Source organism: Anopheles moucheti, chromosome 3 (genome assembly GCF_943734755.1).
Source record: "Anopheles moucheti chromosome 3, idAnoMoucSN_F20_07, whole genome shotgun sequence".
NCBI lineage: Eukaryota > Metazoa > Arthropoda > Insecta > Diptera > Culicidae > Anopheles > Anopheles moucheti.
The window spans coordinates 49416931-49477878 of record NC_069141.1 but is presented as its reverse complement, the minus strand read 5'-3'; the positions used below and the strand labels follow the sequence as shown (position 1 = coordinate 49477878).

Below are 60948 nucleotides of genomic sequence, written 5' to 3'. Positions count from 1 at the left end.
TGCTGGAGAAGCACATACCGACTTACCTTTTGACGTCATTCCCTTCAATTCACAGATTTCCGAATCGTCATTGTGAAGTCGTGAAGCGTTGACGTTGGGAAGAATCGTTTCCGGGCGCTCGGTTAACAACCACTGGGGGCACATTTGCATTGCTTGATTTTGAGCTGACCTCCGTAAAAGTGGGGTGGGGGTCTGCACGGGTGTTGTGGTCGTCCAATGATCTACCTCGCGGTAGCCGGGGTCATCCTGTTTGCGTACCTTTTCCTGTACGACTGGTGGACCAGTTACGGTTTTCGGAAAGCGTCCAACAAACCGATCGGCATTGTAGCGCACGGTACGGTGCATAAACCGATCGACGTATCCGTAGCCACTGCGCCAGAAACAGAAAGGGCCTGTACGTAGGTTTTCAGGTATTTTTTTGTACTGCTAGTGTAAGACTTTGGTTCTTTTTTCGCCTTATATGATTGGTTGGTTTAATTTACATAGTTTCGTTTGTAAAATTGTATAAATTTTCTTTGCGGTTTTGTTTGTTTGAGAGAATTACTAACGTGGTGCTTTCTGGTTGCTTCAGGTGATACTACTGCTGCGGACGGCTGTGACACGGAACCACCCATCGGGGCCCCAGTATTGACGAACGGGAACGCTACAGCGGAAGATCAACCGTTGGTCGCAAACGTTGGTGCGACAGTGGATCAACTCACCCAACATCTCAAGCAGGTGTCCTTGACCAATGCCAACTTTCTGTACGATCGTCCCCAACCACGTCGGCAGCAAAAGCAGAAGCGTTTGAATCGTCCACAGGACAGACCGTGCCTAATAAACGGTCAACAGGAGCAGAGTTCGGGAACTTCACCGGTCGACACCAACGATAACCATATCAAAATGGATGGCCCAAGCGAATCGGCAGCGGTACCGAACAGCGCAGAAAATAGCTCCGCCGGTAAGGAGCGAGCCAGTTTTATCGTTGGCGAAGAGGACAGTCAGCTGGACGACGAGCTCGAGGCAAACGATGCATTCCCACAGACGATGGAGAATGGGGGCCTGCGTAGCTGCTCGTCGTACGAGATGAACCTGACCGAAAAACGGCGCCGTTTGAGGTAAGATCCCAGTCATACATGTAAAAACTGTCCACCAAAGTAATGTTTGTCGGTTGCGCAATTGATAGACCATCCGTACCGAACATCCGTTGTGTTGATGGATTCCATTCACTCCCTTTGCTTCCGTCGTGCCCTGTTCGTTGCTGTCTACCCGGCAACATTTGGGTAAATTGTTAACCGACCATAAACCAACAATGAAAAAAAAAACGTCAAACGGCGGTTCGCTTCTCTGTGGTGTGTACTTGAAGTATGCAAACAGGTGCGATTTTTTGCTTCCTGCCTTACCGCCTGACCAAGTCTATTTACGCGCGCTGACGCTACTCTATTGACAGGCTGTGTATGATGATGATGATGATGATGATGGGGCTAAAGAAGCTTGAAGAGCACAGCTCATGGCAGTGAGCCTCCTAAAATGATGTGTTGGGACAAAAGCTCGTTCTTAAATGACGCAAGTAGTATTTCGTGGAGGAGTTTTTTTTGTGTGCTCTCAATAAGTATTGTTTTTGCGTGCGGTACACACCTTTAACGGCCATTAAAATTATTTTGTTAGTCAGGTTTTCTATCCTTGGGATGCAGTATTCAGTTTTTTTACATAAACGTAAACTAACAATTGAAGAGGGCGCTTTAGCTTAGGATATTTAAATTTTTTTTTTATTTTATTCTTATAAACATTGTTCATAAATAGCATAAATATAAAAATGGGTTCAGATGAATATATTTTATATTTTCATTTAAAGCAAATAGGAAAAAAAATCTTCTTTGAAAGTATTTTTAGTTTGAAACAAAAATCCGGGATTTTTTCGCATTTCTACCTTCTATGGACACGGAGTCACGGTAATACCTGGAAGAATTCATGATGAATTGTTAAATTAAGCAATTTATTATAATTTGATGTGCATTTATTTATAATTCCTTAAGCACATAATAACCTTCAATGAGCGTTGATGTACGATTTCATTGAACGAATGGCATTGCATGCACTTGCACTTCCACCAAATTGCATACAGCGCATGTAGTACAGTTTACCTCGCTAAAGGTTTCTCTCTCTCTTTTATTACGCACTATAAGGGTAGGGTTTTGAAGTAAAGGCCCCGCTCATGGTATGATGTGCGTTTCTCGCTTATATCTCATCGAATCGAATTGAAGTCATCCCGAGCCTTCGAGTCGTGTGCATGCGTGCAGTTCACTCTCCAAAATCGTTGCCGATATGCACCTGCTGCTTCAGGCAGTTACTCTCTTTCGAACCTTTATTCACAAGGAATGATGGATTGGATACGATATTCCCAAACGCAGCTTTGAATTGTTTCAACGTAGCGTCTCAATGGCAACATTTTTTTTGTTGCTTGAGGAGATGACGTTTTTGTTGTCGATTTTCGTCGCTCTAGAGATGGCTCTCAACGCTTTACTAATTCACCCCTTCCAGAAGAAGCTCGTTTTGAGATTGTAAGCGCCGCTCAACAAATCGTGCGGATGAATTTGCGCTTTTTATATTGTTTCTGTTGAATTGTGTTGGATTTTACACAAACACACTCTCTCTCTCCCTCTCTGGCTCTCGGCCAACCTGAAGCTTGTGGCTCGACCGTTGGCGGGTCGTGCCTCGAATGGTCAGTTGCGAGTGAAACGTGGCCAATCACGGAAGTGCCGGATTCCCCTCCGTGGCTCGCTGGTACGAAAAGAGGCGCGCGCGCGCGAAAGCCCTGTACACATACCACGAAAGTGACTCTGATTGTAGTTTGCGATCGCATCATCGTGTTCATTACGCCCTTTTCCCATCCGTGTGCTATCCGGGGTATTTTCAACCGATCCATCCGTACACCCTGGCTTTCGAAGTTGTTGTTCGTGCGTGTCGTTACCCTGTGTCGTATGTGTCGTAGGCAAACTGCACACTAAATCGATTGCCGCTTAGCCGAGGAGGCTACCTGTTGCGAGGCGTTAGTGCGATCAGTCGGCATAGGAAATTGCCTAACCCAAATGTCTCCTAACCCATTAAGAAACACCAAATTTGTCCTAATTTGTTTTGGAATTTGGAATTCTTGCCCCATATCTGCATCGGCCCTACATTGCACTAACGGAACTGAAGGTTCCAACGGTATTACACCGGTCGGTGGCCACGACACACAGACCGCAATGATGGGAGAAAGTTTGGTGTTTTGTTTTTTCACTTTTTCGTTTATGTTGCGTCTTTTGGAAGTCCAACAGTTTCCCGAAATCGACGCTTTCGGGTGTGAAACGCTGAAGTCTAAAGTATCTGGATGAATTTTTAAGATAATGGCTATACTCTCCAAACCAAATCAAGGCAAACCGGTTCATGTCATGCCATCATCCACTGGGTCCAGTCAGTATCCGGGCGAGAGAAGACCTTGGGACACATTTAGTATGCGTTTTTGGAACGCTTCCGAAAAGAGCACCATTTGTGAATGAAAATCAGTTAGCTGAAATGCATAAAGCGACCAAGTGAAACTAAAGCATAAATTAGAAATTTGTCTTAAGCTTCGAATAGTTAGTATCAGCACTACATTTGCGATGCATTAAAACACCGAAAGTCGTGGGGCTAAGCTTATCCACGGTGTCAGCCGGCGGAGAGGCTGTACGCGACTGGCTCAGTTCTCGCTTCCACATTATGTAAGCCGCCGCGCAGAGAAAACAACCTATGCGCGCGGAATGTGACGCTCAGATGGTGGCCGGACAGCGACCGGTTTACCGTGTTTGCATCACGCGATCATCATCCCTCCTCATGGATGGATGAGTGTTTGTGTCTTGCGCCTTGAGTTTGGCTGTGAGAGAACCTTGTCCACAGCCAAACAACAACAAAAAAGTGGGGTAAAGTTTAAATGTACGCAAAACTGCCCAACTTCGTCCAAAAGCTGCCAGAAAGAAGCTTTCACATTGTACGATATCATTCAGCGCATGTTGAACAGCGGTACAACTTTCCCTTCGGGGTGGTTTCGCGTTCACCTTCCGGTTGAACGTATTACGTGTCCACGAGGGGTGCTGAACAGCTGGAAAGGAAAGATTGGATGTTTGAACAGTGTTTCTGTGGTTTATCACACACTTTTTCCACCAAAGTGGTTGGTGGCTGGTGGTGATCGCAACACCCTTAAGAGCGCGATCGATCGGTATGTTGAGTAGGTCAGATTCCTTGTGTAACCGGTGGTGAATCGGCTGAATACACCTGTTTGTCTACACAACTTCTAACTGGGTCCACCGTGGCCTTGCCTGGGTGCATGTAAGAATTCGCGTCAGCTGGCTTTGACAGGCTGCAATCGATTTGTGTGCTGGCGTGAGTGTTTGCAGCGTGTCGCAAAAACAAACCCGGGAAGATAGTGTGCACCTCGACATGCCGGAGACATAGTTCTGTTATTTCATTCGTTTTCTCCAAAAGGTTCGTGTTTGCTGTGTGGTGTTTTCACCTGTCACCGCCGGTTGTGAAATCCTCCATGCGATAGCGATAGCAAAATTGTAGTGAAAGTGCAAAAAAAGATATTGATTTTGTCGTGATTGAATTATATCTTACCCGGTGCTAAAAACGGGCTCATTCGTTTCCCAGCGGTGGAAGAAGTGTACCAGCAAAATCAATACTAGTTCCACGGTGTTGCTTTTATTTAATATACACGTGGGCAGCACCAGTGCGGGAATTGAGGGCAAAGGAAGCGGAACAAAATTGAGACCCTTGCCGGGCTGGTGACGGTGTCGGTGTCCAACTGGAGCAGTAGTACCACGGTGCTATTATTGGGTTCGACCATCCTGTTGCTCGCCGTTGCGCGGGAAATAATGTTGAAGAGAAGAGCGAGCAAACGATTTGTGCTGGCAGAAACCGGTGAGGAAAGCTCCTGGAACACGACCGCAGATAATGACCAGATGGGTACGCCACAGCAAGCACCACCGGTGATCAACCTGGAGACGGCTGTCCCGAGCGGCAGCACTAGCGCCAGCAGCAGCTTCAGTGAGGACAATGGCGTGAACATGCACGGTGCTGGTAACGATGGGCTAAAGGTGCCACTCACCAATAATCTGCATCTGTCCGTGTCCGGTGGTTTAAAGTTAGTATTTCGCGTTTCATTGCTTTTGTAATAATTCTTGAAGGAATATGTTGTTTGTTGGTTAATTCTCGTTTTACAAGATTCATATATCTTCTATTGCTCTCTCTCTCTCTCTCTCTCCCTCTCTCTCTCTTTCTCTCTATCTCCCTCTCTCTTTCTCTTTCTCCCCCTCCGCTCTACTCCCGCTCAGCCATTGCCAAAAATGGGCCCAACTGCCATTGCGATCGAGGTCTCCAAGAGACATGATGTACCACTCTGAGGAATCATGAATCTTTTGAGAGTCGATTCCTAATTTGAGTGACTCCTTAATAGAGGAATATGTTGTTTGTTGGTCTAACGTAGCGTTGGGTGAATCTGGGTCAGATATTCATGAAACTGAATGAATGAATCTGAATCTCGTTTTACAAGATTCATAAATCTTCTATTGCTCTCTCTCTTTCTCTTTCCCTTCTCTCCTCCCCCCCCCCCCTTCCTCCCTACTCCCGCTCAGCAATTGCCAAAAATGGGCAAAACTGCCATTGCGATCGAGGTCTCCAAGAGACATGATGTACCACTCTGAGGATTCATGAATCTTTTGAGAGTCGATTCCTAAATTGAGTGACTCCTTAATAGAGATTCATATGAATGACTCTTCTTAAAAACATTCATCAAGCACAGCACTAATCTAACTGAATATCGATATTCATTCTGAAGACGATCAAGTCGTGGAATGATTCTCCAGATGATTCTATAGGGCTCGTAATAATCAATTTCGAATGGATTGCTGCTCCGCATATGATCCTTGGCCTTTCCATCTGTATCATGTCCTTAGCTTGTGAACCCTATCATATTACCGCAGTTTTTCTCAAAGTTCGTTGTCTTATTGACTGAAATCTCTATTACTTCCACTTTCAATATGGCGCCGTTACAGGAACACGGCGTGTCCATGTTCAACATTTCATCTAAATTTGGGAGACTAATTAACAACAGCTTATAAAATCTTGCAACATGTCTCGAAGCTATTTTTTCAACCCGACCGGTGTGAGGTGTAAGAAAGCTCTCGATATCTTCTCTTACTGATGATACGCTTTGTTTTCTTCGCTGTGTCCCGTCGCTGACACGTGTGCGCTGTTTAACTTGAGCAAGTATTGCGTGGACTCATCTTCAACAAAAGAAAATTGGAAACACTCTCTGACCACTGTCGATGATTTTGAATCACTCGAAACGACCTTACGCTGTATCGATACGATAGACGTCTTCGTACGGTCCAACGAACTTCTTCTGTCTAGCGGAGTGTCTGAGTGCCACAAGACCTTCAAACGACAGCGAAAGCTCCTCACCCGAACCCCTCCTTGATCTCACTGTCCGCCTTGCACCCCTCTCATACGTGGTCGTGCGGTTCATCTATTTGGAAGATTTTGTGCAACAGTGGGTTAGCGTAACAGCGCTGTTTTCGGCCTCAGTTACGTTCACAGTGCAACAACAGACCCCTTCCAAAGATGCGCACCCGCCGATGGGAACCACCACATTGCCGCTTGCTCCATCCTCCATGCCTGCCGCACTTGTAATGATACCGCCTTGAAATGCTCTGTTGTCGAAAGTCGAAACCAACAGGTACCATCGGCCTGGGGTGGTCTGCTAAGTGGCCGATTTTGCAACGATCACCAGTGCTTGGAAGGTCCTCGTGCGAGTCGTTTCGGTGTTATTGTTTCCTATATTTTTGTTTTCTTATCGTTCGATACATGAGCTGTTGGAGTGTGTAGTGCGTATGGTGCTCCGTCTGTACTCAATACTTTCAAAAGACTTTCACTAAAAAAAAAAACAGTGCAATGTCATAACGTATCATTGCTAGTTGTGGGAAACTTTAAATCGGATAATTTGTGATAAAAAAGAAAAAGAAACAATTTAAAATTTGTCTAATTTTGTGATCGCGCTTGTTACAAAGTTTAAATGAAAGAGAAACACGCAAAAGCGGGCAGCAAAGTTCTTACCGTGCTGGATACATTGCTGTGTCGCGGTCGGCATAATGAGGCACAAGCTCCGTTCCCATTTTCCGGTCTTTCTAATCCAGATCCGGACGTAGCTCCTCGCCACAGTTCGGAAACGCAAACCGAATCAACATGGATGTGGTTAGTGTGGTTTTCCCGCTACATTCTCATCACAAGACCGATGACACTTTTTGATGATGATCTCACCCCACTGAAAGGATCCCATGTTTACATGTGCTTTCGTAAGATATTTGCTAACATGTTTTTTTTTCAACTTTTCTTTCTTTTTAGGCCTAGTATGTCCCATGGCACCGGATTGGGACTGCAGCGTGGCCAGGAACGTGACTTTGTTCTGTCAACTACGGAGGAGTTTGTGAAGAAATTCAACGGTACGCGGGTCATTAACAAGGTATGATCATTTACAAGGCAGGGAGGCGTAGTACGTCTCCGCTTCGATCCGCCGTTCCAAACGAATGTCGGATGATTTTATGACGTTTGCGTGACGAAAGGGCCGTTTTTTTTTTTGCTGTGTTTGAAGCCGTCAGTAACAGCTCAGAGAATAGTGTTCAATGTCGAATGTAATTGCACCCGCTAGTTTGTGGAAGCTTACAGTTCCCTTACAGGTGGGTCAGACAATTACGGAAATTAATGCGTACTGGATGTAGGATTGTTGGCTTCCTTTTGTATTCCTTTACAATAATTCCGTCGGAGGTTGATAGCTGTTGCATGCCAGTTGGAACATATCCACGCAATACCGTCTGTGCGGATGTTAGAAATGAGATCTCTGTTCGTCGCAAAAACGGTTAGCAAATTTTTTCTTCGACTCACTGAACACAAAATCCTCAATTACTATTTTAAAGGTCAGCTCCGATGGTGGATTGCTCCATTCTATTGACCGTGTCGATCACCTTGACCATCATGAAGGTTTTTTTGTTTTTGATTAGTATTTCTCTCGTTTTACTTACAAATAAACAGTAAAATGCGTATGACGGATTGGAAATTTCCGGAGAATATTAAAAGCAACCTGTAAACGGGTGTCATTGGCATTCCACGCAAAATTCCCCATCACCTGTTGGCAATTAATTGTTAAAATAATTGTTAAAAATAATTTAAAATTGTTAAAAACAGAACGAGGAACGTAACGATAGATCTTTGATAAACGTTTTCTCCCGTTTATTTACCGTAGGTACTCATCGCAAACAATGGTATCGCGGCGGTCAAGTGCATGCGATCAATCCGTCGCTGGTCGTACGAGATGTTTAAGAATGAGCGTGCGGTCCGTTTTGTCGTGATGGTAACGCCGGAAGATCTGAAGGCAAACGCGGAGTACATAAAGATGGCAGACCATTACGTGCCCGTGCCGGGCGGCTCGAACAACAACAACTACGCAAACGTGGAACTGATCGTGGACATTGCACTGCGGACACAGGTGCAGGCGGTGTGGGCTGGTTGGGGTCACGCTTCCGAGAATCCCAAACTGCCGGAGCTGCTGCACAAGAAGAGTCTGGTGTTTCTTGGCCCGCCGGAACGTGCCATGTGGGCACTCGGGGACAAGGTCGCATCCTCGATCGTAGCGCAAACGGCCGAAATCCCTACGCTGCCGTGGTCGGGCTCAGAATTGAAAGCCCAGTACAGTGGAAAGAAGATAAAAATTTCCAGCGAACTGTTTGCACGTGGTTGCGTGACCACATCCGACCAGGGACTGATCGCGGCAGGCAAAATCGGTTTCCCGGTAATGATCAAAGCTTCCGAAGGTGGTGGTGGCAAGGGCATTCGGCGTGTGGACAGTCCGGATGAGTTTCCGGCCTTGTTCCGGCAGGTACAGGCGGAAGTGCCCGGTTCTCCGATTTTTGTGATGAAGCTGGCACGCGGTGCCCGCCATCTTGAGGTGCAACTGCTGGCCGATCAGTACGGCAATGCGATCAGTTTGTTCGGACGTGATTGTTCCATTCAGCGGCGGCATCAGAAGATCATCGAAGAGGCACCGGCCGTCATTGCCGATCCGGCCGTATTTGAGGAGATGGAGAAAGCGGCCGTACGGTTGGCGAAAATGGTCGGTTACGTGAGCGCCGGTACGGTGGAGTATCTGTACGACTCGGAGGGCAAATATTTCTTCCTCGAGCTGAATCCTCGTTTGCAGGTGGAGCATCCGTGTACGGAGATGGTGGCTGATGTGAATTTGCCCGCCTGCCAGCTGCAGATCGGCATGGGTATTCCGCTGTACCGCATCAAAGACATCCGACTGCTGTACGGTGAAAATCCGTGGGGCAGTACGGTGATAGACTTCGACACCCCGGCTCAAAAGCCACGCCCTTGGGGCCATGTCATCGCGGCACGTATCACATCGGAGAATCCGGACGAAGGCTTCAAGCCAAGCTCTGGCACGGTGCAGGAGTTAAACTTCCGCTCGAGTAAAAACGTGTGGGGATACTTCAGTGTTGCAGCGTCGGGCGGTTTGCACGAGTTTGCCGACTCGCAGTTTGGACATTGTTTTTCCTGGGGTGAAAATCGTCAGCAGGCTCGCGAAAATCTCGTCATTGCGCTGAAGGAACTCTCAATTCGAGGTGACTTCCGGACAACGGTAGAGTACCTGATCACGCTGCTAGAAACGAACAGTTTCTTGGACAACACTATCGACACCGCCTGGCTGGACGCACTCATCGCCGAACGTGTCCAATCGGACAAGCCGGACATTATACTCGGCGTGGTGTGCGGTGCACTGCACATTGCCGACCGGAAGGTGACCGATGCGTTTGCGAGTTTCAAAGGCTCGATGGAGAAAGGTCAGATTCAAGCGGCGAACACGCTTACGAATGTGATCGACGTGGAGCTGATTGCGGAGGGCGTCCGCTACAAGGTTCAGGCCGCTAAGAGTGGTCCGAACACATACTTCCTCGTTATGAACGGGTCCTTTAAGGAGGTGGAGGTACATCGACTGTCGGACGGTGGTATGTTACTGTCGCTCGAAGGTTCCAGCTATACGACCTACATGAAGGAAGAAGTCGATCGCTATCGTATCGTTATCGGTAATCAGACCTGCGTGTTCGAGAAGGAAAACGATCCATCATTGCTACGATCGCCTTCGGCGGGCAAAGTCATCAGTCTGTTGTTAGAGGACGGTGCACACGTTTCGAAGGGTCAAGCCTATGCGGAAATTGAGGTCATGAAGATGGTCATGACATTGAAGGCGAACGAGGCGGGCACGGTGACGTTTTTGCGCCGTCCGGGTGCCGTGCTCGATGCAGGCACCTTAATTGGACACCTCGAGCTGGACGATCCGTCGCTGGTCACGAAAGCGCAACCGTACAAAAATTCCTGGCCCATCATCGAAAATGTGCAGATACCGGAAAAGCTCAACCGTATTCATTCCAGCTACAAGACAGTGCTGGAAAACACCCTGGCCGGTTACTGCCTACCGGATCCGTACAATGCGCCCCGACTGCGGGAAATTATCGAAAAGTTCATGCTAAGTTTGCGCGATCCTTCACTGCCATTGCTGGAGCTGCAGGAGGTGATTGCCTCCATCTCGGGTCGCATTCCTCTGTCGGTGGAAAAGAAGATCCGCAAGCTGATGCAGCTGTACGAGCGTAATATTACCAGCGTGCTGGCACAGTTTCCCTCACAAAGTATCGCGAGTGTCATCGATAGTCATGCGGCGACGCTGCAGAAACGTGCCGATCGTGATGTGTTCTTCCTGACCACCCAGGGCATCGTGCAGTTGGTGCAGCGCTACCGTAACGGCATCCGTGGTCGCATGAAGGCAGCGGTACATGAGCTACTCAAGCAATACTATGCCGTCGAATCGCAGTTCCAGCATGGCCACTATGACAAGTGCGTTGCGGCTATTCGTGAAAAGCATAAGGACGATATGGATGTGGTGGTGGGCACGATCTTTTCCCACAGTCAAGTGGCGAAGAAGAACCTGCTGGTGACGTTACTGATTGACCATTTGTGGGCGAACGAACCGGGTCTCACAGATGAGCTGGCGGCAACGCTTGGTGAGCTGACATCGTTAAACCGGGCGGAACATTCGCGAGTGGCGCTTCGTGCCCGACAGGTGTTGATTGCTTCGCACCAGCCGGCGTACGAGTTGCGTCACAATCAGATGGAGTCCATTTTCCTGTCGGCAGTCGACATGTACGGACACGATTTCCACCCGGAAAATTTGCAACGATTGATCCAGTCGGAGACGTCCATCTTTGATATTCTGCATGACTTCTTCTATCATTCGAATCGTGCTGTGTGCAATGCAGCACTGGAGGTATATGTGCGTCGTGCTTACACCTCTTATGAGCTGACCTGCCTGCAGCATCTGGAGCTATCCGGAGAGGTACCGCTGGTGCACTTCCAATTCTTGCTGCCCACAGCACATCCGAATCGATACAAGTACGTGTTGTTAGACTTTTTACCCACGAGAGAAGAAATGCATGACATTAAGAATCTTTTTAAATTTTTAGTTCGGAAGGAAACGATACCGATGCTATTCCGGATTCATTCATGCGTACCGGTTGTATGGCAGCGTTTGATTCGTTCGAGCACTTCAATCAATATTCGGATGAAATTTTGGATCTGCTCGAGGACTACGCGTCGCCCGTGTTCGTCAACGCGAAAGTGCTAGAAGCCGTCGAGGGAACAGATTCAGACCGCAGAATGAGCACATCGATCAACGTATCGATCTCCGATCAGGTGAATCGTGTAATGGAGACCGAAAATGCAGCACGTAAGTTGTTTACAGCGTGGTTGAAATGTAATGGTTTATGAAGTAATAATCAAATCCATCTTCTTCCTCAGCCCGACCATCGGAAGCAATCCATATCTTGAGCATCGCTGTGCGAGACATGGGAGACATGGATGATCATCAGATGGAGCAAGTATTCGGCTCGTTTTGCAATCAACATCGCGAAGAGCTACTGAGCCGTCGCGTGAGACGAATTACCTTCGCTGCGTTGAAAAAGTATGTCTTGCAACGCTTGAATTGCACACCGTTGTCGTATTATTAATGTTTAACTAATTTTTGTTTCAGACGACAGTTCCCCAAATTTTTCACCTACCGTGCGCGGGACCAATTCGAGGAGGATCGCATTTATCGACACCTCGAGCCAGCCTGTGCCTTCCAACTAGAGCTGAATCGAATGAAAACGTACGATCTGGAAGCATTGCCAACGGCAAACCAAAAGATGCATCTCTATCTCGGACGGGCCAAGGTGCCGAAGGGTCAGGAAGTGACGGATTTCCGCTTTTTCATCCGTTCCATCATACGCCACTCGGATCTGATTACGAAGGAAGCCTCATTCGAATATCTGCAGAATGAAGGCGAACGCGTACTGTTAGAAGCGATGGACGAGTTAGAAGTGGCGTTTTCACACCCGCAGGCCAAGCGCACCGATTGTAACCACATCTTCCTCAACTTTGTACCGACCGTCATCATGGATCCGGCTAAAATTGAAGAATCCGTCTCGAAGATGGTGTTCCGATACGGACCGCGGCTGTGGAAGCTGCGTGTGTTGCAGGCGGAGCTAAAGATGGTAATTCGCCAAACGCCCCAGTCGCCAACCACCTCGGTGCGGCTCTGTATTGCGAATGATTCGGGCTATTTCCTCGACATCGCCATGTACACGGAGTTGACTGATCCGGAAACGCACGTCATCAAATTCCAAGCCTATGGAAACCGGCAGGGCGCACTCCACGGACTGCCGATATCGTCTCCGTATATGACCAAAGATTTCCTGCAACAGAAGCGCTTCCAGGCGCAATCGAATGGAACAACGTACGTGTACGACATACCGGACATGTTCCGGCAGATGACGGAGCGACTGTGGAAGGAGTTTTCCAAAGCGAGACCCACAGAGGACATTCGTATCCCGGAGAAGATTCTACTGGAATGCAACGAGCTAGTGCTGAACGGTGATAATCTGGAGGAGATCCAACGCCTGCCAGGCGAGAACAATGTCGGTATGGTGGCATGGCGCATCGTGCTTGCCACGCCCGAGTTTGCCAAAGGTCGTGAGATTATTGTGATTGCCAACGATCTGACCTACCTGATCGGTTCGTTCGGACCGCAGGAGGATCTGTTGTTCTTCAAGGCCTCGGAACTGTCGCGACAGCGCAAATGTCCGCGCATCTACATCTCGGTCAACAGCGGCGCACGTATCGGGCTGGCGGAGGAAGTGAAATCACTGTTCAAGGTCGCTTGGGAAGATCCCGAGGAGCCGGAGAAGGGCTTCAAGTACCTGTACCTCACGACGGAAGATTACAGCAAAATAGCGAACAGCAATTCTGTGCGTGCGATACTGATCGAGGACGAGGGAGAACCACGGTACAAGATTACCGACATTATTGGCAAAACGGATGGGCTCGGTGTAGAGAACCTGCGGTACGCGGGCATGATCGCCGGTGAAACGTCGCGTGCGTACGAAGATGTCGTCACTATTTCGATGGTCACATGTCGCACGATCGGCATTGGATCGTATCTGGTTCGGTTGGGTCAACGTGTCATACAGATCGACAATTCGCACATTATTCTCACTGGCTTTGCTGCGCTGAATAAGCTGCTGGGGCGTAAAGTGTACGCCTCCAACAATCAGCTCGGTGGAATTCAGATTATGCACAACAACGGTGTGACACACAAGACGGAAGCGCTCGATCAGGATGGTGTGTACACGATTCTGCACTGGTTGTCCTACATTCCGAATGCACGCGGCGGCATTTTGCCGATCGTGTCGCCTAGCGATCCGATCGATCGCATGATCGACTTTACACCCACCAAAGCTCCGTACGATCCGCGCTGGATGCTGGCTGGTCGTTACAATCCATCCAATCCATCCGACTGGGAGACGGGTTTCTTCGATCGGGGCACGTTTTCGGAAATCATGGAACCATGGGCACAGACGGTCGTGACCGGGCGTGCCAAGCTGGGTGGTATTCCGGTGGGCGTAATTGCGGTTGAGACGCGAACCGTCGAGGTGACCATACCGGCCGATCCGGCCAATCTGGATTCGGAAGCCAAAACGTTCCAGCAGGCCGGTCAGGTTTGGTTCCCAGATTCGTCCTTCAAGACGGCACAAGCGATAAAGGACTTTGGGCGTGAGGAACTGCCACTCATTATCCTTGCCAACTGGCGTGGTTTCTCTGGTGGACAGAAGGGTATGCTTTGTTTGTTGCGGTTTTCTCGAGATGTTGTGGGTAATTTATTAATCTTTTACTTCTGTTTTAGACATGTACGAACAAATTGTAAAGTTCGGTGCCTACATTGTCGATGGATTGCGAGAGTACAAGCAGCCAGTTATCGTTTACCTCCCACCGAATGCCGAACTACGTGGTGGTGCATGGGCGGTGCTGGATCCTACCATCAATCCACGCTACATGGAAACGTATGCCGATCCGGAGTCGCGCGCCGGTGTACTAGAACCGGAGGGTATCGTGGAGGTGAAATACAAAGAGAAGGACATCGTGAAAACAATTCACCGTCTTGATGCGGCTGCGGTGGATGTAAGTGTGCCGAAGACGCTATTTAGTGGAAGATTTTGAAGTAACATGTTTGTTCGCACGCTACTTTTGCAGCTTAAAAACCAATTGGCAGCGGCGGGCGAGAACAAGGAGCTGATTGCAGAGCTGGAAAACAAAATTAAAACACGAACGAATGCGCTGCTGCAAAACTATCACCCGGTGGCGGTACATTTTGCGGACCTGCACGACACACCCGAACGAATGCTGGAAAAGGGTTGCATTAGTGAAATTGTTCCGTGGCGTAATTCGCGCAGTTGGATCTACTGGCGGCTGCGGCGTTTGCTGCTAGAAGAACATTTCATCAAACAGATTTTCGAGGCACAGGATGACCTGTCGGTCGGTCAGGCAAAATCCATGCTGCGCAGATGGTTCGTGGAGGATAAGGGAGCTACGGAGGTATGTGTTGGTTGGCGACGAACGCAAATCGGCAATAGCTAACCATGTTTAAACGTATACGTGTTTGTTTCAGGCATACCTATGGGAGACTAACGAGTCGGCCGTTGAATGGTTAGAAAATCAGAAACGCTCCGATTCTACCGTTTCCCGCAACATCTACTCAGTGAAACAAAGCGCAATAATCTCACGGATTCGTCAGTCGTTAAATGTAAGCAATTTGTTTCCAAAAACCCACAAGGACAAAAATTATCGTTCGGCACGAGGGATTAATCATTACATTACATCATTTTCCCTTTGCAGGACTTCCCGGAGGCCACACTGGATGCGGTTGTTGGGCTCTGTGAGAAACTGTCGCCCGCACAGCGCGGTGAGGTGGTGAAAACGCTTGCCCAGCTTACCGACAATGATCACACAAGCCTCGGATGACAACGTTTCAACTGTACATAACGGAAACGCTCGAAGCGGAAACGTTAAGCCAGACGGGCTAGGGCATAGCGAGCTGAAGTTAGTTAATAATGTAGCCACGCAATTGGGGGATAAACATTAGCACAGAGCTAGATGATAAGATTAGAGAAAGAAAATCCTTATATAAACACAATTTCAAGCGTGGAAGACAGGAGGAGGATACAGATCGAAAGTTGCGAACAACCAACTGCACTCCTTTATGTTTCATGTTTCGAACGGTTCGGTTCCGCGATCGCGATCCAACTTTCGCACATTACAATATTCGAGTTGTTCTGCCGCCTGGAAGGTGCGCTTAGGATTGTCCATTTGCGATAGCATACAGCTGCAATAAGGCAGATACGCTTTTGCCAAAAGAAGCAAAATGAAGATGAAACGTTTAAATTCAACCTTGTTCGCTCTTATATAAATATTACACATACGCGCACATAAAACGGCAGAGACGCATAAGGCATGCGAAGAATTCATCCAATTGCACGAAGAAAGCGTGCATAAACATTGCAAACCTATTTAATGAAACCAAGTTAACGCTCACACTAAACAACCACACATATACAGACATACACAACACCACACTACACGCAAACAAATGTTCACGTTGGAACTGGTAACGTCGAAAACGCGAATTAAAAAAAAACAACAATGAAATAGTGGAAAACTGTATAAGCGAACTGAATATGAATGGTTCGCCTCAACACAAACATATGGGAATACTTTAGGTTATGTAGACTGTACTAAGCTAAGCTATGCGTACGTTCGTTGTTACAAAGAACGATTAGCTGAGATTAGTTGTTAGGAATGTTTAGATGGATAATGGATAGGTTTTGCTTGTTTTAATTTCCCGTTCGTTCGCTAATGCTAAGTTTTTCGATAATGTTTTCTTTTTGGTTTTGTATCATTATTCGTACTGTGTACTAGTTATCGGAATTCCGTCGAGCTTTGGTTAACATGAAGATTACATCTGTAAGAGGGGTTTCTTAGCTACCGATTTACATCAATTAAAGCATTCGGTTTCTTCAGGGCAGAGATGCAAATGGCTTCAGAATAAAATTCTTCAAACGTTAAGATGTAATTGGGTGGAGCAACATTTTGCGGAAAGAAAATTATTATAGTGATCGAACAATAGTAAATTATTTTTACAATAAAAATTATGCCGGGTTTCGCCAGCTGGCCGTTATGCACACAAAAATTCAAAACGTACCATTCGTGTACATTCCTCTTTAGTATGTACATCTCTACGCAATGCTCAATGTGCGTAGTGTTGGACACATTAGTTTTGCGGATTAGCAGTTCCTGTGTACAAACTATGTTTATAAATTGTTTTAATATTTTCTTGATTCTACGGACTACAAAACTACATTCATTAAAACTGGTTTTATTTTTCTTGGTTGAAGTTTTGATGTAAGCTTTAGTGCAAAAGCAAAACATGCCGATTTTCGGGCCGTTTGACGTTGACTGGATCTGTTCGAGCCTGGAGCGGAAGCATTCACTCTTCAGAACGGATCGTTCCGTTCTCGAACTATCAATCGCGTCATTCATCAGCTGTTGAACGGGCGGGAAATTGATGCCGCTATCGTGCGCGAATTATTTGGCCAAATAACGGTGAGAAAGCGACGCAGCAATGCATCGTCGAACGCGTCTCAGTTTGCGGTCCTCCTCGATCAACGATAAGGAAAACGACAATGAGCAGGCAAAGCTACAAACGACGCCTCGAAAGCGTCGATCACCGGCACCGGCAGTCACAGCAAAAGTGGAAGAACTGGAAGAAGAGTGCGTTGTGATTTCGCCGAAAAAAGCTGCCCGCGGTCTCAAACGGTTGTCGGATGTGCACGATGCAGAAGAGTTGGAACAGGATTCACAACAGGATTCGGGTAAATTACCCGAACGAGAGAAAGAATACGACGAGCTGGTGGCCTACGTCGAAAGGGTATTAAGCTCCGATGGATCCGGCAGTTTGTACATAAGGTAAGCGTTAGATGGTGTGCTTTTAATGGACAATGTTAACTGTTTATTCTCCTTTGCCAGCGGTCCACCGGGAACGGGCAAAACGGCCACACTCCAGCGGATACTGAGTCACCAGTCGTTTGCAAAGAAATTAAAGCCTGTGTACATCAACTGCACGTCGATCAAGAGCGTCGGTAGCATATACAAGAAGATCTCAGAGGAACTAGCTTTGAAGGTGAGCGGAAGCACGGAGAAGGCATACCAGGCCGCAATTGAGGCATACCTGCACCGGAAGCATAAAACTATAATGCTGGTGCTGGACGAAATCGATCAACTGTCCAGCAGCAAGCAAACGATCCTTTACAGCATCTTCGAGTGGCCAGCACGGCCAACGTCTCGGCTCATTCTGATCGGTATTGCCAATGCGCTTGATCTCACCGATCGTTTACTCGCCCGGTTGCAGGCTCGCTGTGAACTGAAGCCTCACCTTATCCAGTTCCTACCGTACACGAAGCAACAGATCGTGACCATCCTGAAGTCCTGCCTGGAAGAAACCAATTCATTGGAACGCTTTCCAGAAGCGGCTCTCGGTTTGCTCGCAGCCAAAGTAGCGTCCACGTCGGGTGACATTCGCCGAGCATTGTTCATCGCACGGCGCTTGGTTGAGAGCGCGAAGAAAGAGGACCGTAAGACGAATTCCAGCACCGCAACCGTGGTCACCGTGGGACAGGTGATGACGGTGCTAAAGCAAGTGTACGGTGCATCCCAGTCGCTTGGCAACGATCTCGAGGAAGGATTCCCACTGCAGCAGAAGCTGCTCATCTGTTCGCTGATGTTGTTGCTGAAGCACGGTAAAAACAGAGACATCACCGTGGGGAAACTGCACGACGTGTACAAAACGATCTGCACCAAGCGAAACATACAGGCGGTGGATCAAACGGAGTTTACTGGTCTGTGCTCGCTGGTGGAGACGCGCGGTATTGTGCGATTGCAGGGCAAGAAGGAACCACGTATGCATCGGGTATGTTTGCAGTGGGACGAGGAGGAGGTCAGCTCAGCCCTGAACGATAAACAGCTCATTACGAGCATCATTAGTGATGTTTCCTGTTTAGGAAAGTAGCATTAAACGTTTGCAGTAAACGGGGTTGTAATTTGATCCCTATTTATATCGCTCTTCATTTTCCACCATGGCGGTGTTTGTGTTTTTTTAAAGACAAGTTTGCAATAAAAGAATTGGACTGTAAAAAAAGCTTTGAAACGCGTAGAGTTGTCACATGTACGGAAAGATACAGCAAGAGGTAACTTGAAGCATAAACCCGTTACCATGGCAACGCACACCTACCAAACAACTGGATTTGTTGTTGGGCGTTCCAACGAGCTGGGCAGAAAAAAAAGCGGAAGCATTTGTTCGACACAGTATTTACGCACGGTCAACAGGCGAAAAAAACCCCTCCCGAATGGATTTGTATGACGAAATGTACGAAATTAAAAATGGCCGCGAGATTGACGACAGTCCGCCGCCGGATCTGGACGTTTCCGGTTCGCTGCAGTTCATCAACCAGGAGGACGACGAAGACGACGAGGACGAGGAAGATCATCCGGATGGACGTGAGCAGAGGAAGGTAAGGGATCGGGATAGGGTTCTAATGACAAAGGACAAATGACTAATGTAATTATAATGTTTGCACTTGTACAGGAAAGCTTCAATGAAAGCCATCCGATGAGTTTACTGGAGGAAGGCACCAAAGTGGGCCGTACTGCTGGAGCTGGTAGGTTTTGCCCCGTAATTACAATGTTGCTGTGGTTGTGTACCATTGTGCCATGAATGTTTGTGTTTCGTTTTTGTGTGCCCTTTGGGGTGGATGTGTGTAACATTCTTCCACTTTAGAGCCGAACTCGAAACGTGAACAGCTGCGTAAGAACGATTCCCTTACAGACAGCAGTGCCAGCATGTCGGACGACGAGAAGGAACCGATCAAGAAGCTGGTCGAGGAGAAGGAATTTAATCCGAAGCTGTACGAAAACATCGACGCACCGGGCGAGGTGAAGGATCTGTTCCAGTACATCTCGCGCTACACGCCGCAGCGGATCGCGATCGAGTTTAAGCTGAAAATATTCATACCGGAGTTCATCCCGGCCGTCGGTGATATTGATGCGTTTCTGAAAGTTTGCCCACCCGAGCCGGTGAGCGAGAAGAAAAGCAAGAAATTAAATGGACATATTCAAAATTTGGGACTAATGGTAAGACCTATGTGACTTGCGTTGAGTAGCACATTTGCCATTGCAACTTACTATATTGACAGATACTGGATGAACCGTGCGGCGATCAGAGTGATAGTGTGCTGTTGCAAATGAAGTTACGATCGATCTTTACTAAACCGATCGAAACACCGTCCGCGATCGTGCGCAGTGCCCGGGACATTGATCGCTGGATAACCGAGATACAGGCACTGCGTGCAAGCCAATCGATCCAGAGCGTCAATGCACATAAGCAACCGATCGTCAACATTGACAGCTTGATGTCCGAATGGCCGGAAGAGATGGAACGGACGCTCGATACGCTGGGCTTTCCATCGGCCAAGCTGGATTGCAGTTTGACGAGCTATATAAAGATCATATGCAACATGTTCGACATACCGCTACCGGCCAGTGGGAATCAGGCCGATTACATCTACGCACTGTACAATCTGTTCAATCTGTTTCTGGCCATAAAGCAGCAGAACAGCTTATAGACCTAGCTGGGACACATGGACACCATCTTCTATGCTGATATAAATTACATAACATTTATTTTCCAATCGTACAAAAATAGAGGAATGCACAACAGAGAAGTTATATTGCTTACCTATATGGATGACAAATTTTTACATCACAAGCTCCTTTGGCAACTGAGCATTGCCTTGGTGGTCGGTAACAGTTAAAATAACAATAGAAAAAACAGCTTCTGATAAAAGTTAAATAACGTCACGTGTTACTTAAACCCGGGACGGATCGGTGGTGTATTGGTAGTGGCGCCGATCTTCACAAAACAGGGACGGTCTAAAATCCCATCCGGACCAATTTCCTTCAGCAGATCTTCTAACCCCGTATAAGCCTCTTACTTTATCAACTCCCAAATCCTCAACCGGCCATCCTTCATCAATGACCTTGGTGTCATCCTCGCCTGCAAAATGACCTTCCACGACCACCATAGCCACATTGTAAATAAAGCTTGTAAAGTTCTGGGTCTCATCCGCAGATTCTCTGCCGATATATCAAGCCCTCTGTGCCTGACGTCGCTCTATTGCGACTTGGTCAATCCTTGAATACGCGAGCACCATCTGGTGCCCTTCGGGTTCAGTTTGGATCTCTAAGCTGCAGCAAATTCAGCGTTACTTCACGAAGTTAGCTGTGTGTAGGCTCCTTGGTCGATCCCACCAGCCTCTCCTCTAATATGCCATACGCTGCCAACTCCTAGGCGTGCTCGTTGCGGATACATCGACCCATTTCTTGTCTGTATGCGCAACTTCAATCGATTCTCTGATTTATTCGATTACAATCTCTCTATTCCCTATTTCCGGGTTTCTCTTCTTTTATCTCTCAACCCCCGCTAACCCCTATCCCTCAATCCGTTAACTTCCTATAATCCCTTTGTTCTCACTCGCACTGTATACTACTCTAGAGCCTAAGGTTTTGTTCCGCCCAAGGGGCAATCAATAAAGAATAATAATAATAATAATAATAATAATGCCCCGTACGTAGGACTGACTATCCGGTTACGAGTAAAAACAAAATCGCAGAAAATAAGAAATGGCGAGCCTAGACTTCCTGAGGTAGTTGTGCCAAACAAGAAGGACTTACTTTAAAATTCGAACGTACGAATCTGCCACACCAAACTGATAGAAGGCAAGGAACGGGAAGTACGTGATCAAGAACCGGGACAAAACTATCTGTGAGTTAAAGTACCATCGGAACAGGGCAATGTTTAGCAGTACCGAATGGATGTAGCACACACAATACAGCAGAAACCGGGCATAGCGAGAAAAATGTTCGTAATGTGACACCTTTCGTTTGCATTCGCTTGCATCCGCTATTGCCTCATCGTCCCAGTAGTGGTAACCGGGTATGTTGTTAAACCGCATAGTCAGAAACAGGAATCTGTCGTACTCGATGAAGGGGTTGAAACACCACAAACCTTCGATGAGCGCTTTGCCCATCTTAACAAACTCGGCCGTGTGGTTTAGTAGTGTCGGTTGCAATATTCTATTCGCTATCAGTGACATCCGCTGCTCGGTCGTTTCGAATCGATCCGTACAGGCATTAAATCTGCAAAACGGGGGAAAATATTACTCTTCCGAAAGGTGAACATCGTTGTCGCTTCCAACAAACCTGTCTTCGATGCCCATCATGTGTCCAATAACGCGCCAAAAGTGTACGAAAGCGTCCATATCCTTCGAATCGAACTGTATGCCAAGCTTGCGATAGCTAACAATAGCATAGCTGAATCGTAACAAAAAGAGAAAGAAATTGTATTATGTAGCTAAATTTGAAACAGCTAAATAAACAGGTTCAGAATTTGCAGCATTTAACGTTGCAACGTTTAACGTCCAACGCCAGACACTTTTCGTAGCTGTGTGAGTGTTCTTGCTTGTGGCAAAAGTTAACGATGCTTAATTATCTGCCAGTACGATCGTCTAATGATCAAGCTCACCCAACAAAAGCAACAAAAACAAGTTCAAATCCCATTAGGACCGTTTTCCAAAAACAAAAACAAAACTCTGACTGTACGTAGAAACATTAGTCTTGTAAACCTGGGTAAATGGCACGCTTGAATGACGAAATAGGTCGCGTTAGGGGCTAATAAAAGGAAAACTTACCCAATGAAACCAAACTGTGTGATCGCCATATCGCGCTGAGAAATGATCATTCCTGGTCGAACGGTTGCGGCTTGTTTGCTTACACCGGCATGCGTTTTTCTTACGAATGCGATCGATTTCCATGCTCTAAAAAGAAGGAAATAAGACTAGATCGTTCATCCCATTACCGTTCGATTCTGCCACGCGTGTCAGCGTATTCGCAAATTCGCACCTCGAGGTGGGTACCATGTCCTCGTAGTACCATTCCAGTGTATGCATCACGGTTGCGATATAACGCCGATAAGCAGTTCGCGGTTCGGATGATTGATTCGTGTGGACCAATATGCGCAAAATCGATGGCACCGTGACGATGGCAAGCAGTCCGCACAGCTTCGCGACAAACATGGCGTACAAGTTGCGCTTGAAAAATTCCTGCGCTCTGCGGAAAGCAACGGGGGAACATTAGAGAATAATGTAAAGATGTAAAATTTAGCCTCTTAAGTACTGTGAAGTACGTACCTTTTAATCTTCGCATCGTCGTACCACTCGGGCAGTTCGATGTCACCGTAGTCCACCGAAATGTTGGCTCCTTCCTCGAGTGCTTCCAAGTAGCGCACTTCCGAGAGTTCCCCTACGGGTTTGGTAGAAGTGAAAGCGACCATAGTGAAGATTCAATTGAACAGAGTTGGGTTGACTGTTTGGTTAGCATATTTGCTTACCCGTTCGTGAATTGTCCGTTGCAACCATACTGCGTTTTTGCTATGCAAGAAGGGTCACCTCAACACCTTTATCAGATATGGCTTTGTCACAATTGGCAATCAAGATTCGATTTATTCAACAGACCGATTATCTGCTACTGCTGGGCGATCGTGCTTCACTGCATTTTATTTACGCACAACACTGAGCGAGATGAGATGATGTTGAATAGCGTATAACTTGAAGGTGAGGCCGAAGAGATATCGGCGAAGGTGAGAAGAGAGAGAGAAAGCTACATGAGATGAGCAGTCGATGACTGGTGAGCAAATGGAATGATCATGGAATGTTAAGCAAACCCTTAAAGTATTCGTTCTTTTTTTTGCGTTTGAATATTCCATTTGTCTACTGTTTTATTCAAAATTCATATTTTTCTGCTCAAGGGCTAGCTTATCCCAATACTTTCCTGTCATTATCCTCATTATTATAACTCATTATCCAATCACAACAGGCTGTGATGATTGACTTGAAGCACTTCCGCCTTTTCTTAAAATCCTTCTTTTGTTTTACAGTTTTCCTTGCGTTTCCTTACGAAACTTTAACATGAAAAGTGTTAACAAAACGAAGGTAAAATTTTCTGTATCTTAAAATATAAATATCACGCTAGTTAGAATTGGTTAATCCGTTTCAGGAAAGCGAAAAGGGAAAGCGATCGAAAAAGATCGGTTTCGTAGATCCTCAAGCAGATTCGGACGGGCAGGATGTGAAAAGTACCGAAAAAACCTATGTAAGTGTTTTGAATATGCTGGTGAATGTAAAGTTAATAACGTTCCTAAATCTTGATATTTCAGAGAAAATCAACCTATCCCCGGGAAAGTATGGCTGCAATGGCGGTAAGTCGGACTCGGAGTTTGTGTTTTATTTCAGTAAATAATATTCCCGTTTTGCTTCCAGCGTAAATCATCCGTTCTGATACTTTCCCGATTGATGGGACCAGCCATGACTTCCTCCCGGGCAGACAGAAACCTTTACGATCGAACCAGTATGGTAAGTTTGTTCTTTTCGTCCTTAAGTTTTCCTAAAGATCCAACACTGTTTCGTGTGAAACTCCACAGTACGCAGTGCCTCGTTTCCAAAACACCTACCGCTTGGAGTCCAAAAATCCGTTCCACCGTGAAGTGATGCAGTCCATGATGGATCATTTTTTAAAGTCTTATCTCGACGAGCACAAGTATGTGCCTAAGCGAGCGAAACGGTTGGCGGAAAATTTAAGCGAAGAGTTAAGAAATCAATTTAAACTGTGCCAGTTTGAACGGTACCGGATAGTGGCACTTGTTACGGTGGGCGATAAGCAAATGCAAGACTTTCGGTGCGTGGCTCGAGCCCTTTGGGACCCGGACAAGGATGACTGTTTAACCAGCACCTACGAAGCACCATCCTTCTACGTGGTCGCTAGCGTTTGGGTTGTTTATTTCGAGTGAAAAATTCTGGCAACGACTAGTGGATGCTTAAATTAAAAGTGTTGCTTCTATTTAGTGCATATTTGGTTTTATTGAAAATTCTATTTGATCCTATTTAGGAATGGCGATGATGAAGTTAAAAGCTAACCTAATCTACAGCCTAATGTCTCATTTCATGAATGTTGCACAGAAGTGAATAATTTACGCATTTTTACCATAGTTTTACTTCTACGCACTAGTCCCTGCTTTTCACTGCAATTCATTTTAAATACGATATATTTACAGTCTGTTGATGCTGGCAAAGATAAGTTTAAAAAAGCGTTAGTTCAAGAAAAAATCTTTAACGTGACTCAAGCCACCAGTAGTCTAACTATTAGCTTCATCGTACGTTCGCTTCGCTGGAGTACATAATTTGGTTGCAAACTTCGTTCTATCGTTCGGCGAAATATCAGCGGACGGTTCAAGCAACGAGTCTGGAAAACAATCAAATTCATCATTATCGTGGTGTTTTTAGCGCTGGAACAAAACAATTCACATACCTTCTCCTTGGATGGCTTCAAACGGTAAAGATGAATGCGCGTGACGTTGAACGTGGCCTTCCCCGGCGTGGGTACTGTTGGATGTTGAAGAATCAGCTGTTAATTCATTCCATGTCACTAAATCCGGAATATCATCGCTGGAGCTAAACGAATCAAAACGCAGCGAAATACCTTCGCCCGAGTCAAACGAGCGCTGGAACTCATGATCTTCGCTACTTTTTTGTACCATTTCCAAAGCCTTTTTCTTTTTCGGTACTTCTATTTGCTCTGTTTCGTCGAATATTGTAGTACACTTTGCTTTTGTTAGGGTTTTCCAATGCAAACTACTTTCGGATTGCAGTGGTGTGCTTGTAATGGAGCACTGGTGCTGTTCCATGCTTGGATCGTCGACATCAAAGTTAATAACCAGGGCTTGCATTTGCTCTTCAAATTCCTTTTCGTATTGCGTGTCTGGAGGACAGGCGGTACTGTTGTAAGATTCATTCTGCAGGTCCCTCACAAAGCTGGCGTACTCCATCTCCTAGCCGCGGTAGCTTCCTCTAGATTGTCGCTTTCTTTGTATACTACGATACACAAGCTCGCACTAACTACACAGGGTTTGTGTAATAACGAACCGTTGCTAAGGTAATTTAGCAACTCACTTTATCGTAAATGTTATGCTTACTTTGGAGTGCATAGCTGGAAATACAAGACCATTTGCTATGCGGTTTTATAATGCAGTGCAACTATCAAGCTTTGCTGAACGCGGGAGATATGTTTGGTGGAGTTTGCTTCTTGTTTGCTTTGTTTTGTCATGTGCTCATCTGACAGTAGTGGAAAACACAACAAAAGAATGAATATTTTTCCAAAGGCGGTTTGCCCGACTGTCGTTTGCCATAATGGAACCAATTATTATGGCACTTGACACATAATGGTTGCGTACGTTAAGCGCAAGCACCGCAGAATTGTTGGCGCAGCCCAAACTTTGAAATTATTTTGAAAACAACAGAAACGGGGACTGTTATTTTCTGTTATGCTGATGATGTTACAATCGTTGCGACAATTAAAATCAGCCCCCGTGATACGCTATTATAGCGAACGACTAAAAACTGGGAAAAATCTGCGTAACTCGAAATTCCGCGTAAGTCGAATCCTGATCGATTTCCTTCTCTGCACTCAATTTATTCAGCAAATCAGTCAACATTTTTGAAAAACACACTTAAAAATAAAATAAAGCATATGTTTTTTTTATGACAAAGAAAGGTACTTTCAATCCATTGTTCAACTATTTGTTTCGATTTACTGCTATAAACTAACACAAATTTTCAAATTTCAAACAAATTAAAATGTTTCACGCCAAATTTCCAAAACAAGCGGATCTCCGAATCCGTGTGTAAGAGAAACCGCGTAACACGGGGACTGCCTGTACATAGTTTCAGAATCTTAAAAGTGTTGCCAAGCAAGAAGATGCACTCATATTGAATTAAATTGTTTACATTTGAAGGTGCGTTATTAACTTTTTTCATTTTTGTCCTAGAACAAAACAAAATAAATCAAATCAAATCTCTAGACATTCTACTGCGTTATTGATCCCTGTTGAGGTGTAGCCGCCTGGTGGTTAGATATTTGCGCTCCATCAAGGTGACTTCACTGGTGACGATGATTGCATTGCAGTGCAGTTGTAATATGTGTGTTGCACACGTGTTCGTATGTGCCAACCTCAACATACCACACGCTGCCCATGGTTGTCGTTCTCCACCTCTCACAGCCCAACAGCCACATTTACAATCCGCTACTTCAGGTATGAGAACGCAATGCTAAAACATGTTTGATTACTGCATTGCCCCGGTGTGTGAGAGTGGTAGAATTGTGTACTTAATAATCCATTACATGCGTTCCCGGGGAAAATACATTCCGCCAAAACGTTCGGGGCAGGGCCTTCGGGTGCGGTCCATTTGCGCTGCCGTACGCAAAGAACGCACATACACACACCGGTACGCAATGCACGCACATGGTCAGGAAATGCGGATGCCCGGGGAGAGTCATGCATGATGAAATTGATTGCATTTTGATCTCTGCCAGTGCGCCCTAAGAGCCCTCGAGTGCTTGCAAACGATGCGTGTGCGAAGGGCCAACCATCGTCATCCTTCGGCCACCATGCACCATTCACCGGGCCACCGGTTCACTTTGCGACGAATAGAATGTTTCGCCAGGGAGCAAGGTTCCCGAACCCCTGGTACGCACGCAGCAAACAGGACAGACGGATAAAATGCACCGAGGGATATTAAAGGAACCTTCGCTTTGTACCGTTTAGGTTTGATTATATGCGGGACGAATGCTGTGCGCTAGCTGGACGGGACGGGGTTTAAAAATCCGATCGGATGTACAATTTATGGGAATCACAGGATCTCATTGCATTCCAGTACCCGGAGTGGGTGATGCATTTGCTCAAGAGTTCGTTATAGGCGTACGAGTGCTTTTAGAGGGTTTTTTTTTGTTCTATTCATTATCCCTGCCGTGTACACTTTATGGTCGGTTCATTTTTACACCGCATCGTCCGAGAACCGAAAGGATTAAAATAGAATATTTATTTTCCGATTCATCATCAAGAGGTAGACGTTCCCCATTGGCGGTGCACCTTCGTATAGGGCTTGCCATTGAATCGATCATCTTGTTTGCTAAATGCTTTTTAAGCATCTTACTTCTTGAGCGGCTTTTAGTTTTTTATTTAAAATATGCACTCTGGCACACTTAACTCAAGACGCGGTGCACATCGTATCGCATAGATGAGATTGTATTAGTAGCGCATCCACGCATGGTTTGAATTTGAATTATCGAAACAGGGTGACGAAATGGACTTACAAGGTGTACTTAAAGTTGAGGGTGAAGGTTTCATCCCAATACCTTGACGTATATTGTGTTTGAAGATAATCTATTAACATGGGAACTCGAAAGTTCCTGTGTAAAATATGATTTTTGTCTACTAAAGAGTTATAAACATTTATCCGATCATCGCGACACAATATAGGACACGATAGCACACTTGCTCAGTGCAATTTTAACCAATCCAAATAAAACGGAATCTTTCGGCAATTGATATACCACGTCACAAAGGCATTCGTCAGACATCTGGCGTCGTTAAATGTATCATGTCAACTATTTATTGTTTGTCTCAAAGGGCTATACAACAAGACTTAAGCTTAAAAATTACAAAGAATCTTACAAACCATATTAATCCTAACAAAGAATACTTCACAGACGAACTCGAAAAAAAGAAGCAATCAAAACAACAGAGGAAGAAACATTAGCAAGGGGAATGAGACGAAGAAAGGTGAAAACGAAAGGAAGACAAAGAAAAGGAGTAGTCAAAAAGGCTACTGGGATCGTTTGAGCTATGGCGCGTGCTATGAGTAGGGATCTGAAGAGGAACGCGGGATCGTGTGCATCGGGGGGGCACATGGAGAGGAAGAGTGGAAAGCATCCTTGCGCATACTGAGAAGCAGACTAGCAATGTAGATAACCTTAGCTTGATGACGCCTGATCTCGAGGGATGGGAGCTCAAAAAGTAAGCAACGAGTGGAGTAGGTTGGTATATCAGCAAAAGGACTACATCGTGTTATAAAAATTTTCTCATACGGTATTGAACCTTGCCCGTTTATTACAACATAAATGTTAGGAACGCCATGACACGTCCAGTTTGCGTTCAAATCCCGCCAGGACTCGTGCAAGATTGACAGTTCAGCAGTTGGTAGTTGGTTGATCTAAGGGTAGAGTAGTTCTGTTCCGTATAAAATCTAAATATGGATGATAACTATTCCGCAATCACTAATGTTAGATATTCGGCGATTTGCGATGGTGATGCAAGCAGTTTGAGCAGTTCTCAGGCGTGATGTAGAATGATAACTGTTCCTGAAGGTGGATTTACATAGTACATTTACAAACATCTATCAATTTGGATTGGTGCACCATTGTGACGGATTTCTCAACATTTTGCGTTACCATACTGCCGATTGCCAGGGCATGGAACCATTTCTTCGATATCTTGTTCTTGGCCCGCTTACAGTTGAGCACGTCGTGCTGACATGGCCAGGTCACAAATCCGTTTCCAGGAAACTCGGTCCAAGGCTGCATTCCTCTTCCCCCGGCTGCACCCAGTCTCCGACAGGTCTTGCTCTACTTGATCAAGCCAACAAACTCACTGCGCTCCTCTGCGCCTCGTGCCGAGCGGGTCACTGGCGAGCACCTTCCTGGTAGGGCATGAGTCTGGCATCCTCATCACGTGCCCCAGCCATCGTATATTTCCGGCCTTCGCCACCATCATGATATCAGCTCTGTCTAACAGCTCAGCTAGCTCGTATTTCATTCTCCTTCTCCGTAGCACCCGTCGCGCGAAAATGGTGAGCGTGTTGGCATCCTCCGCTTGTATCGTCCAAGACTCATGACCATATAGGACTACCGGACGTATCAAGTCTTGTTGGAGTCATGTGGATCGCAGGAGTTTATGGAGCCCGTAGTATGCACGATTTCCCTGAACAATGTACCTTCGGAATTCGCTGGTTACGTTGTTGTCCGAAGTTTCGATCGTACCAAGGTAGCAGAACTCCTCTACCACCTCGAGATCATCGCCGTCAACTGATATTCTGCTTCCGAGCCGTGCTTTATCACGGTCAGATCCACCGGCAAGCAGGTATGATCCCCCGGTCTTCGTGGCTATGATCCTCAATCCAATCCTATCGGCCTCACGTTTCAGTCGGGTGTACGCCTCGCAAACCGCCGCAGATGTCCTTCCGATGTCATCCACGAAGCCAAGGAATTGGAGAGATCGGGTGAAAATCGTGCCCCCGATGTCGAAGCCCGCGCTTCGCATGACACCTTCCAGAGCGATGTTGAACAGCAAACAGGAGATCGCGGTGAGATTCGAACGATTCCGACAGTATGTTCGATATCCACAACTTGCACTGCACCCCTTCCATAGTGGCCCTCAATAGCCGTATCAGCTTTCCAGGATCCGTACTGCTGCATGGCGTTCCATAGCTCGGTCCGATCCATGGTGTCGTAGGCCGCCTTGAAGTCTATGAACAGGTGGTGCGTAGGGATCTGGTGCTCTCGGCACTTCTGGAGGATCTGCCGAAGAGTAAAGATCTGGTCGGTGGTCGATTTGCTTCCAACAAACCCAGCCTGGTAGCTTCCGCCGAGATCTGTAGCAAGGGGCACAAGTCTGCAGAAGAGTTTTCGGGACAGGATCTTATTGGCAGCATTCAGGACTGTGATGGCTCGGAAGTTAGCACAGTCTAACCTGTCGCCCTTTTTGTAGACTGGGTGTATGACACCCAGTTTCCACTCATCCGGTAGTCATTCCTGTTCCCAAATCCTGACAATCAGCCGATGCATGATAGTGGCAAGCCTCTCCAGTCCCATCTTGAACAGTTCGGCCACCAGCTCATCCCTACCAGCTGACTTGTTACATCTCACCTGCTTTAGGGCGCTGATGACTTCGTCCAAGGATGGCGGAGGTACTGCGTCATCGTCATGCTGGCTGTCATAACGGAGCTCTCCTCTGCTGCCTGCGCTTGATTCGGCATCTACTGCATCTGTTCCGTTCAGGTGTCTTTCGAAGTAGCCCCGACCATCGACAAGATATCTTCCTACTCATCTTGAAGAGCTTGCGAGTTTCCCCCGGCTGAGATAGCTGCATCAGCTGCTCTTCCGATAGGAACCGCAGGAGAAATAAAATGGGACTGACGGTGACGGTCATGTAATATCCTTCGCGGACATCATCTAAAATTTGCATATCATATCTGCACACGTACCGGGTTCACATGCGTTGATACTTTTCGAGTTTTCGATAACCACTTACTCCATACACTATTGATGGTCCAGGCGATCATTAGAATCTCGAATATATTTCTCATACTGGTAATCGTTGAACACTTTAATACCTTACCTTGGGTAGGGAGACACTCAAAACTCTTGAAATGAGAAGACATATAGGTTGGGTGAGTAGTTTATAGCTCAGACGGTCCAAACGGTTCTGGTGCATACAAATTTATTACGCGCGTGTCATTGCGTCCGTCTTTATTAATACTCAATTTTACATTGTGACTTTACGCTATTTGTTAAAGTATGTTTGGGAAATTTTTCCGACAAATGCTTTGCCAAGGTTGCCAAAGTGATGCCAACCTTTTCTGCACCAGCGTTTGAGTTGTTTTGCAAGTAAGCTTCAAGCGCAGCGCAACAACTTGTGTTAGGTAAAGTGTAAATTCTATACAAAGCGTTCAATTAGGGGTGCGCTCTTCCGAAAGTAACACTAACACTTGATCTTGATTCTTGGTTAATAATCTAGATCCTTTACTATTGACATATCCATAAAAAAATACGGATTTTGACTGGGCAAACCCAAAAGGATGGTGACACCACTAAAGATCCTGTTAACAAATCTCGACTTGATTGAGATACGCTCTAGGGTACTGGCTGCTAAGCGGTTACTATACAGTGTCTGAGGTACGTTCGCTACTCAAAACACCAGTCGTGACGGGTTTAAGATCCTCAGAAGGATTTTTGGGACCGTTTTTTTTGGAATGGCAACCGCTACAACGCCGAGATCTACGAGAGCTGTACGATTAAAATCACTGTCGTACACCGGATAAGACTTGCCAGGCTCCGGTAGGCCGGTCACGTCATGAGAATGACACCGAACGACCCAGACCGTAAAGTTCTTTGGGGTCGTCCACATGACAGAGACAGAGGAGGTGTGGTAGGGCCAAATTGATATGAAGTGATGGTGTTGATGCGTCCTTCAGAAACCCCACAATAGTGCCGGGATAACGGATTGGATGCGTTCGACCGTGATCAGCTTAGAGCCATGACCTGATAAACGAGAAAGTGTGTTGAAGATCGTAAGAGACGATATCTCTTATACTCGATAGCGAAGCATGGTTCGGTGGAGTCGCCTGGTGTTTCACGTAAGAATCATGAGGAAGGATGAGTGTTGCATGACATTTGTCAAAGCGTATCATTAAGCGAAACAATAATACAGCCTGCTTTGATGTTAATGTGTTCTATTGTATGATGTTCATTGACAAGTCTGGAATTTCTCTATGAAGATGAGTTCATGGTTATGCTAGCCAAGGATACTAATATTGTACTTGGCAATTTTAGAGCAAATCTTTGGCCATATAGTAAGAATACTGATAAACATCTAGGAGACTGATCCAATACATTTTTACGCTATCATAAAGAACTGCTATAAGCCGGAAAAAATCCACGTAACTCGAATTTCCGCATATGTCCAATCTTGGGACAATATTGTTTATACTCCAACGTTACAGAGTCGACTTCCTTTCTGCACTGTACTTCAGCAATTTAGTCAACTATTTGAAAGAAAACATTAACCTAAAATTACAAACAAATGTTTTATATGACAAAGGATAGCTACGGGAGGACGGACCGGATGGAATTTAGTCTAGGTCCTGTCGTGCAAAGCAACAATAATATAACATCGGACCGCGCCTTCATTAATTTGAGATGTTAATAATTATTTACATTTGTATTTGTATTTGTAATGTAAGTATGACATTTTCATATGTCATACTTACATTACAAATCACACAATACTAAAGGTTATAATTTAGTTTCTAGTCTGGTAACAAATTCTCATGGAATTTTCGAACGGATGACAGCTAACGTTGCAACATGCGTTCGTCTCGTACGATGAAATGCAATCTAATTCCCGTACACTTGACGGCACTAGCATCCAAAATCTAGACATAATTCATTACGCGATGAGTCCTGTTCGCTAGCGACAGTGCAATGTCCTATCTGGCAATTCGCGTCGTTACATCCATCCCGGGACGATAATTTCCGAACGAACTCGTACCGTTTTTACCCTCCAAAAAGCTAATTCACTGCGATGCATTCCTTTGCAATCGCAGTTGGTTGGATGCATGCATGTGCGCCTCTCAGACGTGCTGACGGGCTGATTGGGGTGATCGATCAATGAAATTACCAGACTGATACAAACGTTACATTCCGTTTAAAATCCGATTAGTGATGAAATGTCAGCCGTGCTAGTGGGTGCCCGCGATGCACGATGCCGCGATACATCGGTCAGAATGCAATTAGGCCCGGAAAATTGTCATCCTTTGCGTGGTGAAGATGTTCACCCGGATCGACCAACATCAAATGGAAGTTGTGGAATGTCCATCACTTGACCGGTACTGCCGCACTAAGGCTCGCGTACAGTCGATGGAGCTTTTGAGCTCACCAAATGAAGGGAATCAAACTCTTCACCCGCATCGTTCATCCTCATTCAGTCGGGTTTTGACGGTCGTATGAAAATCAAACGAAACTGGCCCAATCCAACCACCGGGGCTCCAAAAACAGCACAGCTTCGGGCGCGGAAAGATTGATGCCGGAGCCTATTACTGTGCCGGTGTTTTTTTGGTGGGGGAGCGGTTTTGTGGTCCGTCCAAAAAATCAGTAGCACCATCGTTTGCGGACAAGGGCTATTGTAATTCGGAATCCTTACACCCCCAAACCCACAGCCCGAACGATTGTAATCCGGGTATGGCAGGGTGAGCCACCGTGCTACAGTAGTAGCCAACGCGAACAATGGTGTTTTTATGGATTATATGGATGCCGAAAAAAGGATCGGCACTGGCTGAATGAAATGATGCGCACCCGCCTCTTTGTTGTCGAAGAAAAGGATATCGCAATAGGCCACCGACTTCCACTTCGCCACCGAGCGACTGGGAACGCAATGATTAAAAGGCGTGCGTACGTAGGCATTTAACAGATAGGCGATAGGCCTTGTTTCGTTCGGGAAAACAACACCCGGGGAAAAAAATCGGACACGAGCAAACTGGGGGAGAAAAAAAAAACACGAAATAATACGACACACAACCTTGTGCGCGAGATTTTACCGATCCGAGTGGGCCCCAAACCATTTCGAAGGGATGGTCCGTTTTACTCCTTTTTTCCATCGCTTTACTTTTGCTCCACCGAAACATCCGCCATTCCCCGGGGTTGAATGCGAAAGCTTGCCAGCGCCTTATCTGCCACCGCCCGTACACCGGGTACAGTCGATGGCCGCCCGAGGTCCCAAACCGGGACGATATCTCTCTCCGGTTTCGATGGGTTTCCGAGGTAATATATTTGATGTCCGTCGTAAAATGGATGGACGGTGAGGTATTCGGCCAGTTTCTTTTTATTCTTCTACTCACTGCACCCTCCCGCCCAGCCTTCTGTTTAGGTGAGTTCTTTTTCAGCTTTGCCGCGTTTTGATGAAAATGATATTGCCAGCCAAGGAGTCGGTTTGTATTGAAGCTTTTTTGTAACATTTTATGAGTGTGGTTCGCTGGCGGAATGAAGCTTCGTGACCAAGGCGTTTAGACATCGTGGGAATGCAACATTGGTAATGCGGCCTGTGTGCGCAAGTAGCGAACAACTAAGGCTTTTGTTGGGTTCGAAAAAGTGGCCAACATAAAAATGGATGTTTCACTCGCGGTGAGAGTGCCGCGGTGATTATGCGACTGCGTAAGGATGTTATAATTTTATAATGTAACTTATACGAAGCATTGTAAACGTATCAGAAGTTAGGCGTACTCTTATAAAAAATTGAGAGGTTATTTATTAATTGGAATGTTCGCTGCTAATTCTTTTTTTAAGAAGTACTATGTCACCACGGTATGTTTGTTATAAAGCAACTTGGTGATTTAGACGATAATCTTCTTATGGCGATTCTCGTACCAAGTTTCATCCGGATTGCTTCCCCATTTAAGGGCAAGAGGTAGATTATTCAATCACGTGAAAACAAAGATAAAGGTTTGGTTCAAAATTCCAGATAGGGCTTCACTTATCACTTGTACTTTTTCATTTTCGTCGCCTGTAGGTGGATTGGAAGAAAGAGTCACTTAGCATTTAAAAAACATTTTTATTTTTTTTATGGTTGTTTGATAAAACGTTGATTCACCTTTATTGTCGTAGTTTATTTGTTTTAAGGCATAATTTAAGTTTTTGTTCTTTTGCTGCTAACGTTTCGACTTAACTAGGCATAACAGGTGGGCTGTTAATTGTTTGGCCTATGACAGTAAAACACTATTTTTTGCAAAATTATTTTCTTTTATTCAGCATACATCCGTTCAAGGGCGATACACCGATTTTAGCGGCCTTTAAATTTTTCGATACCCTTTTTGTAGTAGTATTTGTCCTTTGCCTCAAAAAAGGCCTCAGTTTCGGCGAACACCTCTTTATCCGACGAAAATTTCTTCTCAGAGGACATCTTTTTGGGATCTAAGAATAGGAATTAGTCACTGGGAGCCAGATCTACGAAATACGATGGGTGGTGAAGCAATTCGTGGCCTAATTCATGAATTTTTGCCATTGTTTTCATTGGTTTGTGGCACGGTGCGTTGTCTTGACGAAAAAAAATTTTTTTTTCTTCAAATGTGCCCGTTTTTTGACGATTTCGTCGTTCAAATGCTTCAATAACTTGATTTAGCAGTTGCTGTTAATGGTCTTTACATTCTCGAGATAATCAATGAAGATTATTCCTTGCGAATCCCAAAAACCTGACGCCATAACCTTGCAAACTGATTGTTGCGTTTCCCCCGCTTTGGTGCAGGTTCATCGCATCCTGTCCACTCGTATGACTGTCTATTGGACTTTGGAGTGAAGCGGAGAAGCCAAGACTCATCCATGGTAACATATTGACGCAAAAACTCGGATTTATTTCGCTTAAACAGCTCCAAACACTGCTCCGAATCATCAATTCGTTGTTTGTTTTCAGTCAAATGTGAGCTCGCGCTGCACAAAGCTTTCTCATATCCAAATACTCGTGAACGATATGTCCAACACGTTCCTAAGATATCTTTACGGTGTCAGCTATCTCGATCAACTTCACATTACGATTGCTTTTAATAATTTTGTGATTTTTTAAATGTTTTTGTCTGTAACCACCTCTTTTGGGCGTCCACTGTGTTCACCGTCCACAGGGCTCATTTCACCACTTTTAATTTTAGCATACCAATATTTGATGATTGATTTTGGTGGAGCAGTGTCCATAAACGCTTTATCAAGGCAATTTTTGGCTTCAACTGTATTTTTCCCCTTCAAAAACTAATATTTTATCATCACGCGAAATTCCTTCTTTTCCATGACTACTCAAAACACAAAAGTTGCGTCACACAAAATGCTCTAGCTCATTAGGTTGTGGCCCGAGCGCTGTCAAATTTGGACAGAATTCGTTTGAAGGTTGGTACAAACTAAATATGGTATGGATAAAAATCTTCTAGCGCTATCTATGTGTTAGGCCAAACAATTATCAGCCCACCTGTTATATGACAATTGGCATCAGTTTTTGTCTCGTGATCACCAATTTTTGATAGTGAGCATCAATTTTTGTCTCGTGATCACCAATTTTTGACATTAAACATCAATTTTGGTCTCATAGCCAACAAATTTTGTCTCTAAGTCACGAATTTTTTTCGCTCATTGAAACATTAGTGAATGTACTCAATATCTAGCTAAATGCACTGCTTTTTATTGTATTGATAAATTTATTGTGAACAAAGTATATAATTTTATGAATTTATGTACAAACATTGAGTATCTTACGGTACTGATATAGCCTTGCAACCATTACTTTTCAATTTAGCAGATGAGCATAAATTTAAATTTCGATTGAATTCATTTATGCTAAATTAAACATAACATCGACGTTAATTATGTTAATTGTTTTGTTGATCTAATTCCATCAAATATTCCATACATGTGAGGTAATTATTTAAACTTTCTTGCTACGTGGAGTACTTCACAACTTGAGACAAAAATTGGTGATCACGAGACAAACATTGATGCGTCAGAGACAAAATTTAGCGGCAACGACTGTAACGTACCAAGATAGCTAAAATATAATTAAAAACGAAAAATAAATTGAAATGAAAATGAAATGAAATGAAAAAAGGCAACAAAAAACAGTAAGAATTATATGTAGTTTAAAGCTCCTTTAGTTTTTGAAGAATAGCGCACCACTCTTCGATAAATGAAGCACGCATCACGTCATACACATTACCAAAAAAAAAAACCCGCACAAAGTAAGGCGCAATCCTACGAACATAATGAAACACAATCACAACGCACACCCAATTCGATCATCCGCATCGAGTAACACACAAAAATAAAACACGAAACAAAAGCTGTGTTATTAAAAATGCTTCACTATCTCGCGCTTCGTTCGAGTGCGATTGAATTTTCTGGAAATATCCGATACGTTCCCCGCCGCATCGGACGACCAGTTCCAACCTTGCACGGCAAATGGGAAAAAATGGGCAAAAAGCGATGGAATCGATCCATCCTCCATTGTGTGCGTTGCGTTTTGTAGGCACGCTTGTTCAATACGCCCAACAATTACGCCAATCCGAATGTGTTCCGCAAAGCTTGAGCCTGGGAGTTGGGACCGGTGACATGAAACATCCTTTTCATCGGCCGTGCAACATCCAGCAAAAAGGGACTGACTGACCATGGCGTACTGCCAAAAATGAAAGGTTATAAAATGCGCTCACATAATGGACACACACGAACACAACAAAAAAAACGCGCACCAAGCAGCAAAAGCAAAGCAAAACCCCATCATTGAGATCGTTGTGCGTGTAGGGTGAAGAATGGCGCTTGACGGTGTATGGATGTAAACAAAAAACAAAATCCTCCCCCTACCAAATGCAACCGGGCTGGATTTGATGATTGCAAAAGAAAGGCTGAAGTGCTGAAGAGCTGATGATGAAAAGGACACCTTTATTGTGTGGCACCAATGGACGAGAACACATTCTCGTCTCCCACTGCCATGGCACCCATTGCCTCTGCGGTGATGGCCTCTTCCCGCATGGAACACATCGAAAACCGATCGGTGAAAGTGGACGCACAAATTGATTAAACCGCCATTGTGTGCTTCCGGCAGTTTGCCGTGGGTTTTCTTCTTCTTGTTGGAGCCTTGCTTGTTTTTTCCATGTGCCGTTGGTTCGTTTTGGCACATTCGCATGTTTACCATTACGCCGGAATGGTAAAATCACTTTATTACGCTTTCGGGAGAAGCCCGGCCTGATATTTACAATTAGTTGAATATGGTCTCGGTTCTCGGGTTCGGCTACCGAGGGCTTTTCCGTTTGTGCGTCCGATCAGGGAAAGAATTATGGATCGAGAGAATGTATGCGGCAAATGAATCAGTCGACCGTTCATTAATTAATGTAGTGCGTAATGTATGCCTCGAGGGTGGCTTCCGGTGGTCCGGTTTGGCACCGGTATTGTATGAGGCTGTGTTCTTGTACACCGAGCGCCCACAGGCCGGTAGATGGAATTGATGGGAAAAAGGAATGTTACGTTGTGCTCAGGAAATATGTTCGACGCAAGTCGTTTTATTTTCTTGTACAGTTTGTGTGTAGAAGAGGGTTATTTTTTTTATCTTAATTTTTTACTAGTATACTAGTTGAACTCACAATTTCATTATATTAATTTCACTATCAATTAAACAATTATGTAAAGTGTCAAATGAACATCTTTTCTATACAATTAAATTGATTTTCGAATGGAAAATAATCGTTGCATTTTTATGGTTGATAACTTAGTAAATTATAAATTAAAACAATTATTTAGAAATAAATAGAAAAAAAGAGATATTGGTGAAATGAAATGAAAACTGTCGATACGGCCAGGCCGTTCTAACGAAACAAAAACAAAAAAATGAAATGAAAAATGAAAATTTTTATAGCGAAGCAAACACATAAAACATTTTTACAGATTTCTAAGCCTACTGTTTATAAAATAGAAAAAAGTAGAATAATGTTAAATTAATTAATTGAATAAATCGTAAACTAAACTATCAACAAAATGAATAAATTCGAAATAGGATATTAAACATTAATATTTATTTATTAGGCATGATTTGTAAAATGATTTATTATAATAATAAAAATAAATTTAAGACACAAATAGTGATAAACACATTTATTTTTCTTCTTCTTCTTCTTCTTCTTCTTCTTCTTCTTGTCTATTCTAGTAAGGGCTCATTCAATTATTACGTAACGCTGATAGGGGGGAGGGGGGTTAGTACCAGCGTTACGATTTGTTACATAGGGAGGCGGGGGGGTTTAACTTTTTTGTTACGTAACATACAATAAGATTGTACTTAGATTCCCACTTCACAGTCTATGTATGAAAAACTAACTTATTTAAGGGATTATTATACAAATTCAATGTTATCCATCTACTTGTCAATTCTCTTGGTATCTTCTACTATCCATTCATTGAGAACTTCTGGTGTCTACTCAGACGGTGATTTTGAATTCCTGTGTGTTGTAGTGGATCCAGTTTGCACTCATTGTCTCATAGCAAGCATCGTCGCCTCTTAAAACTTATATCGAGCTTGAGGAGCTCTAAACAAACTCAGAATGATGCATCCAAGTTATCCACTATCGTAAAGAGCTTCATACATCAAACATTATCCATACATCAGTTAATTATTCAATATCATTTAGTGCTCGGAAGCTTATTCACGGTACAATGAATAACTTTTGCCAACTAGAACGTGCCACATCGTGATCGGTGCTTGTATGGCAGTATTTGAACTCAGCATACCAGCTAAAATAGTTGATCTTAATGGTGCTGAATTTTACGATGCTTATAAAAACAACCGTTTTTTTTTCAAACCAAATGCAGTTTTTCAATTGACGTTCTAAATTAATGATGTTCAACTGGTTGTTAAATGATAACAATGGGTTTAAGTTTTGAGTTTTCCGGCGCTTCGTAGTCTTGGCCTGCTGCAAGAGTCCTCTAAACCACCTACGATTGAACGCCGTCGTTAGCCAATCCATAATCCCGGTCTGTCTGGGGACCCATCAACGTCAGCCATCTATCCTGCCTACCAAGCCTCCTCTGTCCATGAGGACGACCTAAAAAGGCTTTTTGGACAGGGTCGTCCGGTGTCATTCTCATTACGTGAGCAGCCCACCGGGGCCCAGGCTGGTCTAATTCTCTGTACGACGGTAGGTTCGCCGTACAACTCATAGAGCTCATCATTATTGCGGCTCCTCCATTGTCCTTCCAAACATACGGGGCCAAAAAACCTTCTGAGCATCTTCCTCTTGAACGCGGCTAAGAGGGTTTCGTCAGTTTTAGACAAAGTCCATGTCTCACAGGCATATGAAAGTACTAGAGCTTTATAAAGTATAGAGCTCTTTCTACTCCCAGCTTCGTTGAACTGAAAATTTTTCACTATATTTACTTTACCAACAAATGCATTTATACTGTCGCCATTTTTTTAGATCCTTTAAATCTGTGTTTAATAAAAAAAAAGTTAGTCAAAAAGGTGAATGAATAGTGAGAATTAACAGAAGATAAATACGAAAAAAAAGGTTTCTAGATAAATATGAAAGGAATAGTACTGATAAATAATTTACGTACGATTTTTTTTCTTAATATACTACTCAAATAGAATCATGGCGTATCGATGTAAACTCTCCAACCAGCTTCTAAAGCTTTTTAAATGGACGATTAGCGAATGAATCCTTCGTTTGGGATCTTCGTTTAAGACTTTTATACGAAGCGTCTTCGGGAAATTGATATCTTTGTCCAGAACCTATCCAACCTTGGTTTAGTTAACTTGGTACATGTCAATGATACCAATTATATTGAAGAAAGATACGGACAGCCTAAAAACAAACATGGTTAATGAAGTATCGGACGCAGAATCTTAGCTGTATAGATAGAAGTAGATTCTAAAACCGCTTAAATTATTAGCAACGATCAAGCAAGTCAGCCTGGCGTGAGTAGTAAATTTATTGGACAGTATGTGTGTTTCTTTTTGCATTAGTCGAAATACGATGGGATTACATAGATTACTTAAGAAATTTTCATTTTTTTTAACAAGGGGGGGAGGTCAACGAAATGTTACGTAATTAATGGAGGGGGGTTGCGTCCAGTGTTACGTTTTGTTACAATAGGGGGGGAGGGGGTCGAAAATTGACAATTTTTGCGTTACGTAATAATTGAATGAGCCCTAATAACTGTTTCCTCCAATGGCTGGCTTCCCTACGTTCATTCGTTCATATCATATATCCATAAGCTTATCTAAACTCTAGACTTCTAAGAATTATTAGGTCCGCAAATAAATAACGGCCGTTTTTAAATCGATGGGGCCACTGTGGACTGTGGCGCGATTTTGACGTTTACAAACGTCATAAATCAAGTTCGGGAATGACATAATCAAACTGAGTAAACAGATTAGTGATTATTTCGTGCGAGTAAAAGTTCTTAGTTCTTAAAAATGTCTGATTTTGAGCCGGATAAGCGCCATATGCGGGAGGTGTTGCTGTTTTTGTTTCAAGCGAAGAAAACGACAGCCGAAGCGCATCGAGAGCTTTCGAGTGTTTACGGCGATGCTGCTCTAAGCAAAACAAGGTGTCGGGATCGGTTCCGACGCTTTCGAAGCGGTGATTTCGTTGTGGAGGATGCTCAACGTGAAGGAAGGCCCAAAACGTTCGCCGACGAAGAATTGACGGCTTTACTGGAGGAAAATCACTGCCAAACGCAAGAAGAGCTTGCAGCCGTGCTTGGTGTAACTCGTTAGGTCATATCATCACGGCTGAACGCATTAGGCATGATACAGAAGGAGGGCAAATGGATACCACACGAGTTGAAGCCGCGGGACGGCCAGAATACTCATCACGCCACGACAAAGTTATTCTGCTGCATGACCATGCTCGGTCACATGTTGCCCAACCTGTGAAAAACTACCTTAATACCCTCAAATGGGATGTTTTACCGCACCCGCCATATTCACCGGATCTGGCACCATCAGATTTCCATCTGTTACGTTCCATGGCACATGGATTGACTAACCAGCAGTTCTCCTCCTATGAACAGATCCAGAATTGGTTGGATACCAAGATTGCGTCGAAAAACGTATCATTTTTCCGAAAAGGAATCCGTGATTTACCCGAAAGGTGGAAGAAAGTAATAAATAATAATGGCCAATACTTTGATTGACCCGATTTCTTCAAATAAAAATGACACGAGTAAAAATAAACTTATGAAAAAACGACCGTTATTTATTTGCGCACCTAATATATTGGCGTCAAACACATTTAAAATAATTAACATATTATTAAAAACCAACTCTACAAAAAAACAATTAACAATAATTTAGAAAATAAGACTTCATAAATTCATAAATGTAAATAATAGTTTCTGAAAACTTTTATAAAAAAAAATTAATACAATCTTAATAATAACACATCATTTAGACTAGGTCGAAACCTAAAACTAGTAAAATCAAATGTGAAAAAGTATAACTGATAACTGATTTATCCACAGCGCAGTCTGTCGGTGCATTTGGAAGCGTCCCCAGTCCCACAAGATAGATCCGAGGCAAACTAAACAAAAAAAATCTTTACTAAACGATACATTGGTATATGATTTTAAAATCAATTAACTTCCGTGTTTAGGCTAATTTTAATTACAGAAAAGCAAACAAAAATATTCAATCGCCATAAACTTCACATTGCAATCGAGGGAAACTGCTGCCGGGAGTATATTTCAAAAACATTCCAAACGAAATGGAATTCCTAGTAATAGTTGCTAATTGAATTACACGACTAAAACGCTGGCACAAAATTGTACCAACATCACTTATCTAATTACATTCCGCTGAATCTCCCAACCACAATATGCGCAACGCACAGCAACTCCTGAAGCATCTGCACTAGAATCTTGCCGCGGTGCAACGAGCCCAAGCCAAGCCATCGTAATTCTATTTATTTGCGACAAACAATTGCAAAACTTATGGTCATGACTAATGAACGCAGAATGTGTAATGCACAAACTTCCCCCTTGTGCACCACTTACCCGGGCCCGGTCAGGCAGTCCTGTTGCACATCCAGTCCAGCGAACCGTAACACCGTCCACGTTTCTTACACCCGTGTTTGCGGTCAAAGGGCGATTCAAAGTGGGTTAAAACAGGGACCAATACCACCGACAAACTAAGTGGACACAGTGGCCTCTCGACAACTTGCTGCTATTCCCGGCAACTGCATCCAACGAAAGGATATCCGGTTATTTTCGGTGCGCAGTATGGACTTGGAATCATTTGCGAGCAGAACTGGCAATGCAAATGAGGAAAGGCGGTGCTTTGGGGATGGGCACGGTGGTCATTGGAAAGCTCTTTTCACTTGCGCACACATAGTTGCACTTATTAAGTAAAGTGCTTAATTGCAAATAATTTATTCAAATTTTCAATTCAATTAGCGGTCGGGTGCGTGAAAATTATACAACGCTGTTGTCGCCTATTTTCTTTCACCTTTCACCCGGCTGGGGTTTGGGGAAGTCTTTTTGCCTGCGTGGTCACCGGCGTGTATGGCCGGGAGTGACATAATTTCACGCTCTCCTGGACACTATGGTTGCATGTAATTTCAAATTTTAATATCCCCACCTTTGCGGGTGCTGGTGTAGGTGCAGCCCGGCGCTGGGGGTTTTTTTGGTGGCAACATGGTTAACAACCTAGCTGGGCGGCAGACGGTAACCGTTGCATTCATTTCAATGACCAGTGCCTAGCATAGCCAGAACCATTCAATACCGTTTTTGGAGGATGTTCATTGTAACGCGAGTACCCTTGTGCTACGGATGGATGCTTTTTGAATTCGTTTAATTTGGCAACTCCAATCGAATAATGAGAATATCAACTATCAATGATTAGTTGTTCAATAATAGTTGTTAGATAGAAATGTAATATTGTTTTTAATCATGTAGGATGATAATTAGATGGTGGTAACCAGTTTTTACAAACGGAAGGATCTATAATAACGTGAATGTAATGGAGTTATGATGGTTTTGTATGATACTACCAGTACCGATACTAATAGGAAATGTATTATTATTTTTAAATTCAAGCAGAACGGCTAGGCCGTGATGCTTACAACTATCTAAAGGTAACTTAATCTAAAAGATATAATTCACATTCGTTTGAAGACAGTTGCTTCTTCAAACGGTAAAAGCTCTCCTTATCCCGGGTGTACTTAGCAGCGTTTCTGCGTAATATTCCGTCAACCAATAGTGTGGTCCTTTTTCTTGCGAGGGTTTGTATCGTGATTTGGGTTGTATCTTCTTCCTTCTTCCATGTTTTCTTCCTCGGCCATAGTTTAACCGGTCGTGTTGGTTGAGCTACAGCGATCGATTTGTTTAATCGTACCCACAACTTACACGCATGCAAACACGTATACATCCGCATACATACAAGTGAGGTACAACTTTCAACACTTACACAAACACAAGGAAGACGGAGTCACACAGACAAATCATTAGTGCGGCAAAATTAAAAAATCACCCTAAGATAGGCTAGCCCCCCCAGCAGATCCCGATCCTTTATAGTCATGTTCAGAAGGCTCTTCCCCTTGCGCAAGATGAACTATCAAGATGTCGGGTTTAAACCGCCAAAAAAATCCGGATATGGCACATATAGGCCTCCAAGAATGTAGTGCTTATGATCCTGCCGCCACAGCCAAGCCCTAAGGAGTCTCAACGGCCATTCAGGGCATCCAAGGAACTCTATCCATTATTTGCGCTCCTCCTGCCCTCCGATCATCTGTTGTACAATATTGCCGATCATCTTGATCATCATGATCAGTTACGGCACAATTTTTTGATCAACTTTGCTATTATTACAGAATGGAATCTAAATTTTCTAGAGGGCTCATCCAATTATTACGTTACGCAATTAGGGGGAGGAATCATTACTAACGTTACGCATCGTTACATAGGAGGGAGGGAGGGAGAGAGGGAGGGAGGGGGGGGGGAGGGGTTTAACTTTTTGTTACATAACAAACAATAACATGAAATACAGATATCCGCTTCATAGTCTGTGTATAACAAAATATCTTATTTAAGGAATTGTTATACAAATTCCATGTTACCTCAGTGCTCGGAAGGTTATTCTCGAAACAATGATCTCTTTTCGACAACGTGCGGCATCATGATCGGTTCATCATGATCATGGCCGTGTTCGAAGTCAACATACCATCTAAAATAGTTGATTTTAATGGTGCTGTATTTTACGATGCTTATCAATTCAATTCGATCGATTTTTCCCAATGAAATGCAACTTTTAAATTGGCTCTGTAAACTTCTGACGTTCCATTAGGTGTTAAAAGGCAAAATTTTAGTCACCAAAAATGTAGTTATAGAAATCTGTGTTTTATAAAAAAAGGTTAATGATTAATGAGAACGAATAGAAGACAACTACGCAAAAGAATTGCTGCTAGTGTTGATAGTACTGATAAATAGTTTACTAACGAATTCTTGTTATATCAAATAGATTACATCGATTTGCCTAAGTACTATGTAATGTAAGCTTCGAGCTTCTTTAGCTTTTGAGGTGTACGGTTAGCGAATAGGTAATGTTCCTGTGTTTGAGAAATGTGGTGATTGGCTACTTGGATACAAAGCGACTTCCGGATATTGACATCTTTATCCAGCAACATGACTGGTACATGACTATTATACCAATTATATTGATGAAACATACGGACTACCTATAAGCATAAATTGTTAATGAAGCATCGTATGCAGTGGCTGTATAGATTTAAGAATATTCTAAAATCGCTTAAAATTATTAGCAACGACTTAGTAAATCAGTCTGGCGTAAATGGTAAATTTGTTGGGCAGTATGTTTGTTTCTTTTTGCATTTGTTGAAATACGATGGAATTAAATGGATTACTAAGAAAATTTAATAAAGAAGTGTTACGTTTTGTAACAATAGGGGGGAAGAGGTCGAAAATTGACAATTTTTAGTTTACGTAATACTTTAATGAGCCGAAATTGAAAACTAATCAAATAAAGTTATTTTTTTCTTATCGATCATGTCTTTTCACTAAACAATCAGTTATTTAGTATGAGCGTATGGAAATGAATAATGAAATACAATCAAAATGTCTCATTCTTAAACAGAACGTTACAACTACATCGGTTAACTGTGCCATGTTGATGTAATGTTTACAATTTTCGCAAGCCGAACCATGTAACCACTGCAATAGATTCGCTGAAACAAACGCATGCCGTCACTGTAACATGGAACTATGTCTTCCAACAACTGTTGGGCTACAAAGACACATTGCCACACAGCAAAACAGCAGTTCATTATTTACTTCCCGCTATGTGTGTGTAATGGCAAAGAAAAAAGTTGTAAATGTAACACAACTCGCTGGAACCGAGTCCCAGCGCTACCCACGCCCTGCGGTTACTGATATGCGTTTGGGTGGATGAATTTTTGAAATACTTTTTCCCTGTTTAATTGCATTCGCCGGAACCGTCCCCAAATACCGATCCGTCCGTCGGCGGCCAGGGTGATGCAGGTGTGCGGGCCTGTGGTCCTTTACATACCGGGGTACCATTTCCAGTGCCAACCTTTTCCGTAATTCATTACCACCCATTTCCACACATACACCTGATCCCTGGTAGCATGGGTCGCTGTTCGGATTTTTCCACGCGCACCGACTCTCGCACCGCCACTTCCCGCCCTGGTGTACGTGACAATTCATGCGCACCAGAAACAATTAAACAAATTTGCATAAAACATGAACCAGTGCTCTTCCTAGGAAAATATATTTTCGTATAATTTGCATTCTATTATTTCAATTCGAAATAATTGTAGTTAATTGACATTTTGAAACATTGAAGCCCGTAAGAAGCAATACCGTTTACCAGCGTGTGCAGGCGGGAGGAACGACGGGTGGGCTGAATGTTGGCTGAAAGTCGGATTGCAAAAACTTTGCAGTGCGAGGCATGAGAGGATTTGAAACGAACGATGTGATCGATGCCGGTGGGTCGGTACACCGGGCGGAAAGTTCAGATCGGCAATTAGTGTCGTTGTGATTTCCACCACGTTTTAATTACACTCCAGTTTTTGGTTGCACCCGCTTTAGCCGGGTGGTGGCGATGGCTATTTTAACAATTGTTGGTTTGTTTTTTTTATGTTGTATCGTATCGTTACACTGATTATTTATTATTTTGCTTCGATGTGGGTTCGAACGGTTCGAACAGTTGGTGGGCAGGAGTTTTATTTTTCAACAGAAGTGTGCGAAGGATAGGTCGATTGCAGAAATTGTGGTTTTTATGTTTGATGAGTGTGCTTGTGATTGTTATTGATGCCTCTTTGAACTGGCACGCTTAATTGCATTAGCTGATGCGGTGCTCACAAACTGGTAATTATTTACAAATCATGCTCACTGTGCCATTTGCTTGTCGCTTTAATGTTATGAATATGTTGTTTTTTTAATGTCGTTTATGGTACGTTTACGTTTGATTACAAATTAAGGCCGTACGTATTTGATGGAAAAATCTGAAGCTCTTCTGAAACATATCCACTAGGGAATTTTGAAGTCAATAATTGTTGTAACAATAAAAATTGATGAAGAAAATGGTTGCTCAATGTTATTATAATGTGAATTGTTTTTAATATATCGAAGTCGCGTTTATTATTCGGCATGTATCGATCGTTAGTCTTCGATCTTCAGCTCGACAACCATTTCTCAATCATTAAAGACTTGGGCATCTGGTTGAGTAACACACGAACCTTGATCTCTTAAATCGACTCCATAGTTCGAAGAGCTAGAAGAATCCTGAGCTAGAAACCTCGCGACTTCTAGGATATTCTTTGCTTGGAAACGTTGTACTGCTCGATTCGATTGTAGATATAGATCGTTTTGAACGAGTGCAGCAATCGTGCTTTACTGTCAGGAACTGCAACGATGTTCTGTTCTTCTGTTTCTGCGCTACATCGGTATAAATATAAATATATATAAATTTAAATATATAGTAATAAGTTGAGAGGTCCCTTTTTACTAAACTAGCTCTATATACCTTGAAGATCAGATTCGGAGTGTATTTTTCAGAGCCTTCCAGCTCATCCAAAGGCTTATCCAGCTGACATTTGTGTAGCTGTCAGTTGGGCGAGGTTGTTCGGGTTCGGGTATTACATTACATTATACAACATATAATGTAATTATGCCACCGAGAACTATAAACATTATATTATTTGTGAAGGGTGCTGTTGTACCGTTTTGTACGACGTAGTGTAATATTATAGATTATTATTTCGCTATGTATTATTATAGATATAACGTGTCACAGTCGCCTTGTAATATATTTGCTGACGCGTTATATTATAGCTGCGTATTGATCACTATGCGATAGTTCTTTCGGACGGACTACGGGACAGAGTCCCCCATTACACAAATAACACTTGACTTCCTTGTTGGTTATGACGACTGTCTAGTCGAGTGACTGTCTAGTCAACGGTCCATCTTTATTTTATATCATAATTTCGGGTATACATCGTGAGAACAATTGTGAAGGAAATTTGCATTCGTCCACATACCGGACATACTCGGATATCTGATGCTTTTGTTTGTCTGAATTTAGATTGGTTGGTTTAACGTTCTCTTGCATTCAGTTCTTACTTGTTAGATGGAGTAGTTCTGTTTCCTATAAGCTACGTATGGTTCGGTCGTCTCCTGTTGCTAACTTGAACCAAGTCAAGCGCAAATTCTTTGCGCGATCGTGGGAATGTTTCGTAACTTTCCACGCGCTCGGTGCATTTATGGTGTATGTTTTTATGTTTTTATGTCTCGGTGCATAATGGATTTGCACCTGCAACTTGTGTGCATTGAATATGTACTTGCGACTTGTGTGCGATTAAGATTTGTTCTAATTGCGCCTGAGGTTTAAGTTATTTGCGTTACTTGTTTAATGCCGTTCTTGTTCTAATATTTCAATAGAGGAGCATGAGGTGAATTTCAACATAAATAGGGTTTAGAATGTTTTAAGACTGTTTAGCAGATATGCTACAGTAGAAACCAAAAGCAAAAAAAAAATTATACACATTGTAAAGAGTTTTAAAGAGTTTCTCTTGTATGTTATTGATTTTGTGACACTGAGAAGTATTATCATCTTTGTTAAACATTCCATCAATTTTAGTAATTGTTATCTATTTTTCTACGTTTTGTTTTATTTTCTTTTATCAGTTTTGTTCATTGGTTAAGCTAGTGGACACGAGTTTTATTATTATTATTAAAAAAATTAATGTACATTTTTTCAGTTTTACTGTTACAACTTTTTAAGAATGGTACCAACATCTTTTACATGTTATTAACTTTATCACAGTTTTATTTAATCGTTTGTATACCCATCTAAATTCAACTTTTTTAATATTTTACATTTAAAACCATTAAAACAATGATTACATTTTTGGAGTATTAAGTGCCTAGACATCAGGAAAACACGCATGGTGATGGAATCGTTTATGTCCTGACTTTTCGTTTATTAGTTTATGGAGATTAAATTGCCATTGCATTCTTCAACACTTTCTTCTTGTTGACTCGTGCTGTTTCTCTATCAATAGTCGGCTAATATCGTTTCCGTATGCATTGGCACAAAGCCAACGATGAAGCAAGGTTCTGCAATGCTCTCAACTATTTTACTAAATTTATTCGATGCTCCAGCTACTCTCGGCGATTCGAAGTTGGTTGGAGAGTTGCTACTCACCAATATTTCTAAATTTGTGGCGATGGATTTTCTTAACATTTTTATAAAATAAGTTTGATCTTTTTATCGTGGATGTGGGTGTATGTAATGCTAGTATGTAGCAGCACTGCGTATTACGTGCAACTCATACATTTTGCCCATTTTCTGGATGATTTCTTTCCATAGTAAGCGTTCATTTGTACTGCTACCTTATAATAACTAGCTTCTCGTCAGCTTTTCCCTGATTTGGTATATTTTTTGTATCAAGTTGCAGTTTTTTTTTTATCAGCCCTTACTAAACTTCGATAACAATGAGCAACTTCAGGACAGGAAGCTATAAGAACTAACTCAAACGTTGAGTCTCAAGAACCATACCCACAGGGGTAAGTGAATGAAAGGTACGGCAGGATGATACCATCAACGGGGATTTTGTTGACGTTTTCGATGTCCTTCATCTTTTGCTTTTCACGACCGGATCACGGAGGAAGTACACGGTAAAACCCGGAAGTGAAGATAATTCACTCTCGATTCACCGAAGGCTATGCTTCGGATGACGGTGCGACGGGACATTGTTGTCTCACATGGACATGGTTCACATTCGTACAGACTGGGGGATTTGTTGGACTGGAAGCATCAAAGCGAGTGATCATTGACTTTTACCTTTAGACTCGCGTGTCTGTGCGTATGTGCTTGCATGCACAAGGCATCCTGTTTGCTGGTTTAGAAGAGATTATAACTCTTGTACGTGCGTGTCCGCTTCTGGTCCGACACTTTACCATTTTATAAGTTTACTTTATTCCATCTGATGTCTTGTACTCTGCCGGAGGGCTTTGCCACGAGACATTCAATCTGTGTCCATTTCGTTTAACTTAATTTTGCAAAAGTTGAACATAAAGTCTTACTTGAGAGGATGCGGAGGCTGAGAATTGAGCATCTTCAGAGGTTAGTTAGGGTGCAAAGGAACATATTTTGTAGTAGATGAAACTGACAAGTTTGTACTGTTGTCAGTTGTTTACAGTTGTAAGATTATAGAGAAGAGAGAGAGAGGTTTCATTAAACACATAATTAATGTCAACTCACAATTGACATTTTGTTTTCGTTAATAAAATTGTTCATTATTAGATATATCATTAATGCATATTGTGCTTAATGGTGCAACTTTAATGGTAGTAGTCATTTACTATTGTCGCATTTCCCGGATGGACATTTTCATTTACGTTATGCTTATTAAACTAACAACGGCACAAAAGCCTTCGAAAGAAAAGTATTCTTTATACATCCCGCTGGCGTGTGTTCGAATGTGATGCACTGTTTGTTGATACCACTATTGTTACTATCGTTTTCTTATCGCCAACGTCTCCTGCTGTCATGTTTGCAGGATAAAATCCTGAAACGGAAATGGAATCTTAGACTGCAGGGCGAACACAGCGAATTGTCCCCCTATTTGTGTGTGTTATTCAGGAAAGGTGAACTAAAAATGTCAGAAGGGAAAAACTCCTTTAATCCTGCATAAATCCGGCTGCAGGAAAACTCCCGCTAGTTCCTTTTGTGGAGTGATCAGGTGGAGGTGAAACGGTAGCGTTTTGCGTAAGTGTAGCCACATCGAGTAGAAGTGGCCCATATTTTCTTTATTAAATTTCTCGTCCCTCTATCTGGGAAGCAAGCGAGCGCGGGGAATGAAGAAAAGCGGGCAACAGCATTCGAAGCGCAGTGAGGTTTGGATGCAAAATAGGAAAAGTGAAGCCACCTTGCACCACCTTGGGGCACGGTACGCTTGCAACCTGCTTCCGATTCTCAAACCGAACCGAACGATTCGGGCGATGCGTTCAGGTTGGCTTGAAACATCCCTTCCAAATCCCGCTCTGCTCGTTTTTCCTCCCCAGGAGGGGCGGAAGTGAGAGGAAAATGGTGCGAGGCAGGAAAATGTATCGAACGGTAGTGTCCCCCGACACGATCATCCCCCGGGTAGGGGCGTACAGGGCGTACCGTTGTAGCAAACTTGAAAAAGGCTCTGGGATTTGGAAAATATGACACTCTGACACGATTATCGTAAGCTTCGGTTGTTTATTGGCTTGTCAAAAATAGAAAACTGACTGTTTGAATGGAAATGGGCGAAGCGGAACGGTGGTATGGATGGCAGAAGTTCCCGGACCAGGGAAACGATAATGGAAAAACGAACGGGGCACACTTAGGGATGGTTCGCATCTTTCTCTGAGGATGTGTGGCTCCGATAGGATAGAGAAAGTAGTATCGTACATGCATGCTGGAAATGCAAAGCACCTATAACGAGCCTTCGCTTTACCGAAACACCGTTCCGCAAGCGCTTTGGATGGTGGGGGAGGCATGTGAACAAACGCTCGCATTTGATATTTGGGTGACAGAGATAATATTCTTCAACCTGTTACCTGCACGATATAGGTAAATTGGCATTTGTTCCGCAATTTTCGCCCCTCATCCGACGTACCTTCGTGCCACCCAGGAGTGCGATGAATTTCAATCGATTAAAATCGTTCCCCAGCAGATCAGAGATTAGATTGAGATTTTTTGTTCTGTTTCATACGTGTGTGTGTGCGTTTTTCTTTTCAGCACAAGGTCTATAGCCAGCTGGTTCTCTTTCGTCGAAACAAACGATAAAGGCAGTGCTGATAATGAAAGCAGCCGAAGGGAGAATGTCATCGGAATATTAATTTGAAATTACCCCGGAAGTTTGGTGGTGCAAGATCAAAGGGATGCTTTTTATTTGTTGCTGGCAGGAATGTATGCAGGTTTGTTAGTATGCATTGCACGGTGCACCGTGTCAGCATACGTTTAGAGAGATGTGATTTTGTTGCTTTGGCGAGATGCTTCGAGCACATTGTATTCAGGTGGGAAAAGGTTGAATAGTGGTAGGATGTGGTGCAGCAATTCTGGAATGTTGATTACTAGCATCGATACGGTGGCTTTTTCCTAAACGTTGTTTTTACACACACATACACAAACACCGGTTTCTTCATAGTGAACTAGATTATAGTTGAAAACTAAGGTTGCAAGAACTGTTCTGTTAGATAGTATATTAGATAGAACAAGGTTCGATATTTTATTAGATAGATAGTCTAGAATTTAAGCAAAGTCGTGGAAGGATGCTGCTTTAGATTAGATTAGAATCAATCAATACTGCTTGCGTATGCAAGGGAGAAAAATAACTGATAAACCGATTCATTTGGAGTTATTTTACATTCTTGAACAATCTTGACTTCAGTACATTTACGTTGATTTAAATAGAACTGTACAACGATGTAATATGCGAATCATGCTGGCATGATGTTGCTTTGTTGTTGGATTTCATGACAAATATTCTTTTAATCACAACAGTTACAGTGTAATGTTGATCACCCGCACGTTCTTTTTGTAGCGCCAAAACGCGTGCACTCGCGATCACCCTTTCCGGTTGTGGTAGGTCAGATACGTTACCGAAGAAATTCTCCCTTACGGGAACGTTGGAGACAATGAAGCCTATCCTCGGGTTGTGTGACTTTCAATGCTCTTGAAATGAAACAAGGCGAATGGTTGAGATAGCTAAAGTCTAATCCCGACACTCGATCGTTAACCATCTGATCGAATGATCTTCCGATTCTCCTTCGAAGCTTTAAATAACTTTTTTATAGTTTCACTTAAAAACACTAACCGCTAAAACTATAAAAGTTTTTTTAAATAACACGTTGAAGGACAACGCAAAGTTACGGTAGATAGAATATAATTCAGCTGGACTGTTTTAAGCAACCTAGCTTTAAAAATGCTAGCAGTGTTTCATAATAACTTCTTCTTATCAAATATTGGACAAATTTTATATTGGACGCCAAAATAATAAAAAAAAACAGTCCATAATCATGTTTCCGGAGTGATTCATGAATCTATGAATTTGATTCATCTATGATCTATGATTCAATCTATGATGAATCTATGAATCTATGATTCATGAATCTTTGGAATTTAGATTAAGATTCATTAAGATTCATGAATCTGAATCTAAATTACTTAACACTAGTATATTGTTTGATGTGAGCTGGTCTAAGTTGTTCTACTTGAAAAATATACTGTAACAGGTGGGCTGATAATTGTTTGGCCTATGACAATAAAACACTTTTTTTTGGGCAAATTATTTTTTTGTATTCAACATACGTCCCTTCAAGGGCGATACACCAATTATAGCGGTCTTTAAATTTTTCGATACCCTTTTTGTAGTAATATTTGCACCTTGCCTCAAAAAACGTCTTTGTTTCGGCGATCACCTCTTTATCCGACGAAAATTTCTTCTCAGAGGACATCCTTTTGGGATTTGAGATATGGAGTTAGTCACTGGGAGCCAGATCTACGAAATACTGTAGGTGGTGAAGCATTTTGTGGCCTAATTCATGAATTTTTGCCATTGTTTTCACTGATTTGTTGCACGGCGCGTTGTCTTGACGAAACAAAACTTTTTTTTCTTCAAATGCGGCCGTTTTTTGGCGATTTCGTCCTTCAATCGCTCCAAAAATTTGATGTAATAGTCGCTGTTAATGGTTTTTTCTTTCTCAAGATAATCGATGAAGATTATTCCTTGCGAATCCCAAAAAAACTTGGGCCATAACCTTGCCAGCTGATTGTTGCGTTTTCCCCCGCTTTGGAGCAAGTTCATCGCGTCCAGTCCACTCGAATGACTGTTTATTGGACTTTGGAGTGAAGTGGAGAAGCCAACACTCATCCACAGTAACATACTGACGCAAAAACTCGAATTTATTTCGCCCAAACAACTCCAAACACTGCTCCGAATCATCAACTTGTTGTTGTTTTTGTTCAAATGTGAGCTCGCGCGGCAGCCATTTTGCACAGAGCTATCGCATATCCAAATACTCGTGAACGATATGTCCAATACGTTCCTTAGACATCTTTAGGGTGTCAGCTATCTCGATCAGCTTCACATTATGGGTGTTCTTAATAATTTTGTGATTTTTTTAATGTTTTCTTCTGTAACCACCTCTTTTGGGCTTCCACTGTGTTCACCGTCCTTAGGGCTCATTTTACCACTTTTAAATGTAGCATACCAATATCTGATGGTTGATTTTGGTAGAGCAGAGTCCGAAGACTCTTCATCAAACCAATTTTTGACTTCAACTGTATGTTTCCTCTTCAAAATCCAAAAGTTTACCATTACGCGAAATTTCTTCTTTTTCATAATTACTCAAAACACAAAAGTTGCGTCACACAAAATGCTCTAGCTCATTAGGTTGTGGCCCGAGTGCTGTCAAATTTGGACAGAATTCGTTTGAAGGTTGGTACAAACGAAATATGATATGGATAAAAATCTTCTGGCGCGATAAATGTGTTAGGCCAAACAATTATCAGCCCACCTGTTATTTCATTTCATTTTATTTTGGTATTTCATTTCATTTTAATTAGTCTGCCACGGCGGGCCTAACAAAAAAAAAATTGCTAAAGACTAAAAATTTAAAATTAAAGTAAACCTAAGGAGTAGGAAAGGACGAATCAAGAAGAAAACGCGGAAATACAAAATTAGAAAAAGCAAAGGATCGAAGTCGAGCCCGAAATGCAGCAAGAGAGGAATGAATTTCAAACAGATTGGCCACAACAAAGCATTCGTAGAGAGGATCATTGTTGCTAAACTGCGTACGACGTCTAGCAACAGATATAGGAGGACGGTAATGTAAAGAACGTGACGGGACATGCAGGTTAATAGGAGAAAGAAGACGAGGGAAGTCAACTTTATTCAACAGGACAGAGGCATTGAAAGCTGCTTGAACCTGGACTCGACGAGATTCCAGCGAGTCGAGTCCAAAGAGTTGTAGGCAGACGGGATAGAAGGGAAGATGATAACATGGAATACTGTCCCCGTTTAAGAGAATAACATAACATTGAGTGAAAATCTACGAACGAAAGAGCAATATTATTATGTTCGTATTTAGTTTTTTTTGTTTTCATGATAAAACAATTTACTTGCCCAAAATGTTCCACAACAGCAGCAATGCTACAATAGTATCTATACACTAGAACGACAGTAGCAAAATTTGTTGCTGCGAATATAAGTAGAATGCGAATAATTCATTCATTCATAATTCATGTTATCTGTACGATCTTGTTTTTTTTTATTAGAAAGAGAAAAAATGAACTTAACAAAGGCATAATAATAATTTATGAGTAGATGACTGATTCAGGCATTCCCAGCAAATCTTTAATGGAAGCGGTTTATTTGCAATGAAAAATAAATTACGGAGTAAAGTTACTCTTACTACGATTCTGAAGTCATTAGATAACAGTAGGGTTAAGAAACAAACCTGTGAAACAAATCTACAACAGATCTTGAGAGGTAATATAGAGACACTGTAGACAATTGTGTAGAAAAGCTTATAATAATAATTGCAATAACTCGCAAAGGCAATGCTTTTCCACGTGAATCATTGGGTCGAACAAACGGATTAGCGTTTTGCTGTTTCGAATCGATATATATTCGTCATTTTAAATTATTCTAGATTCGATTGATGCATGCTGCTGCCTCTGCTGTCGCATCTGATTCGAGTGTTGTAGAGATTAGAGTGATAGTTCTGGAGAAATGCGAAGGTTTTAAGCAAACAACAGTAAATATTTAGAAATAAAGTTTGATTTAACTTACCATTAACATAAAAGAGTACTCAAAAAGTATATTGAGGTACATAAAATTATATATTGAATTAAACACTTTCTGAAAAAATTTTGTGCGTTTCACTATTTAAGTTTAAATTAATTTAATTATTTTTATCGCATCTTTTATAACTGAAGGTAAATTAATCTAAGAAACAATTCACATTCGTTTGAAGACTCCAAACAGTGAAAGATCACCTCATCCCGGTACTACTTGGCCGATGTTTTAAATAACTAATTAATAAAATCAATATAGTTTTCCTCCAAAGAAGACGTTAACATCTTACATCTTACAGAAACAACTAAAAAAGAAGCCATTTTTAACACTTTAAAGATCAAGGATTCAGATATACGGCCTGGCCGTTCTAACGATAATAATAATAAATAAAGATCAAGGATTTCTGTATCAACGTGCAATAAAAAGAGAAAACTGATAAAAGTAAAAGAAAAAACAAAAAGTAAAACATCCTTACAAAAACCGAAAGGTACCAAACACGGCTTGAAACCCCTCTTGAACAGCGCTAATTATTTAATCGAAAAAAGAAAAAAGTAAATGCGTCAAGGATGAACCTTTTCCAAAGCCGAATGCACAGCGAAGCAAAACAAAACACACCCTGGAAAAGAAAAGGAAACACAACACATCAAACATGCGGCATCCAACGGGCATCATGGTTACACTCGTTGGGCTTTATTAAGATCCTAATTGGAAAATAATTACTGTTTGAAAGGGCTTAGCCCGCAATCCTCATCCACCGTTTCTAGCGAGCACGGATTATGCCCAGTGTTTTGTGGCGATAGCGCGTACCATCCACATCGCCGGAACCCACTGCCAACTGTGACCGTGCCGAAGGGGTTTTTACGGTGGGGGGGCGCGGGTAGCACGGGCCTTTTTTGAATTATGCAAATCTGTTTTCCAATTTGCAGCCGTTTTACATCCGGTCGCGAAGTGAAGCGAAGTGTGCGGTAACCCTGCGGCAGGCCACACCACACGTGGTACACATGAATGTAACTTTGACAGATCGAGCGACCAAAATACAGCACGGTGGCCACGGATTGGACAAAGTTTTCAGCGTTGTGTACGTGCCCGGAACCTGCCACACAATTGGCCATTGATGTACACACGTTGCCCCGTTGCGGTTGCTGCTGCTGCTGCTGCTGATGGTCGTTTGCCGGTTCGCGGGAAGTATGCTGGACAGTGTGCCGGATTCACACAAACCAAACAGTGGGAGGATATTTTCTGTGGAACCGGTGCACCTTCCTGCTGCTGCTGCTGCTGCTGCTGCTACACTGCACACATCTAATGACTTTTTAAACGCTACATACATAGTCGGATGTGCGTTCTATGCTACGGGTCGGTAAGACGGAACCACATTTCATGTAACGAATAAGCGTCCTGTCGTGTCGCTTTCTTCGGACGGAAAATCGTCATGGTGTCATCTAGTCAATTCTGATGTATTCCAGTGAAAAAGAATCGGCCAGTACGATGTAGTTGAATATATTAGTAATACTGCCAGAACTCGCCCGTGATCGTGAGACATCGGGAGAGAGTCAATGACCAGCTTGAAATGTGGCCATCCTAACTGACATCTGTTCTGCTCCATCGCAGTAGGCACCTGCTCATCCGTACCGGTGGTGAAAGTCGTCAATATTCTAACCTGTTCCACCTAAAACAAACTCTAACAGGACAACCCTCCCAAAACAAGCAGCAGCAGAAAAGCGAATTGGTTTTAAGTTTTTGTTCGGGAAAACTCACTCATGTCACGCTGTTAGTTTTTTCCCGACCACACCACCACAGTGGCACCAGTCGCACACAGCGAAACCTCATCACTCGTCTAGCCAAATGCGTCGTGCATCGGGGATGTTACTGGTACCGCACGAAAGCAGCAAAATCTGTCAATTTGAAAGATGGGAAAATCACTACCAAACTTTCACGTTCACCAGGCAAGCAGGTCTCACATCTCGGGGTTTTGCCTGGATGAACGCGAGCGAGCGTGCGTGCGTGGCCACGCGCGAGGTGCGGAAAAATCGGGAAAAGCGTACCCTCAAGATCGATCGGTACCGGTGCCAAAAGCACCACTGTATCGATGAAGCCGAAAAAGAAGCACCAAGACGTTGAAGGACCTTGCCGCACCCCGTGAGTAGGCGCCGCCAAGGGGTGCGGGTGAATAGCAAATGATTTATTTCAGCTCATTAGGCGAATGACAGTTTGATTGATTTTTTCCTCGCCTGCTGCTGCTATGCAGTGCGAAGCTGGAGAAGATGGCTGTCCTTCTGGGGTGTGTTTAGGTGCTTGGGACCGTTTGCGCTCGATGGTTGCGTAGTGAAAGGCGTTTCTAACGGTACGAAGACCAATGGATGCGTGTATGTGTAGATGTGTGTGTGTGTGCGTGTTAGGACACGCAAGTGGAATTTATTTACTGGAAAGCAAACTACCGGGACTGTGTAAGCGACAACACACAGCTAACAGCTGACGCTGTAGGGATGGAACAGGGTGGTACGGGTAGCAATGTCTTCCGGAAAAAGAATGATGAGAAAGTCATGAAATCGTTTCCCGGCAATCGGACATTCGGTCAGAGAATGATGATGATTGTGTTAGCGTTCCCGAACGATGAAGGGAATACGTAGTGGAAGAGTGGAAATTAAGGTTAGTAGTCTTATAAACCGAAATGGTGCACATTACTTACAAAAAAACTATTGCGCACTGTTTAAATGTAAAAATGTTGATTACTTAAAGATTTTTTAATGTTTTATTTTATTGAGATGTTAAACTCACTAGCAAGACCATAACTGATTCTTCACTGCGCAACAATTTACTAGGTGATGCTTGTCATTTTTGGTTTACTGGAATGCATTATTCTTTGGAGTTGCTTAACCTCAGTCCAGGATCGAGGAACGCTCTGGATGCGATTTGGTACCAGCACGATTAAAGCTAAAAATTGTTGATCATGTTTTTGGTTTCACATTACAATGTAATATAAGAAAGAAAAATATGTTAGTTTTAATATTTAATTACAATTATGAAACAATGACGAAATCGTTAGCGAGACATTGACTTAGCACTGACTGTTTTCTGAGGTACTTATTGAACGATCGTTAAAGGAATATCCTTCTGCTGCCTCTAGCTATTCCCTCTTGATAGGATTTAACGAATGATTTTGATATAAATTTCTGCTTAAGATTGACATTAAGATCAGTTCTCTCGCCCACATTCAAAAGTTCTACCTCAAGGCAATTCAACTACTCTATCCATTATATTGGTCATGGTTATTATCGGATAGTTTTTAAATGTAAGTTAGTTTAGTTGTAAGTTGTAAATGTTAGTAAGTGTTTTTTTTATGTGAAGAATACAAGTGATTTTACAGTCAATACTGTATAGAGGAGATTTAGATATATTTGTAGAATGCAAAGAGAATAAACGATCATATATCTGGTCTTCTTGTGGTTCGGTGAGTAGACTTCCAATTCTTCAACAAGAGTAAGATACCTAAAATGGCAAACTGCACCCAACACCAATATGCGGATGATTAGGCCATTGGCTCCTGTAGTACTGTAGTACTTTCGAAATAATATTTAAAACGCTCAACAAATCCCCAACAATCTACCAGAGGTAGTGCAAAAAATGGAAACCGAAGATCAATCCCTATAAATCTGAAGCTATATTTTCCACTCGTTTTACAGGCAAGCGTAAAACTCCCAACAGTAATCTGCAAATCAATGGAATGCATATACCGTGGTGTACCAAGGTCAAGTACTTGGGCATGATTCTAGACAAATCACTTATATTAAAACCACACATCGATAACCTTACCGTTAAATGTGAAAAAATATTCCGTGGCCTCTATTGTTTCTTGAACAGATCATCCAAATTGAGCCTGAAAAACATACTTCTATTGTACACGTCCCTAATAAGACCTATAATAACTTACGCATCCCCCGTTTGGAGATCCTGCGCTAAAACACACAAAATAAAAGTTCAAAGAATTCAAAATAAATTCTTGAAAACTTTCCTAAATGTTCCTCCTTGGAGTAGAACTAGTTATATTCACAAAATATGTAATATGGAATCTATTGAAATCTTTATAAATAAATTGAACTCTATTGAACATATCAAGAACTTCTTCAAACCCAAACACCACACTACTGGAATCCCTCTTCCGTTTATAGTTATACTTATATCACTAACCCCCAATCCTTTATCATACATGTCCCCCTACCTTACCCTTACCCATGCCCCATCCTTATTCACTGTTAGATATTAAGATTAGGTTTAAATTTCTCTTCTCTTGTAAGCTGCCGTCCTTCTTTAAAAAAAATAATTAATGTTTTTTTCTTGTCCTTTGGTGGGTTTTGCATATTTTCCCACTTGAATTCCAATCTCCGATAAAGGTAAAACTAATAAGTAAATTAGAATCCAAACAGCTAAACTAAGCAGGAAACATAAGGGTAATAAGGAAAGCCTCAAGGCGAACCCATTGTAAACATTACGAAATGTACATGTACATAAATTATCGCTTACAATAAACGAAATACTACTGCTACTACTCAACAGGAGTAAGTTGCTGAACATTGCATAAAAAAGAACTATGTCCCTGACCATCACACATACTACATGATGTTAAACCGGTTTAGAGCAGGATCAGCAATAGATTCGAAATATTATATTAGCAAAACCATTATGATGGATGCAGTGATGATTAGCAGCAACGGTCATCTAGCAACGGGCGATACATTCAGTCGATTCAAAACTGCATCGCTCGGACTTTATCGATCGAAATACGATCGGTGGTGGACAAAGATGTTTTTTAGACAGATCGGCTGGT

The 60948-nt window shown here is 43.1% G+C and overlaps 6 protein-coding genes across 6 annotated transcripts; 4 read left to right on the top strand and 2 right to left on the bottom strand.

Moving 5' to 3' along the window:
- The first annotated feature begins 216 nt into the window (after positions 1–216).
- Positions 217–16533, top strand: LOC128305940 (acetyl-CoA carboxylase). The gene is made up of 11 exons (XM_053043582.1): positions 217–394; positions 572–1097; positions 7396–7513; positions 8291–11490; positions 11562–11824; positions 11896–12058; positions 12128–14247; positions 14318–14592; positions 14665–15006; positions 15080–15214; positions 15307–16533. Exons 1-11 carry the CDS (start codon positions 217–219, stop codon positions 15430–15432), a joined length of 7446 nt encoding a protein of 2481 aa, XP_052899542.1. The 3' UTR covers positions 15433–16533.
- A 488-nt stretch (positions 16534–17021) lies between these two features.
- On the top strand, positions 17022–18653 carry LOC128301656 (cell division control protein 6 homolog). Its single transcript, XM_053038241.1, has 2 exons — positions 17022–17433; positions 17494–18653. The coding sequence occupies exons 1-2, from the start codon at positions 17090–17092 to the stop codon at positions 18530–18532; spliced, it is 1383 nt and encodes a 460-aa protein (XP_052894201.1). The 5' UTR covers positions 17022–17089; the 3' UTR covers positions 18533–18653.
- Positions 18654–18869: 216 nt separating this feature from the next.
- On the top strand, positions 18870–20144 carry LOC128304659 (intraflagellar transport protein 46 homolog). The gene is made up of 4 exons (XM_053041868.1): positions 18870–19034; positions 19109–19181; positions 19301–19653; positions 19716–20144. The coding sequence occupies exons 1-4, from the start codon at positions 18870–18872 to the stop codon at positions 20142–20144; spliced, it is 1020 nt and encodes a 339-aa protein (XP_052897828.1).
- A 144-nt stretch (positions 20145–20288) lies between these two features.
- LOC128302788 (rubber oxygenase-like) lies at positions 20289–22994 on the bottom strand. The gene is made up of 6 exons (XM_053039640.1): positions 22967–22994; positions 22767–22878; positions 22480–22686; positions 22269–22394; positions 21781–21891; positions 20289–21717 (listed from the first exon to the last, which is right to left on the bottom strand). Exons 1-6 carry the CDS (start codon positions 22992–22994, stop codon positions 21249–21251), a joined length of 1053 nt encoding a protein of 350 aa, XP_052895600.1. The 3' UTR covers positions 20289–21248.
- A 549-nt stretch (positions 22995–23543) lies between these two features.
- On the top strand, positions 23544–24421 carry LOC128304941 (dynein light chain Tctex-type 5-like). The gene is made up of 5 exons (XM_053042192.1): positions 23544–23567; positions 23632–23727; positions 23792–23833; positions 23895–23987; positions 24056–24421. Exons 1-5 carry the CDS (start codon positions 23544–23546, stop codon positions 24419–24421), a joined length of 621 nt encoding a protein of 206 aa, XP_052898152.1.
- A 60-nt stretch (positions 24422–24481) lies between these two features.
- LOC128304188 (uncharacterized) lies at positions 24482–25673 on the bottom strand. The gene is made up of 2 exons (XM_053041348.1): positions 24940–25673; positions 24482–24873 (listed from the first exon to the last, which is right to left on the bottom strand). The coding sequence occupies exons 1-2, from the start codon at positions 25454–25456 to the stop codon at positions 24767–24769; spliced, it is 624 nt and encodes a 207-aa protein (XP_052897308.1). The 5' UTR covers positions 25457–25673; the 3' UTR covers positions 24482–24766.
- Positions 25674–60948: the final 35275 nt, after the last annotated feature.

What these genes read in the sequence shown, in the direction of transcription:
- LOC128304188 (XM_053041348.1), bottom strand. Translation starts at nt 25,456, where the DNA reads ATGGAGTACGCCAGCTTTGTGAGGGACCTGCAGAATGAATCTTACAAC. An exon ending in TGAAGCCATCCAAGGAGAAG is followed by an intron (nt 24,874 to 24,939) that starts GTATGTGAATTG and finishes ATTGTTTTCCAG; the next exon opens with ACTCGTTGCTTGAACCGTCC.
- LOC128302788 (XM_053039640.1), bottom strand. Translation starts at nt 22,994, where the DNA reads ATGGTTGCAACGGACAATTCACGAACGG. An exon ending in AACGGACAATTCACGAACGG is followed by an intron (nt 22,879 to 22,966) that starts GTAAGCAAATAT and finishes CCAAACCCGTAG; the next exon opens with GGGAACTCTCGGAAGTGCGC. An exon ending in ACACAGTTTGGTTTCATTGG is followed by an intron (nt 21,892 to 22,268) that starts GTAAGTTTTCCT and finishes GTTACGATTCAG; the next exon opens with CTATGCTATTGTTAGCTATC.
- LOC128304659 (XM_053041868.1), top strand. Translation starts at nt 18,870, where the DNA reads ATGGATTTGTATGACGAAATGTACGAAATTAAAAATGGCCGCGAGATT. An exon ending in ATGGACGTGAGCAGAGGAAG is followed by an intron (nt 19,035 to 19,108) that starts GTAAGGGATCGG and finishes GCACTTGTACAG; the next exon opens with GAAAGCTTCAATGAAAGCCA. An exon ending in GGGCCGTACTGCTGGAGCTG is followed by an intron (nt 19,182 to 19,300) that starts GTAGGTTTTGCC and finishes CTTCCACTTTAG; the next exon opens with AGCCGAACTCGAAACGTGAA.
- LOC128304941 (XM_053042192.1), top strand. Translation starts at nt 23,544, where the DNA reads ATGAAAAGTGTTAACAAAACGAAG. An exon ending in AAAGTATGGCTGCAATGGCG is followed by an intron (nt 23,834 to 23,894) that starts GTAAGTCGGACT and finishes TTTTGCTTCCAG; the next exon opens with CGTAAATCATCCGTTCTGAT. An exon ending in TTTACGATCGAACCAGTATG is followed by an intron (nt 23,988 to 24,055) that starts GTAAGTTTGTTC and finishes GAAACTCCACAG; the next exon opens with TACGCAGTGCCTCGTTTCCA.
- LOC128301656 (XM_053038241.1), top strand. Translation starts at nt 17,090, where the DNA reads ATGCATCGTCGAACGCGTCTCAGTTTGCGGTCCTCCTCGATCAACGAT. An exon ending in TCCGGCAGTTTGTACATAAG is followed by an intron (nt 17,434 to 17,493) that starts GTAAGCGTTAGA and finishes CTCCTTTGCCAG; the next exon opens with CGGTCCACCGGGAACGGGCA.
- LOC128305940 (XM_053043582.1), top strand. Translation starts at nt 217, where the DNA reads ATGATCTACCTCGCGGTAGCCGGGGTCATCCTGTTTGCGTACCTTTTC. An exon ending in GCCAGAAACAGAAAGGGCCT is followed by an intron (nt 395 to 571) that starts GTACGTAGGTTT and finishes TGGTTGCTTCAG; the next exon opens with GTGATACTACTGCTGCGGAC. An exon ending in TTGATGCGGCTGCGGTGGAT is followed by an intron (nt 14,593 to 14,664) that starts GTAAGTGTGCCG and finishes CTACTTTTGCAG; the next exon opens with CTTAAAAACCAATTGGCAGC.